General features: G+C 50.1%; 1 protein-coding gene across 1 annotated transcript; it reads right to left on the bottom strand.

Moving 5' to 3' along the window:
• Positions 1-18,817: 18,817 nt before the first annotated feature.
• LOC147090073 (uncharacterized) lies at positions 18,818-42,541 on the bottom strand. Its single transcript, XM_085977231.1, has 3 exons — positions 42,454-42,541; positions 40,597-40,780; positions 18,818-22,991 (listed from the first exon to the last, which is right to left on the bottom strand). Exon 3 carries the CDS (start codon positions 22,880-22,882, stop codon positions 21,581-21,583), a length of 1,302 nt encoding a protein of 433 aa, XP_085833357.1. The 5' UTR covers positions 22,883-22,991; positions 40,597-40,780; positions 42,454-42,541; the 3' UTR covers positions 18,818-21,580.
• Between the last annotated feature and the right edge of the window lie 29,548 nt (positions 42,542-72,089).

Raw genomic sequence — 72,089 nt, forward strand, 5'->3', positions numbered from 1 at the left:
GCGATCACTGGACGTGGCCCAGAAAAACTTTGACTCTTATTCTTCCGGCCATGCGGCCCTCATCGCCTCGTGTGCGCCGAGCGGGCCGCCATCTTGGAATCAGCCATCTTCCCCATCCAGGTCTCAGACCAGCTCTACACCGCCGGAGTCCCCACACAGAAGTTCACCCAGGAGTCCTACTACAGCGGCAATGTCTCGAGGCCCAAAATCCTACTTCTGCGGCCAGGCCAAGCACCCCAGACAACGATGCCCAGCGAATTCTGAGGGACAAAATTAGTCTCCACTTGGAGAGGCAAGGATTAATCGGGGATAGTCAGCATGGCTTTGTCAAGGGTAAATCATGTCTGACCAATCTGATTGAATTTTTCGAGGGTGTGACTAGGTGTGTGGATGAGGGAAATGCTGTGGATGTGGTTTACATGGACTTCAGTAAAGCCTTTGACAAAGTCCCGCATAGGAGACTGGTCAAGAAGGTAAGAGCCCATGGGATCCAGGGGGCCTTGGCGCGTTGGATCCTAAACTGGCTGAGTGGCAGGAGGCAGAGGGTGATGGTCGAAGGTTGCTTTTGTGACTGGAAGCCTGTGTCCAGTGGGGTACCTCAGGGATCGGTGCTGGATCCCTTGCTGTTTGTGATCTACATTAATGATTTGGATGAGAATGTAAAGGGTATGATCAGTAAGTTCGCGGATGACACGAAAATTGGTGGGGTGGTAAATTGTGAGGAGGAAAGCCTCAGGCTACAGGACGATATTAATGGGTTGGTCAGATGGGCGGAAAAGTGGCAAATGGAATTTAACCCGGAAAAGTGCGAGGTGATGCATTTTCGACGGACAAATAAGGCAAGGGAATACACAATGAGTAGTAGGACCCTAGGAAGTACAGAGGGTCAGAGGGACCTTGGTGTACATGTACATAGATCCCTGAAGGCAGCGGAACAGGTAGATAAGGTGGTTAAAAAGGCATATGGGATACTTGCCTTTATTAGCAGAGGCAGAGAATATAAGAGCAGGGAGGTTATGATGGAGCTGTACAAAACGCTGGTGAGGCCACAGCTGGAGTACTGTGTGCAGTTCTGGTCACCTCACTATAGGAAGGATGTGATTGCTTTGGAGAGGGTGCAGAGAAGATTCACCAGGATGTTACCTGGGATGGAGTGCCTCAGCTATGAAGAAAGACTAAACAGGCTGGGGTTGTTTTCCTTGGAGCAAAGGAGGCTGAGGGGGGACCTGATTGAGGTGTACAAAATGATGAGGGGCATAGATAGGGTAGATAAAGAGGAACTTTTCCCCTTAGTAGGGGGGTCAATAACAAGGGGGCATAGATTCAGGGTAAGGGGCAGGAGATTTAGAGGGGATTTGAGGAGGAACTTTTTCACCCAGAGGGTGGTTGGAAGCTGGAACTCACTGCCTGAAAGGGTGGTAGAGGCAGGAACCCTCACAACATTCAAGAAGCATTTGGATGGGCACTTGAAATGCCATTGCATACAAGGCTATGGACCAAATGCTGGAAAATGGGATTAGACTGGACAGGGATTGATGGGCGGCGCAGACACGATGGGCCGAAGGGCCTCTTTCTGCGCTGTAAAACTCTATGACTCTATGACATGCTTCAAATGTAAGAAAAAGGGGCATTTTAGCAAAGTCTGCGGGGGAATCCGATTTCCAACTCCATCACCACCTCGTGCGTGCTGTGCGGGCCGCCATCTTGGGATCCGCCATCTTTTCCCGACTCAACGGCCGCCCAGGGCCCAACAGTGGCTTCGATCACGGTGGATCAATCCAGGCCACACCCGTTGACAAAATCTATGATGGACATACAGGTAAATGGGAATTTAACAAAATGTTTAATTGACTGTGGGAGTACCGAGAGTTTTATCCACCCTAGCCTGGTACGGCGGCACTCATTAACGGTAACCCCTACACGGAGCAGAATTGCTATGGCTGCTAAGCCCCACACTTCAGACATTTTGGGCTACTGTGTGGTAACACTGACTGTAAAAGGCACGGACTACAAGGATTTTAAACTCCTCATGATGCCAGAACTCTGTGTTAATGTAATCTTGGGCCTGGACTTCCAGTGCCACCACAACAGTGTCACACTAGCATATGGCGGGTCCCAGCCGCCACTCACAGTCTGTGGCCTATCAACCTTAAAAATCAGCCCGCCCTCTTTATTCGCTAATCTCGCTCCAAACTGTAGGCCCATAGCGACCAAAAGTAGACGGTACAGTCTGGAAGACAGGCACTTTATCAAGGCGGAAGTGGACAGACTCCTGCGGGAAGGCATTATTGAATGCAGTACCAGTCCGTGGCGTGCCCAAGTAGTCATAGTTAAAAATAGCGAAAAGAAACGGATGGTAATTGACTACAGCCAGACTGTTAATATTTATACCCAGCTGGACGCCTACCCTTTACCCCGCATATCAGAAATGGTCAACCAGATTGCGCAATACCGAGTCTTCTCGACTATCAACCTCAAATCCGCGTATCACCAGCTCCCCATTAGAACGGAGGACCGCCCATACACCGCCTTTGAGGCGAACGGACACCTCTACCATTTTCTCAGAGTGCCCTTCGGGGTAACAAATGGGGTCTCAGTCTTCCAACGTGAGATGGACCGCATGGTTGATGAGAATAAACTACAAGCTACCTACCCCTATCTGGACAATGTCACTATCTGCGGGCACAACCAGCAAGACCACGATATAAATCTTGCGAGATTTTAAAAAACTGCCCTAAAGCTGAATCTAACCTACAACGAAGACAAATGTGTCTTCAACACAACCCGTCTCTGTATCATAGAAAACATAGAAACATAGAGATAGGAACAGGAGTAGGCCATTCGGCCCTTCGAGCCTGCTCCGCCATTCAATGAGATCATGGCTGATCTTCGTCTGAGATCTTAGCTGACCTTACCAGTTCAGTACCCCGTCCCCGCCTTTTCTCCGTAACCCTTAATCCCCTTAGCCTTCAGAAATATATCCAATTCTCTCTTGAAAATATTTATTGAATTAGCCTTCACAGCCCTCTGTGGCAGGGAATTCCACAGGCTCACCACTCTTTGAGTGAAGAAATTCTTCCTCATCTCTGTTTTAAATGATTTGCCCGCTATTTTTAGACTGTGGCCCCTGGTTCTGTGCTCCCCTGCCATTGGAAACATTCTCTCTGAATTCAGCCTGTCCAGGCCTGCCATAATTTTATATGTTTCGATGAGATCCCCTCTCAATCTTCTAAACTCCAGTGAGTACAAGCTCAAACTATTCAATCTCTCCTCGTAGGTCATTCCCGCCATTCCAGGTATCAGCCTGGTGAATCGCCGCTGCACTCTTTCCATGGCAAGAACATCCTTCCGCAGATGGGGCGACCAAAACTGTACACAATACTCCAGATGCGGTCTCACCAGCACCTTGTACAGCTGTAGTAAGGTATCCCTATTCCTATACTCGAACCCCCTTGATATGAAGGCCAACATACCATTTGCCTTCTTAATCGCCTGTTGCACCTGCATGCTCTCCTTCAGTGACTGGTGCACAAGAACACCCAGGTCCCTCTGCACTTCCCCATCTCCCAATCTATTGCCATTTAGATAATAATCCACCCTCCTGTTTTTACCCCCAAAGTGGATAACCTCGCATTTATCCACATTATAGTGCATCTGCCACGTATCCGCCCATTCCCCCAACCTGTCCAAATCGCACTGTAGCCTCCTGACATCCTCATCAGAGCCCACCCCTCCTCCTAGTTTAGTGTCGTCAGCGAATTTGGAAATATTGCATCCAATTCCCTGATCCAGATCATTTATATATATTGTGAACAGCTGGGGTCCCAGGACAGATCCTTGCGGCACCCCGCTGGTCACTGCCTGCCACTCCGAAAATGAGCCGTTTATTCCAACTCTCTGTTTTCTATCCGCCAGCCAGTTCTCTATCCACGTTAATACTTTGCCCCCAATCCCATGAGCCTTAATTTTGCATGATAATCTTTTGTGTGGAACCTTATCGAAGGCTTTCTGGAAGTCAAGGTACACCACATCCACTGGCTCTCCCCCATCTATTTTACCAGTTACTTCCTCAAAAAATTCCAGCAGATTAGTCAAACACGATTTACCCTTTGTAAATCCATGTTGACTCTGTCCGATCCTTTCCCCATTTGTCAAGTGCTCCGCTATTTTATCCTTAATAATGGACTCTAGCATTTTGCCCACAACCGATGTAAGGCTTACTGGTCTATAATTCCCTGCTTTCTCTCTAACCCCCTTTTTAAATATTGGGGTAACATTAGCTACCCTCCAATCCACGGGTACTGTTCCCGAGTCAATGGAGTTCCGGAAGATGATCCTTAGAGCATCTGCTATCTCCAGGGCCACCTCCTTAAGTACCCTAGGATGTAGTTTATCAGGCCCTGGGGATTTGTCGGCCTTCAGTCCCCTCAACTTACCCAACACCATATCCCTAGAGATACTAATTTCTGTCAGCTCCTCCCTCTCATTAGTCCCTATGTTTGCCGATATTCCTGGGAGGTTATTTGTGTCCTCCTTTGTGAATACAGAACCAAAGTATGAGTTTAATTGGTCTGCCATTTCCTTATTCTCCATTATATATTCTCCCGAATCGGACTGCAAGGGACCGACTTGGGATTTTACCAGTCTTTTCCTCCTGATATACCGATAAAAGCTTTTGCAGTCTGTCTTTATGTTTGCTGCAAGTTTACTTTCGTATTCTATTTTCCCCTTCCTGATTAATCCCTTTGTCCTCTTTTGCTGTATCCTGTACTGCCCCCAATCTTCCGGTCTGGTGCTTTTTTTTGCCAGTTGATATGCCCTTTTTTTTGATTTTATGCTGTCCCTAATTTCCCTCGTTATCCACGGTTGAGCCACCTTTTTAGGTTTATTTTTATGCCAAACCGGTATAAACATGTTCTGGAACTCTTCCATTCTATCTTTGAATGCTTGCCATTGTCTATCCACTGTCAATCCCCCCAGAAACACCACCCAATCAATCTTACCCAATTCCCGTCTCATACCCTCGTAATTCCCTTTATTTAAGTTCTGGACCTTAGTCTCTGATTCAATTTCCTCACTCTCCATCTCGACTGAGAGCTCGATCATATTATGATCGCTCTGACCCAAGGGGCCTCGTACAAGAAGATTGTTGATAAGTCCCTTCTCATTGCACAATACCCAGTCTAAAATGGCCTGATCTCGAGTCGGCTCCTCGACATATTGGTCCAGATAACCGTCCCGAAAACATTCCAGGAATTCCTCCTCCTCAGAATTTTTACTAATTTGGGTAGTCCAATCAATATGTAAATTAAAGTCACCCATGATGACAGCTGTGCTCTTATCGCACGCTTCTCTAATTTCCCTTTTTATGCCTTCCCTCACCTCCATATTACTATTTGGAGGCCTATATATCACACGTTTTCCTCCCCTTGCTATTTCTCATTTCTACCCATACAGATTCCGTTTCATCCGAGTTAATATCCTTCCTTTCCATTGCATTAATCCCCTCCTTTACCAGCAATGCTACCCCACCTCCCCTACCTTTTTGCCGATCCTTCCTAAATATTGTATATCCCTGGATGTTAAGTTCCCAGCCTTGCCCACCCTGCAGCCACGTTTCTGTAATCCCAATCAAATCATACTTGTTTACCTCTATTTCCACAACTAATTCATCCACCTTGTTCCTAATGCTTCTAGCATTAAGATACAAAGCCTTCAGGCTTGCTTTTTTCACACTCTCATTATGAATTAGTTTGGCCCTTTGTGTTTCTCTCCTTTGCTTATTGCTTCTCACCTTTCTACCATCTATTTCTGACTTCATATGACTTCCCTCTTTTCCACTATCTAGGTTCCCATCCCCCTGCCAAATTAGTTTAAATCCTCCCGAACCGCCCTAGAAAATATTACCCCGAGGACATCGGCTCCCTCACAGTTCAGGTGTAGACCGTCCCCTTGGTACAGGTCACTCCTCCCCAAGAACTGGTTCCAATGCCTCAAGAATTTAAATCCCTCTCCCTTGCACCACTGCTCAAGCCACGTATTTAGCTTATCTATCTTACTCTCTCTAAACTTATTAGCTCATGGCACTGGTAGCAATCCAGAGATTACTACCTTTGAGGTCCTACTTTTCAATTTAGCTCCTAACTCCCTAAATTCAGCTTGTAGGACCTCCTCCCTCTTTTTACCTACATCGTTGGTACCTACATGTACCACGACAACTGGCTGATCCCCCTCCCCCTTCAGAATGCTCTGCACCCGCTCCGAGACATCCTTGACCCTTGCACCAGGGAGGCAACATACCATCTTGGAGTCTCGGTCTCGGCCACAGAAACTCCTATCTATCCCCCTTACAATTGAATCCCCTATCACTATAGCCCTATCCCTCTTTTTCCCGCCCTTCTGTGCAGCAGAGCCAGTCATGGTGCCCTGAACCTGGCTGCTGGTGCCTTCCCCTGATAAGTCATCTCCCCCAACAGTACCCAAAACGGTAAACCTGTTTTGGAGGGAGATGACCGCAGGTGACTCCTGCACTACCTTCCTGCCTTTACCCTGCCTTTTGGTCACCCATTTACTGTCTGAGCTAGCCTTTACCTGCGGTGTGACCAACTCACTGAATGTGCTATCCACAACATCCTCAGCATCGCGTATGCTCCAGAGTGAGTCCATTCGCAGCTCCAGCGCCGCCATGCGGTCTGCTAGGAGCTGCAGCTGGACACACTTCCTGCACACATAGTTGTCAGGGACAGTGTCCCTGATTTCCCACATGGCACAGGAGAAGCATGACACGGGTCCAAGCTGCCCTTCCATGACTTAACCCTTACAATACCCTTTTATTTACTACGATTTAGCTTAATTATTGAATTCTACTTAGAATAAGTTTGTGAAAGTACTCACCAACCAGTCACCTACCTGTTTTCTGGTGTTGTATTTTCACTGCCGCCTCCTGTCCTGGAACCTTCTCCACCTAGGTTAGGCTCCTGAAATAAAATAAATTGAACCTACCTTTTCAACTTCCCCTAACCCCTAAAAGGTTAGAGGAGGTGGAAGGGTGGGAGACACTACACTGCAGTGTTTCGGGTTTAGCAACAGCTCCACCTATATAAGAGTTACTGGCCTCCTGCTCTCCCGACTGCACCAGCTGTGAAAGAAAAAGCCCGTGAAAGGTGAGCTTTTAAACTCACCAGTTACTGGCCTCCTGCTCTCCCGACTGCCCCAGCAGTTACTGGCCTCCTGCTCTCCCGACTGCCCCAGCAGTTACTGGCCTCCTGCTCTCCCGACTGCCCCAGCTGTGGTCTCGGGCCTCGCCTCTCTCCGGTTTTTATACCGGGCTCTGACTCACTGCTCCCGACTGGTCTCGGGCCTCGCTGGTCGCCGGGTTTTCTCCCGAGCTCCTCCTCGCTGCTCCCGCTGGTCCCGACTGGTCTCGGGCCTCGCCTCTCTCCGGTTTTTATACCGGGCTCTGAATCACTGCTCCCGACTGGTCTCGGGCCTCGCTGGTCGCCGGGTTTTCTCCTGAGCTCCTCCTCGCTGCTCCCGCTGGTCCCGACTGGTCTCGGGCCTCGCCTCTCTCCGGTTTTTATACCGGGCTCTGAATCACTGCTCCCGACTGGTCTCGGGCCTCGCTGGTCGCCAGGTTTTCTCCCGAGCTCCTCCTCGCTGCTCCCGCTGGTCCCGACTGGTCTCGGGCCTCGCCTCTCTCCGGTTTTTATACCGGGCTCTGACTCACTGCTCCCGACTGGTCTCGGGCCTCGCTGGTCGCCGGGTTTTCTCCCGAGCTCCTCCTCGCTGCTCCCGCTGGTCCCGACTGGTCTCGGGCCTCGCCTCTCTCCGGTTTTTATACCGGGCTCTGAATCACTGCTCCCGACTGGTCTCGGGCCTCGCTGGTCGCCGGGTTTTCTCCCGAGCTCCTCCTCGCTGCTCCCGTTGGTCCCGACTGGTCTCGGGCCTCGCCTCTCTCCGGTTTTTATACCGGGCTCTGACTCACTGCTCCCGACTGGTCTCGGGCCTCGCTGGTCGCCAGGTTTTCTCCCGAGCTCCTCCTCGCTGCTCCCGCTGGTCCCGACTGGTCTCGGGCCTCGCCTCTCTCCGGTTTTTATACCGGGCTCTGACTCACTGCTCCCGACTGGTCTCGGGCCTCGCTGGTCGCCGGGTTTTCTCCCGAGCTCCTCCTCGCTGCTCCCGCTGGTCCCGACTGGTCTCGGGCCTCGCCTCTCTCCGGTTTTTATACCGGGCTCTGAATCACTGCTCCCGACTGGTCTCGGGCCTCGCTGGTCGCCGGGTTTTCTCCCGAGCTCCTCCTCGCTGCTCCCGCTGGTCCCGACTGGTATCCTCGGCTGTGTGGTGGAAGATGGGGTAATTGGACCGGACCCTGACCGATTACGCCCCCTAAAGGAATTGCCCCTGCCACACAATCCCAAAGCTTTAAAAAGGTGCCTGGGATTTTTTTCGTATTATGACCAATGGGTGCCCAATTACTCTGATAAGGCCCGACCCCTCATTAAATCAACGTCCTTCCTACTATCAGCTGAAGCTCGGGAGGCTTTCACCAGTATCAAACAGGACATTGAAAGGGCTGCACTGTGTGCAGTGGACGAAAGCATTCCCTTTCAAGTTGAAAGCGATGCGTCAGACTTTGCCTTAGCTGCGACCCTCAATCAGGCTGGGAGACCTGTGGCCTTCTTCTCCCAAACCCTTCAGGGACCTGAAATCAGGCACTCTTCTGTCGAGAAGGAGGCACAGGCTATAGTGGAGGCAGTGCGGCACTGGAGACACTACCTAGCCGGCAAACGTTTCACCCTGCTCACCGACCAGCGGTCGGTGGCTTTCATGTTTAATAACAAAGGGGGAAAATCAAGAACGGCAAAATACTCAGGTGGAGGATCGAACTATCCACGTTCGACTATGATATTATGTACAGGCCGGGAGCCCTTAATGAACCCCCAGACGCCCTATCGCGGGGAATGTGTGCCAGCATTCATACGGACAAATTACAGGGTCTCCACAATGACCTCTGTCACCCAGGGGTCACCCGACTATACCATTTTACAAAGTCCCGCAATCTGCCCCACTCCATCGAGGAGGTCAGGGCAATGACCAGAGCCTGCCGCACCTGTGCGGAATGCAAGCCTCGTTTCTACAGGCCTGACCGTGCACACCTTATCAAAGCCACACGGCCATTCGAGCGCCTAAGTCTGGACTTCAAGGGACCCCTTCCCTCTGCCGACCATAACGTATACTTCCTCAATATCATCGATGAATATTCCCGCTTCCCCTTCGCCATTCCCTGCCCAGACATGACCAGTGCCACGGTCATCAAGTGTCTCGGTAATCTATTCTGCATGTTTGGCATGCCGAACTACATACACAGCGATAGGGGGATGTCATTTATGAGTGATGAACTGCACCAGTTCTTGCTCTCAAAGGGGATAGCCACTAGCAGAACCACTAGCTACAACCCCCGGGGTAATGGGCAAGTGGAAAGGGAGAATGCTACTGTTTGGAAGGCTGTCACGTTAGCCTTAAAGTCAAAAGGCCTTCCGACCTCCCGCTGGCAGGAAGTCCTCCCAGACGTGCTCCACTCCATAAGGTCTCTGTTATGTACAGCCACTAACGCTACCCCTCACGAAAAGATGTTCATTTTCCCCCGGAAATCCACCTCGGGCATATCTCTACCCGCGTGGCTGACGTCTCCTGGGACAGTACTATTGTGGAAGCACGTGAGAGGCCATAAAATGGACCCCCTTGTGGAAAAGGTACAGCTCCTCCATGCAAACCCTCAGTACGCCTATATCGAATACTCTGACGGGTGAGAGGACACTGTTTCCATAAAAGACCTCGCTCCCTCGGGGAGCGGAGAGAACGATGAGAGACTACCCGAGGAAGACCTACACCAAAAAGAGACAGGACGCCCAGAGGTATCAATACCCAACTTTAACCTGGAGGACACTGCAGATAACCTGGAAGACACTGTGGAGGCCCGGACAGCAGAGGAACCAGAACCCACTCCCCTAGAGGCACCCCAACCAGCTTTGCGCCGATCACTGAGAACCGCAAAACCTCCTGACAGACTCACTTATACCAACTTTTAAGAAACATCACCCCGATGGACTAAATCTAAAGAAGGGGTGAATGTAATGAAATCGGCTTGTCTTGCCTGTATTCGTTTGCACTCATGTATATTACCCTCCCCCACACGGTGTATAGTTTCACTTCCTCTTCCCTGACTTCTCTGACTCATTCCTGTGAGCCAGCCAGTGTGTTGAGATGTTAGCTCTGATCTTAGTGATTAAAAGCCAACTTGTTAAAGTCTATAACTTCTAGTTTTGTGGTTATTGAAGGCACATCATGCTGCCAACGCAAAATCAGATGCATCGACTTTCCACTTGAAAAGGGATCTTCTCATCCACGGCACATACCACTGCCTGCTCAATGTCCCGTTTGATATTAAAGAAAGCCTCCTGAGCTTCCACCGATAGCGGAAAAGATGTCAACTTAATAAGAGGTCGGACTTTATCTGAGTAGCTAGCCACTCACTGGGCATAGTACAAGAAGAATCCCAGACACCTTCTTAAAGCTTTTACAGTGTGAGGTAAAGGTAATTCCTTAAGTGGGCGTAATCTTTCAGGATCTGGCCCAATTACCCCATTCTCCACAACGCAACCAAGAATACACAAACGTGTAGTATTGAAGGTACACTTGTTTTCATTGTAGGTCAGGTTTAACCTCTTTGCAGTCTCTAGGAACTTCGCGAGATTTTGATCATGCTCCCGTTGGTCGCGCCCACAGATAGTAACATTGTCCAGGTACGGGAATGTTGCTTCCAATGCGTATTCATCCACCACACAATCCATCTCCCGTTGGAAGACGGATACCCCATTCGTCACTCCAAAGGGCACCCTAAGGAATTGGTACAGGCGCCCATTAGCTTCGAAGGCCGTATAAGGTCGGTCTTCTATTTTGATGGGGAGTTGATGGTAGGCAGACTTAAAATCAATGGTGGAGAACACGCGGTACTGAGCTATTTGGTTCACCATCTCAGAAATACGAGGCAAAGGGTAGGCATCTAATTGGGTATACAAGTTTATAGTCTGGCTATAATCGACCACAAGTCTTTTCTTTTCATTAGTTTTAACCACCACCACCTGGGCATGCCACGGGCTATTACTGTGTTCAATGGTTCCCTCCCGTTGAAGCCTTTCCACTTCCTCTTTTATAAATTTTTTATCTTCTGAACTATACCGTCGACTCTTAGTTGCTATAGGTCTACAATTACGAGCAAGGTTCACGAACAAAGAAGGCGGACTTATTTTTAAAGTAGAAAGGCCGCAGACTGTGAGTAGAGGCTGGGATCCACCATACTTAAGGGTGACGCTCTCATGCTGACACTGGAAGTCCAAGCCTAAAATTAAGTTCACACACAACTGAGGTAATATGAGGAGTTTAAAGTCCTTATACTCTGTATCCTTAACGGTCAATGTGACTTTACAATATCCAGTTACCTCCGAAGTAAGGGACTTGGACGCCATCACGATTTCACTTCGAGTAGGATACACCTTCAATGAACAGGAGTTAACAAGGTTGGGGTATATAAAACTTTCAGTACTGCCACAGTCTATCAAACACCCAGTAGGACGACCATTAATCACAGAAATCACAGAAACCCCACAGTGCAGATAGAGGCCATTTCGGCCCATCGAGCCTGCACCGACACATATCCCACCCGATCCCCTAACACTAAGGGTCAATTTATCATAGCCAATCATCCTAACCCACACATCTTTGGACTGTGGGAGGAAACCGGAGCACCCGGAGGAAACCCACGCAAACACGGGGAGAATGTGCAAACTCCACACAGGCATCTTGATGTCCATCATAGATTTCGACAAGGAACATGGTATGGTCTGGTCAACTGTTGCCGAGGCTAGAGTAAAACGATAGGCGGCAGCAGAGAAGACATCGGGTACAGGATTACCCTTACACATTTTACGAAAATGTCCCCGTTTCTTACATTTAAAACAGGTAGCCTCTCTGGCTGGGCATCTTTGCCTGGGGTGTTTAGATTGGCCACAAAAATAACACTTAGACCCATGGGGTACAGCCGCAACAATAGGATTAAGTGGAGGCTCCTTTGGTGTTATGGATGCCTCCATACTCGGAACGCACGAGGCTGAGACGCATGGGCTGATGCATACACTTCTAAATTCTTCTGGGCTACATCGAATGATCGAGCAGTAGCGACGACCGTTTTTAAAACTAATGAGTCATTCTCGAGGAGTCTCTGTCTAATATAGTTAGACCGGAGGCCAGATATGAAAGAATCGTGGATGGCTTCTTCCTGATACAATATGGCAGAGACAGCCTTATAGTTGCAATCCTTAGCCAAAGCCTTAAGACCCTGCAGGAAATCGTCCAGGGATTCCTCGGGTAATTGCCTGCGAGTAGACAAATGATACCTGGCGTATACTTCATTAACCGACTTAAGGTACTGGGCCTTAAGGGCTGCGAGGGCCTCTTCATATGTAGTAATATCTTCAATAATAAAGTAAGTTTGATGACTTACCAAGTTGGTTAGAAGACCCAACTTGTTAACCGTCGGATCGAATGATGCGATGAAGTGTTCAAAACATCGAAGCCAATGCGTAAATTTCTTCAACGCATCTGCCGAATGGGGATCGATATCCAGATGCTCTGGTTTCAAAAATCGATCCATCTTGCAAAAATTGTTACTTAATAAAATTGATGTGCCAAATAACTGCCTGAATCCAAGAGGTTAAAGCTTAAAACTAAAGGCTTTTATTAAGTAAGAACATGGCATCGAGTTAACACAGGGCAACCATCATTCATCACCGACCCAGCCCTTATGAGTAAGACTCACACCAATCCGGAAGGATCCAGAGGGGCGGGGCTAGGGAGGAGCATTAGTGGCTACACCTGGAGAACATTCCAGACATTAACAAGTACAACAACAACAGACAATACAAATGCCAGAACACAGAGTTATTTCATCACATTACCCTACTGTAAAGTGCCTTGAGATGTTTTAAAAGCTCTATATAAATGTAAATTGTTGTTGGTGTATAGAGAACTCTGTTGAAATTTAGTGAAATGATCAATAACGAAGGAAGATCATTTCTTTGTTTGGTTCTGTTAGTTTTCATAGAATCATGGAAACGTACAGCACGAAGGAGGCCATTCGGCCCATCGTGCCTATGCTGGCTCTTAGAAAGAGCACTCGTGCTTAGTCCCACATCCCTGCTTGTTGTCCGTAACCCTGTAAGATCCTCATCCTCAAGTACCCGCCCAACTCCCTTTTAAAATCATTGATGGAATCAGCTCATGACCTTTTCAGGTCGAGCGTTCCAGATCCCCACAACTCTCTGAGTTTTATTCAATTGTTACAACAGTTGCTTCTGTGGAGGTTTAATAATAAATGCATTTTGCTATGAAAGCAATTAAAACATTCCTAGTATATAGACAGATGCATCAAAATATTAAAATTGTGGGAGGGAGGGCAGTGCTCGCCCAGGGCCCAATAAACAATGTAATTCTTCTTTCCCAACCCAATGCTCAGAAGATGAAGTCCCAGAGCTGCCTCTGGCTCGGTTCCACCTGCCCTATTCTGACAAGCTGAGGTGTTGGTCAGTGCACTGTGATTGCCCTGTGGGCAGAAAATGGCAAATCTAGAAATATGACCAAAATAACACATTTTAACCCCAAAGCTGTAAATGCCGGTCCCACACACTCTCCCTCCTCCCTGTGCTGAAATCCAAACCCATCGCACCATCTCCAACATTTCTTTCCTCCACTCCCAGTTTTCCCCCTCCCTCTACTCTGGTTGGGTTCAGTTCTCCACCCGCTGTGTGCAGCGTGAGAATAAAATCAATGAGTCAATGATTGTCTCTCCTGGTCACTGGGACCCTGAAACCTTCAGTTCTCCACCCGCTGTGTGCAGAGTGAGAATAAAATCAATGAGTCAATGATTGTCTCTCCTGGTCACTGGGACCCTGAAGCCCCGCCCACTCTCTGTTCCTGTACCAAGATGGCCACACATGCGCCGTGCTACAGGTGGAACCGGTCTGTCTTTCCTCCACCAAGACGGCGGCGTCTAACCCGGGCCTGTCACCGAGAAAAAGCCTCACCACTGCCATCCGGTGGATCTCATTCGGGCCTGAGACCATTCTCCAACTTTATAAACTCTGCGGTGCGGCCTACCCACAGTTTATTCATCTCCCGGCCCCGCTCCCGCCGACCTGCATCTCCGCCCAGCGACCGCGCGGGGCTTTCTCTGTAAAGTCGGTGAGGGACACGTGACCCGAGCCCAGGGCCTGATTGATGGGAGCTTCCTACCAACAGGGAGCGAGTGGGGCGGGGCTGGAGGAGCGAGCCGGCGGCGGTTCCTCCAACCAATCGGGGAGCCCGAGGGGCAGGAATAGCGGCACCCAGTGGGCGGGGCTGGAGGAGCAAGCCGGCGGCGGGTCCTCCAACCAATCGGGGAGCCCAAGGCGTGGGACTAGCGGCACCCAGTAGGTGGGGCTGGAGGAGCGAGCCGGCGGCGGGTCCTCCAACCAATCCGGAAGCCCAAGGGGCAGGACTAGTGCCGGCTGATTGTCTGATCCGCAGGGCAGCGAGTTTCTCCAGTCCCTTATTCAGGGCCCGGGGCCAGGGGAGGCTGTGGGCCTTTATTCCCCGCATTGGACACAAGGCTCTTTGGCTAACAACACACTGGCTCAGGTTTTAATAGAGACTTTTTAAATTCATCAATAAAAGCAGATAAACCCCGTGCTTCTGTGGAAACCCGTCCCTATCTGACAAGGCGCCCGCGCTTCCCCACCATGACTCCTCAATAGCTAGGTTTCCCACAAGTGAAATTCGGTCAGGATAGTGCTGGGTTCAGCTCGGGCCATCTCTTCCATGTAGGATGAATAGGCAGGTTCCTCCAGACCCTGTCCGGTTTCTCCCGAAGGTCGCTGTGGGGTCTCCTCCTAGATTCATCCAGTGGCGAGGTGATCCCCAACATTCTGTATAACTATATCTTCATTCGATGCTCAGCTCGGGCTGGGTGAACAGGGCTGCTCCTTTGTCCACTCTCCTGCAAAAGAACTTAAAAGGGCATGCAGCCAGGTCTCTCACTGACCTGCTGTCATAGGTGGAGACATGGTCGGGTCCCTCGACCTCGGACCAAAATACAAGCATTTGGCACACTTATAAACTTAAACCTTGAACTTAAACTCAAAACTACTAGTTACATTCTAAACTTAAAATTTAAACACCTTAAAAGCAAGCTATTAACAGTGGTAACTTAACACAAAGCTATAATACAAATGCCGCCCATCTCCAGACGGCCAGGTTAATCTCTGGTGTCACTGTCGCAGATTACTGCTGCCTGCAGCAAAGCTGGACTGCCTCCTGCTTCGATTCCCTGGCAGCTTATGGCTGCTAGTTGGGGACCTCTGTGGTCTGTTTCCTCCCGGGCTCAGGAGATTGCTCTTTGTGGCGGGTACTCTGGTGACCATCTTATCTTGGGCTTGTGGACCCGCTGAGACCTTCTGAGGGGCGTCTCTGTGGGGGAAACTTTGGCTGACGGACCCTGAGCCTGGGTCACAGCCCTAGCTGGCTGGGAACCTTCTCCCCCTGATGCAAACAGCCCACACTGTTTAATATACCTGGCAACCTGCCAGTAATCTGGGTTTGTCTCCTTTTCCCTACCCACTCCTGTACTGGGGGCAGGTATCCCCTCACCACCCGCTGCTGGTGGCTGCAAATCTTCCTCTCCAGGTCCAAAACCTGGTACCAGCTGCTTCCATATGTCCCCTGCAAGAGGAATTGCTATCCCTTCCTCCCAGAGTCCCACACTATAGGGGGAACCACTCTAGAAGCAGGCTGGGAAGCTTGTTCCTTTAACCAGGCGACTGCGCCTGCGCGAGAAAACTGAAGAGGAGCCGCTGTGGTCACGGGCTGGGGAACTGCACCTGCGCGAACAGGCCGTTCAAAAGACTGGGGAATTCCTGTCTCCAGACCGGCGACTACGCATGAGCAGGCAGTCTCTTCAAAAGGCGGCTCCTCCCTGGAGCCCCCCAAGCGATTTTCTGTGAATGAACTCGCAGCAGCCTGCAGATTTCTACTCTCAGGCTGCGGTTTCTCTGTTTCTGAACTAAATAACTGGTTCAAATTTAAACTTTGGCCAAAACTTAGGTCCCACTGGGGCGTGGAAGTATCCCAATTGGTGGGCCGGACAACTTTTCCCTTGAAACAAGCCACAGCGCCTGTCTTTACAGCCTGTGAACTTGAACTTGTATGGTCAGATTTATACAATTTACATTGGTTGGCGTGGAACCACTTTGTGCACCGGGGTAGTTTTACTGTATAGACCATGGGGCTGGCCCTATCAATTATACTATAAGGTCCCATGTAGAGTGGTTCTAAACTTCCCACCTGGGCATAGTTTCTTACCATCACTAGGTCTCCTAGCTCCCACTGGAGGCTCTTGCTAGGCTCGAGCAGCAGCAGGTTATTCCGATGCTGCTTCCCTATGCTGTCTGCTGCCTGCCCATAAATTACCCCCGCCTGCTCCTGACCGGTGAATCCCGATAGTATGTATGGAACCCCGTTAGACAGAGGTGAGGTGGTGGGATTATCCGTATGGATCATGGTGCATGATGCCCCCGTATCCAATAGATAAGTCCCTGTAACTTTCTCTACCTCCATCCGTACGAGCGGTCTCTTCCATTCATCGTACCGGAGATTACACAGACGGACAGGCTGCGCGGGCTCCAGTTATTGTGGGGAGGCAGAGGTGGGTGAGGGGGCTGCAGCACCACTGATGGCTGCTACCTTTCCCTGATTGGCCCTGAGGAAAGATTTTACCGACTCCATGACGGACTCGACTGTATCGGGAGAAGTTTCTGTCTCTGCCTTCTGAGTTGGGCCTCGGGGGTCCAGGCTTTATCATCTCTCCCAGGCTTTTCACAATCCTTGCGCCAGTGGCCATCCTCCCCGCACCTGGAACAAGTGACCTTGTTCTGGGAGGGGCGGCTCCCCTCCTGGCGCCACTCTTTCTTGTTTTGAGCCCCAGGTGTAACCTCGTGGACCTTACCCTTTTGCTGGGGGGTCCCACTATTCCGACCGTTCCTATATGCTACTGAGAGCTGCCGGATTACAGTCTCTTCGGTTGCTAGGGGGTCTCGGTGGTCAAACCAAGTATCAGCCTTTGCTTTTATCTGGGGCAGGCAATTAGACACCAGGCAACGAAGCCATTGGGTCCGCTGCCGCTGGTCCAGGTGTGCCCTATCTTGTCCCCCTGTACATGCGCTGTTGTAGACTGGCCACAGCCTGTCTGCAAATGCCTGTGGGTTCTCCCCTTCCTTCTGCAGAGTTTTCCCTATGCGATCAAACGGACTGCCGTCATTCGCACCCATGGCTTCCAGTGTTTCCTCCTTTAGGTCCTCAAAACCCTTCTGCCCTCTCTTAGCCTCATCTGAAAGGATCTGATAGAGCTTACTATCTACAGAGAAAAGCAACATCTTGGCTTTCTCTTCGTCATCACAGCCATTAACACAGGCTGCCTGTTCTATCTCTTGGAAGTGCACTGAGGGTTTCCCTTTTCGGAGAGCAGGGGAATATGTTTCACCAGGCCTCTGAGCTGTTGGGTATCATAGGGTACCAGATAGGTATGCTGAACAGCCCCATGGTCATACGGGCGGACCATACCTCCGTTGTCGGAGGGGGTACACTGGTCCTGGTCCCCGCCTGCCTAGTGGGACTTGCTGGCGTTCTCCGACCACACCATTGTCCACTCCTTCTTTCTGCTAGAGCTCCTCAAAACTCGGAGCTGTGGGCTGCGGTCTTGGGATCTCTAATTCCCTAGCCAGCTCTGTTCTGGGTGCTGCCTGTGGGGCGGTTTGATTTGGGCTGCTGGTATTGTCCGACGGACTTCCCTTCGGACTTATGAGACATACCATCCCTTTAGTCCTTAATAACTCCATACCCAAACTCTCTATCTGTCTGTTACATGGGGTATGATCTGCTCCGCTCCACTAAATCTTTGGTCGCAGGCCAGCTTATAAGCTGCCTTTACCTCCCTAACCTTTTCCTCCTGCTCTGTTACTGGTGAGGCGGGCATTCTCTTCCAGCAGTCTCATCTCGTTACTCTTTGCTTCTGTAATTTGGCACTTTAGGAACTCTATCTTGTGCCTCATGTGGCTTTTGCCCTCGGTAGCTTCTTGGGTGAGATGTGCGTTTTCCTCCTGTAGCCTCATCTCACTGTCCCTAGCCTCTGTGACTTCCTGCACAAGGCGCTCTATCTCTGCCTGGCATTTTGTGACCTCTAGTGTGAGGCGTGCATTTCCTTCCCACACCCTCATCCCACTATCTCTGGCCTCATTCACCTCTCTTATGAGGCTTTCTACCTCCGCCTGGCATTTTTCAAACTCTGACTCCCGATTCTTGGCCTCTGTAACCTCCTCCCGCACCCTCATCTCACCCTTCTTAACCCAGCCACCTATAATAGGTCAGCTTACATGCTGCCGCTAACTTCTGCAGGGCTACCCACAGACGGAAAGCAAGAAAAGCAAGAGCTGATGCTTTCTCCAGATCCAGACCACTTATCCTATCAAAAACTTCCTCCAGTCCTGCCGCGGTCGCCAATTTGTAGGTGGGCATCCTTTACCTGGTTTATGGTAATTTACCTGGTCAGGCAGCCTTTGCCATTGCACTGTGACCAATTTCAATCAGCGGTTTCCAATTGCTAAAAAAAAACCTCCAGTTCTGACTGGAGGAACTTATAATTAATGATATATTAAAAACAGACAAATAGCCTGGATGCAAGAAAGTCAAATTTTATTAAAATTAAAGAAACTACACCACACGATCAAAGTAATCACAGTAAAATTGCTTAACCGGGGAAGGCAGACGGCAAAAATGAGGGATAAATGGCTGCAATGTTAACCGTACAATCTTAGCAACATTTCCCTTAAATTACCACCCCTTTACTTCTCCCTAGATTGTCTTGCTAGTGGGTCAGAAGTCTTGCTCACCTGCAGTCCAAAGAGTAAAAGAGACAAAAAAGGGGGCAGAGGACTTCCTGGGCTTAATCGTTATACCCTGGGAGTCCCTGCTGTTTTCGCGCCGAAAAGGTCCGTGCGCAATTTTGCGCCGAAAAGTCCGAATACTCAAGAGAAGGGCATTTAACTTCCTCCATTCATACATGGAGACATCACGTAGTAGTCAATTTCAGTGAATGGATGTGTGTTAGCAACCCATTGTGCTTGCCGTGCGATGATTAGCTGATTCAAATGGGCCACTCCCCAGTGTAAACAAGCAGCTTGTAGGCTACCAGACCCACCCAATACCACAGGGTGACTGACAGCTCGGGCTCCATTCAAACTTACTACAGGGCAGCGCTGAGCTTTTCATATGCTAACAGCCTGTCTGTCCTTTTCTGCTGCCTTTTAAAATTCTGTTTCCATGAGGTCTGTTCAGCCACTTTTATGCCCTGGGCAATTTAAACAGTCCAAAACTCAAGTATACATCTTTTAATAAAATGTACAATCTTAAAGTGTGCGATTTTCACAAAGTCCTTTGATTCCAGTGTCCAAGTGCTGCCTAGCTTACGAGCTTTTTAACGCAGCCTTTTGCGGTTCTGGGTATGTTTTAAAACATTGTCCAACCCAGAGACAATTTAAATCACACAAGTCTTCGTCCACGATGTGGATTAATATTTCCCCATCTTCGGGGGCTGAGGGGATTTTGCGACCCCTACAGTGGTGGGTTAACGACTAGAGACCATTGTCAAGGACAAAATTAATTCTCACTTGGAGAAGCGTGGATTAATAAGGGGCAGCCAGTATGGATTTGTTAAAGGTAAATCATATCTGATTAACCTGATTGAGTTCTCTGATGAAGTAACAGAGGGTTGATGAAGGTAGTGCAGCAGATGTTGTATATATGGACTTTCAAAAGGCATTTGATAAAATACCACGTAAGAGACTTACTCTGAAAATAGAAGCAGAGGGAATTAAAGGGCTGATGGTAATTTGGGTATATAATTGGCTAAGGGAGAGGAGGCAGTGAGCAGTGCTGAGGGATGTTTTTCTGACTGGAGGGAAGTATGCAGTGGGCTCCCCCAGGGGTCGGGATTAGGACCATTGCTTTTCTTGTTATATATAACTGACCTGGACTTGGGTATAGGTGAACAATTTCAAAGTTTATGGATGATACTATTTACTATGTTGCCAAGTTTTGAGAGTGTAGTAGTAGCAGACTTCAGAAGGACAGAGACAGACTGTGAAATGAGCAGACTCAAGGCAGATGACATTCAATGAGGATAAGTGTGAAGTGATGCACTTTGGGAGAAACAACAGGGAGAGGCCGTATAATGATGAGGCGGTTCAGAAAGCGTATGGGATACTTGGCTTTGTAAATAGGGCCATTGAATAGAAAAACAAGGAAGTTACACTAAACCTTTACAAATCACTAGTTAGGAACATAGGAGGAGGCCATTCAGCCCCTCGAGCCTGTTCCGCCATTCAACGAGATCATGGCTGATCTGCGACCTAACTCCATATACCCGCCTTTGGCCCATATCCCTGAATACCTTTGGTTAACAAAAACCTATCAATCTCAGATTGAAAATTAACAATTGATCGAGCATCAATTGCTGTTTGCGGAAGAGAGTTCCAAACCTCTACCACCCTTTGTGTGTAGAAGTGTTTCCTAATTTCACTCCTGAAAAGTCTGGCTCTAATTTTTAGACTCTGCCCCCAGTCCTAGAATCCCCAACCAGCGGAAATAGTTTCTCTCTATCTACCCTATCTGTTCCCCTTAATATCCTGAAAACTTCGATCAGATCACCCCTTAACTTTCTAAATTCCAGGGAATACAACCCTAATTTGTGTAATCCCTCCTCGTAACTTAACCCTTGAAGTCCGGGTATCATTCTGGTAAACCTACACTGCACTCCCTCCAAGGCCAATATATCCTTCCTAAGGTGTGATGCCCAGGACTGCTCAGTGCTCCAGGTGTGGTCTAACCAGGGTTTTGTACAGCTGCAGGGTTTTGGCCTCAGCTGGAGTCTTGTGTACAGTTCTGGGCACCACACTTTAGGAAGGATGTCAAGGCCTTGGAGAGGGTGCAGAGGAGGTTGACCAGGATGGTACCAGGGATGAGGGACTTCAGTTATGTGGAGAGACTGGAGAAGCTGGGATTGTTCCCCTTAGAGCAGAGAAGGTTAAGAGAAGACCTAATAGAGATGTTCAAAATGATGAGGGGATTTGATCGAGCAAGTAGGGAGAAACTGTTCACTTTGGCAAGTGGGTCGGTAACCAAAGGTCACAGATTTAAAATAGTTACTAAAAGAACTATAGGTGAAATGAGGAGAATTGTTTTCACAGAGGGTTGTTCAGATCTGGAACGCACCATCTGAAAGGATGCTGGAATCAGGTTCCACAGGAACTTTCAAACAGTAATTGGACGAGTGCTTGAAGAGGACTAGTTTGCAGAGTTCTTGGGATAAAGCTGGGGTGTGGGACTAAACTGGACAGCTCTTTCAAAGACACGATGGGCCGAATCACCCCCTTCTGTGCTGTTAGATTCTATGATCAGTGTGAAGTCGCTGGTGTCTCTTCAACTCCCCGGAGCTTTTAAAGCTCTTCCCACAGTCAGAACATTTAAAGGGCCTCTCGTCAGTGTGAACTCGCTGATGTGTCAGCAGGTTGGATGACTGAGTGAATCCCTTCCCACACACTGAGCATGTGAACGGTCTCTCCCCAGTGTGAACTCGCCGATGTGCCAGCAGGTTGGATGAATCAGCGAATCCCTTCCCACACACAGAGCAGGTGAACGGCCTCTCCCCAGTGTGTAGGTGTTGGTGTAGCTTGAGGTCCCCGGATCTTTTAAAACTCTTCCCACACTCAGAACATTGAAAGGGTCTCTCGTCAGTGTGAACGCGCTGGTTTCCCTTCAGCTCCCCAGAGCTTTTAAAGCTCTTCCCACAGTCAGAACATTGAAAGGGTCTCTCGTCAGTGTAAACTCGCTGGTGTTCCAGCAGGCTGGAGGGCTGAGCGAATCCCTTCCCACACACGGAGCAGGTGAACGGTCTCTCCCCAGTGTGAACTCGCTGATGTACCAGCAGGTGAGATGAATTAGCGAATCCCTTCCCACACACGGAGCAGGTGAACGGCCTCTCCCCAGTGTGTAGGAACCAGTGTCTATTCAGCTGCTGGGGGCTTTTAAAGCTCTTCCCACAGTCAGAACATTTAAAAGGTCTCTCGTCAGTGTGAATAAGTTGGTGTCGCTTTAGGTCCCCGGGGCTTTTAAAGCTCTTCCCACACTTAGGACACTGAAATGGTCTCTCATCAGTGTGAGCAAGCTGGTGTCCCTTCAGTTCCCTGGGGCTTTTAAAGCTCGTCCCACAGTCAGAACATTGAAATGGTCTCTCATCAGTGTGAACAAGCTGGTGTGCCTTCAGATACCGAGCGCTTTTAAAGCTCTTCCCACAGTCAGAACATTGAAATGGTCTCTCATCAGTGTGGACAAGTTGGTGTCCCTTCAGTTCCCCGGGGCTTTTAAAGCTCTTCCCACAGTCAGGACACTGAAATGGTCTCCCATCAGTGTGAACTCCCTGGTGTGTTTGCAGGTGGGATGAACAAACAAATCCCTTTCCACACACGGAGCAGGTGAACAGACTGTCCCTGGTGTGACTGCGCCGTTGAACTTTCAATGCAGACGGGGAACTGAAGCCCTTCCCGCCGTCCCCACCTTTACCCGGTTTCTCCCCGGTGTGACGGTGCACGTGTCTCACCAGGTCAGGCGATCGGCTGAATCCGCGTCCACACACTGAACACGTGTGCGGTTTGTCTGCATTGCGATCGCTGCTCTCTCCTTCCATGTGCAAAGGCCGATGATATTCAGGTCCTGATGAATCCAGCGACTCTGTCAGATCTTGACGTGATGTTTGGTCTGAGCTTCCCGCCTGTAACTGCTCCACTTCTATAACCCTGTAAATTGAGATCAGAAAAGGATCAGAGGCAAACTGTTGTTCAATTTTCCCCTTTCTGAACCTAGGGGCAGTGAAGCCGATTTTCAGGCCCCAGTTGGTTGGTTGGTTGAAAGGATCAGCAGTAATGGCGGCTGTAATACCCACAAGGCCCCGGCTCTGCAGAAAGTGCTCTGTTGACTCCGAGTCCCGCGCATGTGCTCATGGCCCCCGCGCGCTCCCTGCTGCTCTACAATCGCCCGTCCCGATCGGTCCGCAACACAAAACCCCGCGGTTGGAACATCGGGCGTGCATGCGGAGCCACAACATCTGGTACGCGTGAGCGGCTCAGGTGGGGGCGAGTCGGTGTTTCGCCTCAGCCGCCAGGGAGGTGCGCATGCGCAGGATGACCCAACATTCTTCCTGTCAGCAATCACTCCCTCGTTGCTTTAATAAAAACGGAAAATGCTGGAAATACTCAGCAGGTCAGGTAGCATCTGTGAATAGAGAAACAGAGTTAACGTTTCAGGTCGATGACCATTTGTCAGAACTGCTTGCTCTTTAGTGTCAGCCAGTGGCTCAGTGGGTAGCACTCGCGCCTCTGAGTCAGAAAGTTGTGGGTTCATTGTCCCACTCCAGAGACTTGAGCACAAAAATCCAGGCTGACACTCCAGTGCAGTGCTGAGGGAGTGCTGCACTGTCGGAGGTGCCGTCTTTCGGATGAGATGTTAAATTGAGGCCCTGTTTGCTCTCTCAGGTGGATGTAAAAGATCCCATGGCATTATTTCAGGAAAGAAAGACTTGCATTTATATAGTGCCACCAGATATCCTAAAGTGCTTTACAGCCAATGAAGTACTACAATGAAGTAGTCACTGTTGTAATGTGGGAAAGAGCAGGGGAATTATCCCCAGCGTCCGAGCCAATGTTTATCCCTCAATCAACATAAAAAAATGATAGATTATCTGGTCATTATCACATTGCTGTCTGTGGGAGCTTGCTGTGTGCTGACTGCCGCATTTCCTACATTACAACAGTGACTACACTTCAAAAGTACTTCATTGGCTGTACTTTGGGACGTCCGGTGGTGGTGAAAGGCGCTATATAAATGCAAGTCTTTCTTTCTTCACTGGTCTCACCAGCGACCTCGTCTGGCGGTTGGTTGATTGACAGACCAGAGCCCGCACATGCGCACTCGGAGCGGCGGTTTGGGCCGAGTCCGGCACAGTGACCCCTCCCGGTCACAAAGGGTAATGACCGCGCATGCCCAGAGGAGACCAATCCCCCTCCCCCACTCGGAGCTGCGCCTGTGCACTCGGATCCTGCCGGACAGAGTCGGCGCGGGGCCATTCCGGGGAAAGGCCTTGGTGTCGGTTCCAGAGTCGCAGTCGGTGACGCAAAGTGAGTTTTCTCCGCTCCGATTGGGTGGAGAATGGCGCGGGGTGGATCGGGAGAGAATCGAGAGAAATAGAAAAACCTCAAGAGTCCGTGAGGCCCCGGACCGAGCGGCGGCACTTGGACGGTGCACGTGATCTCCTCGGGGACACGTCACCCGGTCCCGCGGCCTGATTGATGGCAGCTTCCGACCAATAGGGAGCGAGCGGGGCGGGGCTGGAGGAGCGAGCCGGCGGCGGGTCCTCCAATCGGGGAGACTGAGGGGCGGGACTAGCGGCACCCAGTGGGCAGGGCTGGAGGAGCGAGCCGGCGGCGGGTCCTCCAACCAATCGGAGAGCCCGAGGGGCGGGACCAGCGCCGGCTGATTGTCTGATCCGTAGGGCAGCGAGTTTCTCCAGTCCCTTGTTCGGTGCCCGGGGCGGCTGTGGGCCTTTATTCCCCGCATTGGACACAAGGCTCTTTGTCTCAGGCATAGGGTGACGTCGCACTGAAACTTTCCGCTCTCCTTTACAAAGATGGCTGCCGTTAACCTGGGCCTGTAAGGGGAAGAAATCCCCACAACTGCAAACACGGGATCTTCAGCTTATTATTGGGGGCTTGCCTCCTGCACGAGTTGTTTATGAAGCCTCCCCACCCAACTACCGGTCCATTACTCCCCTCCGTCGCAATTTTTACCCGCTGCACCATCGCGCTCCCGGCTTCAGCTCCTCTCCATCTCCAGTAACGCGCTGCGCATGCTCAATATACCGGCCCCTCCCACGCGCTGGGCTCTTGTAGCCTGGGTGCGGCACGTGGTCCACCGCCGGGGAATGCTGGGTAAAAGACCAGATTAGTGAATGGAACATGATTTACTGTGATCAGATTGAGGACTGAACCATGTTCATTCTAGTAGTCATGGTTTGTTTCTGCTGATCTTAACTCCTGTATCTGCGCTGGAGATTAATATTCTGTTTAAATAGTGAATAAATAAAGCTCAAGGAACAGCACCTCATCTTTCGATTAGGCACTTTACAGCCTTCTGGACTCAACATTGAGTTCAACAATTTCAGACTTTAACCCTTACTCCCATTTTTCATGCTGTATGATTTTGCCATCCCCATTTGCAACATTTTCCAAGACTCGGTTTCACGGCCACATCTCTTTCCTCAGCAACTGTCTCCGGTTCCAACTTATTCCACGTGGATTCCAACTGAACTTCCACCCTTCGTGTTTCAGATCCACCCAGGATAACTTTCCTGCCTCTTACCTTAGTAATATCTGTTACATCTCCAGCTTTTTCCAGTTCTGATGAAGGGTCCCAGACCTGAAACGTTAACTCTGTTTCTCTCTCCACGGATGCTGCCTGGCCTGCTGAGTATTTCCAGCATTTTCTGTTGTTATTTCAGTGAATAAATAAGCTTTGTTTCAAACACAGTCAAATATTTGATTTCTCCATGATAAGAGAAGACGAATTGATGTTCTGTTCCAGACTGTTTAATTTTCGGGCCTTTGCTTACTCTAGATTATTTCCGTTCTCATCTCGTTCGCCTTCTACCACATCAAACCCCAAGCCTGCTCCGTTTACATAGAAACATAGAAGATAGGAGCAGGAGTAGGCCATTCGGCCCCTCGAGCCTGCTCCGCCATTCAATGAGATCATGGCTGATCATCCAAATTCAGTACCCGGTCCCTGCCTTCTCCCCATATCCCTCGATACCTTTAGCTCTAAGAAATATATCTAACTCCTTCTTGAATATATTTAAAGACTTGGCCTCAACCGCCTTCTGTGGTAGAGAATTCCACAGGTTCACCACTCTCTGGGTGAAGAAATTCTTCCTCATCTCTATCCTAAATGGCTTACCCCTTATCCTTAGACTATGACCCCTGGTTCTGGACTCTCCGACCATCAGGAACATTCTACCTGCATCTAATTTGTCCAGACCTGTCAGAATTTTATAAGTTTCGATGAGATCCCCGCTCATTCTTCTAAACTCCAGCCAGTATAAGCCCAATCGACCCAATCTCTCCTCATACGTCATTCCTGCCATCCCAGGGATCAGCCTTGTGAATCTTCGCTGAACTCCTTCCATGGCAAGAACATCCTTCCTCAGATAAGGCGACCAAAACTGCACACAGTACTCAAGGGGTGGTCTCACCAAGGCCCTGTACAACTGCAGCAGGACATCCTTGCTCCTGTACTCAAACCCTTTTGCTATGAAGGCCAACATACCATTTGCCTTCTTCACCGCCTGCTACACCTGCATGCTTACCTTCAGCGACTGGTGCACAAGGGCACCCAGGTCTCGTTGCACTTCCCCTTCTCCCAATCTATTGCCATTCAGATAACAGTCTGCCTTTCTGTTTTTGACACCAAAGTGGATAACCTCGCATTTATCCACGTTATATTGCATCTGCCACGCTTCTGCCCAATCACCCAACCTCTGGGATCTCAGACAACACCATGAATATACAACTGGTGGATTTGACTGCTGTTTTACAATCATAAGTCTCCATTTGTGTGTGTGCCCGTGCATTATAACTATCAATCAGCGGCCTTTCCTTTCCCCACTGTGGAAATGTAAAAGCAATTGTTAATTCAGTACCAGTTTGAGTCTTTGTAAAATTCAGTACTTTGCTGTTTCACTAATGCTGCCACTAGTGTAATAAACACACAAAAGCAACAGAGGGGCAAGGAGAATGTATGAGAAATGATTAGTGGTAACAGAATAGGGAACACTAATGCCTTTTATAAACATATAAAGCGTGAAAGAATAGTCCAAGGAAAGGTGGGGCCGATTAAGGACCAAAAAGGCAATCTTGTGGAAGCAGAGGACATGGCTGAGGTACGAAATTAACACTTTGGCTCCGTATTCACTAAAGGAGAGGATGCTGCCAATCGTACAGTAAAGGAGGAGGTGGTAGAGAAATTGGACAGGATATAAATCTATTAGGATGATGTACTAAATTGGTTGGCAGGGCTCAAAGTAGAAATGTCACCCGCTCTGCCACAATCTTCCAATCCTTGGATATGGGAAAGGTGCCAGAGGACGGGAGGGCTGCAAGCGTTACTTCACTGTTCAAAAAAAAGGAGTGATGAACCAAATAACTACAGGCGACTCAGCTTAACATCGGTGTTATTTCCAAAACACAATTAACCGTCACTTGGAAGAACATGGGTTTATTAGCGACAGACAAAATGGATTTTGTTTAAAGGCAAATCAAACCTGGCTGACTTGAATGAGCCAATGGATGAAATAGGAGGGTTGATGAAGGTAGTGCAGTTGATGTTCTGTATATGGACTTTCAGAAGGCCTTTGATAAAGAGGCACAGGAACATCGGAACAGGAGTAGGCCACTCATTCACTCCCAGCTTGTTCCTCCATTCAATTCGATCATGGCTGAGCTGTATCTTAACTCCATCTCCCCGCCTTGGTTCCATAACCCTAAATACCACTGCCTAACACAAATCTATCAATCACAGTTTTGTCATTTTCAATTGACCGAACCTCAACAGCTTCTTGAGGGCGAGTGTTCCAGATTTCCACTACACTGTCTGAAGAAATGCTTTCTAACATCACCCCTGAACGGCCTCGCTCTGCGGTTAAGGTTACGTGGACCCCTCGTTCTCTCTGCCCATCCACAGTTCCTAACATCACCCCTGAACGGCCGAGCTCTGCGGTTAAGGTGACGTGGACCCCTCGCTCTCTCTGCCCATCCACAGTTCCTAACTTCTAACATCACCCCTGAACGGCCGAGCTCTGCGGTTAAGGTTACGTGGACCCCTCGTTCTCTCTGCCCATCCACAGTTCCTAACTTCTAACCATTTAGAACATTCTCTGATCGATCCTTTTTAGGTCCAACGTGAATGAGCTCATTTCTTTCTGAAGTGAGGGGAGTGCGACAAACTCGCTCAATCCACTCCAGGAGGGTGGGTTCTCCGGCGTTCTGAATGTTATTTAATATTGGTGTCACGAGTCTAACGCCCTCGAACGTATATGTCAAGATGTAATGAGAGTGGGAGGAGGCTCCCGTGGAGTATAAACACAGCATAGACCACTAGAGCCGAATGGACTGTTTCTCTGCTGCAGTTTCGATGTAAATCTAATCTGCCCCGAACTGTCACAAACTCCAATCTCGGTGACTGTGACCATGGTGTGTAACCCTTCCTTGTCCATCATTCACCTTCCCACAGCATTCGGTATAGTCTCATCTGGCATCCTTTTCCATGTCATGGCCTCCACTGTCCATCCCATAAAACTGATCCTCATGTGCTTCCTGATCGCAGATCACAAATCTCCAGCAATGGGTTAACTTTTGTCTTTCTAGCCACACCTATATTGTTGGCCAATATTGAACCGATGATGCTGCTTCTGGTGCATAGTAACCGATTACTGTAGCGCCGGAGGCAGGTTGGATTGTTTCATAGAAACATAGAGATAGGAACAGGAGTAGGCCATTCGGCCCTTCGAGCCTGCTCCGCCATTCAATGAGATCATGGCTGATCTTCGTCTGAGATCATAGCTGATCTTACCAGTTCAGTACCCCGTCCCCGCCTTTTCTCCGTAACCCTTAATCCCCTTAGCCTTCAGAAATATATCCAATTCTCTCTTGAAAATATTTATTGAATTAGCCTTCACAGCCCTCTGTGGCAGGGAATTCCACAGGCTCACCACTCTTTGAGTGAAGAAATTCTTCCTCATCTCTGTTTTAAATGATTTGCCCGCTATTTTTAGACTGTGGCCCCTGGTTCTGTGCTCCCCGGCCATTGGAAACATTCTCTCTGAATTCAGCCTGTCCAGGCCTGCCATAATTTTATATGTTTCGATGAGATCCCCTCTCAATCTTCTAAACTCCAGTGAGTACAAGCCCAAACTATTTAATCTCTCTTCGTAGGTCATTCCCGCCATTCCAGGTATCAGCCTGGTGAATCGCCGTTGCACTCTTTCCATGGCAAGAACATCCTTCCGCAGATGGGGCGACCAAAACTGTACACAATACTCCAGATGCGGTCTCACCAGCACCTTGTACAGCTGTAGTAAGGTATCCCTATTCCTATACTCGAACCCCCTTGATATGAAGGCCAACATACCATTTGCCTTCTTAATCGCCTGTTGCACCTGCATGCTCTCCTTCAGTGACTGGTGCACAAGAACACCCAGGTCCCTCTGCACTTCCCCATCTCCCAATCTATTGCCATTTAGATAATAATCTACCCTCCTGTTTTTACCCCCAAAGTGGATAACCTCGCATTTATCCACATTATAGTGCATCTGCCACGTATCCGCCCATTCCCCCAACCTGTCCAAATCGCACTGTAGCCTCCTGACATCATCATCAGAGCCCACCCCTCCTCCTAGTTTAGTGTCGTCAGCGAATTTGGAAATATTGCATCCAATTCCCTGATCCAGATCATTTATATATATTGTGAACAGCTGGGGTCCCAGGACAGATCCTTGCGGCACCCCGCTGGTCACTGCCTGCCACTCCGAAAACGAGCCGTTTATTCCAACTCTCTGTTTTCTATCCGCCAGCCAGTTCTCTATCCACGTTAATACTTTGCCCCCAATCCCATGAGCCTTAATTTTGCATGATAATCTTGTGTGGAACCTTATCGAAGGCTTTCTGGAAGTCAAGGTACACCACATCCACTGGCTCTCCCCCATCTATTTTACCAGTTACTTCCTCAAAAAATTCCAGCAGATTAGTCAAACACGATTTACCCTTTGTAAATCCATGTTGACTCTGTCCGATCCTTTCCCCATTTGTCAAGTGCTCCGCTATTTTATCCTTAATAATGGACTCTAGCATTTTGCCCACAACCGATGTAAGGCTTACTGGTCTATAATTCCCTGCTTTCTCTCTACCCCCCTTTTTAAATATTGGGGTAACATTAGCTACCCTCCAATCCACGGGTACTGTTCCCGAGTCAATGGAGTTCCGGAAGATGATCCTTAGAGCATCTGCTATCTCCAGGGCCACCTCCTTAAGTACCCTAGGATGTAGTTTATCAGGCCCCGGGGATTTGTCGGCCTTCAGTCCCCTCAACTTACCCAACACCATATCCCTAGAGATACTAATTTCTGTCAGCTCCTCCCTCTCATTAGTCCCTATGTTTGTCGATATTCCTGGGAGGTTATTTGTGTCCTCCTTTGTGAATACAGAACCAAAGTATGAGTTTAATTGGTCTGCCATTTCCTTATTCTCCATTATATATTCTCCCGAATCGGACTGCAAGGGACCGACTTGGGATTTTACCAGTCTTTTCCTCCTGATATACCGATAAAAGCTTTTGCAGTCTGTCTTTATGTTTGCTGCAAGTTTACTTTCGTATTCTATTTTCCCCTTCCTGATTAATCCCTTTGTCCTCTTTTGCTGTATCCTGTACTGCCCCCAATCTTCCGGTCTGGTGCTTTTTTTTGCCAGTTGATATGCCCTTTTTTTTGATTTTATGCTGTCCCTAATTTCCCTCGTTATCCACGGTTGAGTCACCTTTTTAGGTTTATTTTTATGCCAAACCGGTATAAACATGTTCTGGAATTCTTCCATTCTATCTTTGAATGCTTGCCATTGTCTATCCACTGTCAATCCCCCCAGAAACACCACCCAATCAATCTTACCCAATTCCCGTCTCATACCCTCGTAATTCCCTTTATTTAAGTTCTGGACCTTAGTCTCTGATTCAATTTCCTCACTCTCCATCTCGACTGAGAGCTCGATCATATTATGATCGCTCTGACCCAAGGGGCCTCGTACAAGATGATTGCTGATAAGTCCCTTCTCATTGCACAATACCCAGTCTAAAATGGCCTGATCTCGAGTCGGCTCCTCGACATATTGGTCCAGATAACCGTCCCGAAAACATTCCAGGAATTCCTCCTCCTCAGAATTTTTACTAATTTCAATATCTGCTTCTTGGGATTTGCTGGTGGATTGAAATCTCGGTGCGGAGATCGCCTCATCAGGCACCTCCATTGACGAGGCAAGGCTGCATCATCGACCCATAATATGATACAGCACAGGAGGTCATTCAGCCCATCAGGCACCTCCATTGACTGGGCGAGGCTGCATCATAGACCCATAATATGATACAGCACAGGAGGTCTTTCAGCCCATCACACCGGTGCTGACTCTTTGGAAGAGCTATCCCATTATTACCACTGTCCCTCTCTTTCCCCATAGCCCTGTAAATGTTTTCCCTTCAAGTATTTATCCAATTCCCTTTTCAGTGTTACCACAGAATCTGCTTCCTCCACCCCCTCGGGCAATACATTCCAGATCTCACTAACTCGCTGTGTAACACAATGTTACCTCACCACCCTTTCGGACAATGCATTCCAGATCTCACTAACTCGCTGTGTAACACAATGTTACCTCACCACCCTTTCGGACAATGCATTCCAGATCACACTAATTCACTGTGTAACACAATGTTACCTCACCACCCTTTCGGACAATGCATTCCAGATCTCACTAACTCGCTGTGTAACACAATGTTACCTCACCTCGCCTGTGGCTCTTTTTCCACTCACTTTAAATCTGCGTCGTCTGGTTACTGACCCTTCTGCCAATGGAAACAGTTTCTCCTTATTTACTCATCAAAACCAATCATGAGTTTCAACAGCTCTATAAAATCTTCATTTAACCAACTCTGCTCTAAAGAGAACAAACCAGTCTCTCCCCAGAACTGAAGTCCCTGATCCTTAGTACAATTCTCTCAAATCTCTCCTGCACCGTCTCCAAGGCCTTGATATCCTCCCTAAAGTGTGGTGCCCAGAATTGAAAACCATACTCCAGCTGAGGCCTAACCAGTCTGTTCTAACAGTTAAACATCACTTCCTTGCTGTTATTCGCTATTCCTCTTGTAATAAAGCCGAGGACATCGCTCATGGTGTCAGCACTTGACTAATGAGCACTGTCGGAGGGGAGGACATTCACCACTGCTCCACTAATATTAACAGTGGGGTCACTTTAAGCAGATTGGTGACGCAATATCTTTAGGGTTCTTACAATATCTGGAAACCTCTTCAATACATAACTGGTTTGATCTGACTGCTGTTTTACAATTATAATTCTCCACGTGTGCACGTGTCCCGCTGTGTGTCTAACAAACTCTCAGTCAGCGTCCTTCCCTTTCCCCACTGGGGAAATGTGAAAGCGATTCAGTCCCGGATCAGTCATTTCTCCAAACTTAAGTTGATGTTATTCGCCGGCATTAAGTTATAACCCAATTTGAGACGGCGCTCAAAGTGGAAGTGTCATGGTCTGGATGGGATGCATCCTGGGTTACTGAGAGAAGTATGGCTCTGGCCACAATCTTTGAATCCTCCTTGGATAGGGGAGTGGTGCCACAGGACTGGGGATTTGCAAATGTTACCCCCTCGTTTAAAAATGGAGCGTGTGGTAAACCAATGAACTACAGGCGAATCAGTCTAGCGCCGGTGTTCAGGAACCTTCTGGAGATAAATCAATGAGAACCTGCTAAGATATCATCTCTCCTTACAGCAGTAATTGACTCCTTGATTAATATTGCGACACCCACTCCTCTTTTACCTCCCCCTCTGTCTTGCCTGAAGATTCTATACCATGGAATACTGAGCTGCCAGTCCTGCCCCTCCCTCAACCATGTCTCTGTGATAGCAACAATATCATACTCCCATGTGTTCATCAACACCTTGAATTCATCTGCTTTACTCGCAAGACTCCTTGCATTAAAATAAATGCCATCCAGCCTTGCCATACTCTTGTGCCGTTACATATTTGCTCTGCCTTCCAGGCTGACTTGTTTTTTCCTCTATATTTGGCTGTGCATCACACCCTACTATAGCTCCACTTTGTATCCCATCGCCCTGCCAAGTTAGTTTACACTCCCCCCAACAGTACTAACAAACCTCCCTGCAAGGATGTGGTCCCGTTCCGATTCATGTGCAACCCGTCCGACTTGTACAGGTCCCACCTTCCCCAGAAGCAGAGCCAGTGATCCAGGAAACTAAAGCCCTCCCTCCTGCACCAACTCTTCAGCCACACATTCATCTGCTCTATCCACCTATTCCTATAATAATCACTACCACGTGGCACCGGGAGCAATCCAGAGATTACAACCTTTGAGGTCCTGCTTTTTAATCTGCTACCTAGCTCCCTAAATTCTTGTTGCAGGACCTCATCCCGCTTTCTACCCATGACCTTGGTACCAATGTGAACCACGACCTCTGACTGTTCACCCTCCCCCTTCAGAATGCCCTACAGCCGTTCAATGACATCCTTGACCCTGGCACCAGGGAGGCAACATACCATCCTGGAGTCACGTCTGCGGCCACAGAAATGTCTATCTGTTCCCCTTACGATAGAATCCCCTATCACTATTGCTCTCCCACTCTTTTTGCTCCCCTCCTGTGCAGCTGAGCCACTCGTAGTGCCACGGACTGGGCTCTTGCTGCATTCCCCTCAGAAACCATCTCCCCAGCAGTATCCAAAACGGAAAATCTGTTGGAGAGAGAGATGGACCCAGGGGACTCCTGCACTGCCTTCCTAGTTCTTTTACTCTGTCTGGCGGTCACCCATTTCCTGTCTGCCTGTGCACTCTTTACCTGCGGTGTGACGACCTCGTTAGACAAGCTATCCATGAAGAACTCAGCTTCGCGGATGCTCCACAGTGACTCCAGCTGCAGCTCCAAAACGCAGATTGCGAGTAGCTGCAGCTGGAGACACTTCCTGCACACGTTCGCCCTGGACACCAAAAGTGTCCCTGACCTCCCACATAGCACAGGAGGAGCACTCCACACTGCTGAGCTGCTCTGCCAAGTCCTACCCTTAATTTACTCCTTTTAAATATTAAATACACTAGGGACCTTACTTCCCTTTAAACACTACTTACGCTAAACTAGAGACCTTACTTTTACTTTAACGACTGGACTGTAGAAATACTCACCAGGTCCTACTTACCAATCAGCTCCTTCCCTGGTTGTGATGTCACTTCAGCGGTTTTACAGTTGTAGTTTGACTGCTCCCGCTCTCGGATTCTTTCCTGCAGTCCTGTGACGTCACTCCTTGATTTTGCTGTTCTTTTGGAATTCGCTGGATATGTATCGGCCTCCTCACTGCTGCCGACTCCTCGCAGGTCTGCGCTGTCCTCGGCCTCCCGCTGTTCAGCGAACGAGGCCCGACCAGAGCGGACCTGCGAGCGAGCAGCTGAGGAGTTTCAAAAACCGGCGGCAGTTGGGGCGCGGCGGCTGATTCAGCGAACGAGGCCCGACCAATTCAACAGCAGGGGAGAGAGGTAAAAAGTAATCAAATTGTGACGTCACCAGGAAGCAGCTAAGTGATTGGTTGGTGAGTATTTCTCTCTTTAAACTTTAACTCTGGTTTATAGTTTCTAAGGTCTCGCTAGTGTAGCAGGGACTGTTGGTAAACCAGTTAACTGTAGTGTAATTAGTGGGATTGATTGATTGATTTAATTTAAATTCAATTAATTAAAAGGGTAAGTCATGGCAGGACAGCCGGGCCCCGTGATCTGCTCCTCCTGCGATATGTGGGAACTCAGGGACACTTCCTGTGTCCCTGACAACTACATGTGCAGGAAGTGCATCCAGCTGCAGCTACTGACAGACCGCATTGCGGCGCTGGAGCTGCGATTGGATACATACTGGAGCGTTCACGATGCTCAGGACATCGTGAATAGCACATTTACGGAGTTGGACACACCGCAGGTAGAGGTTGGACAGGAAGAAAGGGAATGGGTGACCAACAGGCAGAGTACTAGGCGCAGGCAGGTAGTGCAGGGGTCTCCTGTGGCCATCCCCCTCCAACAGATACACCACTTTGAGTGCTGTTGGGGGGGGGGGGGGGGGGGGGGGGGATGGCTTATCAGAGGAAGGCAGCAGCAGCCAACTTCCTGGCACCAGGGGTGGCTCTGCTGCACAGAATGGGAGGAAAAAGGGTAGAGCTATAGTAATAGGGGATTCAATTGTAAGGGGAATAGATAGGCGTTTCTGCAGCCGCAAACGAGACTCCAGGATGGTGTGTTGCCTCCCTGGTGCAAGGGTCAAGGATGTCTCTGAGCGGCTGCAGAACATCTTGGAAGGGGAGGGTGAACAGCCAGTTGTCATGGTGCATATAGGCACCAACGATGTAGGTAAAAAGCAGGATGAGGTCCTAAAAAGCGGAATATAGGGAGTTAGGAGATAAATTGAAACACAGGGCCTCAAAAGGTAGTAATCTCAGGATTGCTACCAGTGCCACGTGCTAGTCAGAGTAGAAATAGAAGGATACTTCAGATGAATACATGCTAGAGGAATGGTGCCAGGGGGAGGGATTCAAGTTCCTGGGACATTGGAACTGGTTCGAGGGGAGGTGGGACCAGTTCAAACCGGACGGTTTGCACCTGGGTAGGGCCGGAACCGATGTCCTAGGGGGTTTGTTTGCTAGTGCTGCGGGGGAGGGTTTAAACTAAAATGGCAGGGGGTTGGGAACCTGAGCAGGGAGACAGAGGAAAGGGAAACAAGGATAAAAGCAAAAGATAGGAAGGAGAAAAACAAAAGTGGCAGTCAGAGAAATCAACAGTTTAAATCAAACATGGCCACAGTAAATAATAATTCTAATAGGTCGAAGAGCATTAAAAAAACAAGCCTGAAGGCTTTGTGTCTTAATGCGAGGAGCATTTGTAATAAGGTGGATGAATTGGCTGCGCAAATACAGGTAGAAGTAAACAAATACGATTTGGTTGGGATTACGGAAACGTGGCTCAAGGAAGGCTAGGGCTGGGAACTCACCAGGGGTATTCGATATTCAGGAAAGATAGGCAAAAAGGAAAGGGAGGTGGGGTAGCATTACTGGTTAAAGAAGGGATTAACACAATTGTAATGAAGGATATTAGCTCTAATGAGGTGGAATCTGTATGGGTAGAATTGAGAAATACTAAGGGGGAAAAAAACGTTAGTGGGAGTGGTTTATAGACCTCCAAACAGTAAGGCGGAGGTTGGGGATGGCATTAAAAGGGAAATTAAAGAAGCGTGCAATAAGGGCACAGCAGTCGTCATGGGTGACTTTAATCTACATATAGATTGGGCCAACCAAATTAGTAACAATACTGTGGAGGAGGAATTCCTGGAGTGTTTACAGGATGGTTTCCTGGACCAATATGTCGAGCAACCAACCAGAGATCAGGCCATCTTAGACTGGGTATTATGTAACGAGAAAGATTAATTAGCAATCTTGTTGTACGAGGCCCCTTGGGTCGGAGCGATCATAATATGATCGAATTCTTCATTAAGATGGAGAATGAAGTAGTTGACTCAGAGACTAGGGTCCTCAATTTAAATAAAGGAAACTATGATGGTCTGAGGAGCGAGTGGGGTAGGATTGATTGGGGAATGGCTCTCAAAGGGTTGATGGTGGATCGGCAATGGCAAACATTCAAAGACCGAATGGATGAACTACAGAATTTGTTCATCCCAGTTTGGCATAAAAATAAAACAACAAAGGTGACCCAACCGTGGCTAACAAGGGAAATTAGGGATAGCATAAGGTCCAAGGAGAGGGCATATAAATTGGCCAGAAAAAGCAATAATCCTGAGGATTGGGAGCAGTTTAAGATTCAACAAAGGAGGACAAAGGGATTAGTTCAGAAAGGGAAAATAGAATATGAGTGTAAGCTTGCAGGGAACATAAAGACTGACTTCACATATCTATAAAAGCTTTTACAGAGAAAAAGATTGGTGAAGTCAAGCGTAGGTCCCTTGCAGTCAGAATCGGGGGAATTTATAAATGGGGAACAAAGAAATGGCAGACCAAATAAATACATATTTTGGTTCTGTCTTCAGAGGAGGACACAAATAACCTCCCAGAGATGCCGGGGAACATAGGGTCTGATGAAAGGGTGGAACTGAAAGAAATCAGTATTTGTAGGGAAATGGTGTTAGGAAAATTGATGGGACTGAAGGCCGATAAATCCCCAGGGCCTGATAATCTACATCCCAGGTTACTTAAGGAAGTGGCCCTAGAAATAGTAGATGCATTGCTGGTCATCTTCCAGAACTCGATAGACTCTGGAACGGTACCCATGGATTGGCGGGTAGCTAATGTTACCCCACTATTCAAAAAAGGTGGTAGAGAAAAGGCGGGGAATTATAGACCGGTAAGCTTGACATCGGTAGTGGGGAAAATGCTAGAGTCCATTATAAAAGATGTAATAGCAGAGCACTTGGAAAGCAGTGACTGGATCGGACAAAGTCAACATGGATTTACAAAAGGTAAATCGTGCTTGACTAATCTACTGGAATTTTTTGAGGATGTAACTGGTAAAATAGATAAGGGAGAATCAGTGGATGTGGTGTATTTGGACTTTCAGAAGGCTTTCGATAAGGTCCCGCATTAGAGATTAGCGTGCAAAATTAAGGCACATGGGATTGGGGGGCAAGGTATTGACTTGGATAGAGAACTGGTCGGCGGACAGAAAGCAAAGAGTTGGAATAAACGGGTCGTTTTCCGAGTGGCAGGCAGTGACTAGTGGGCTGTCGCAAGGATCGGTCCTAGGACCCCAGCTGTTCACAATATCTATTAATGATCTGGACGAGGGAATTGGATGTAATATCTCCAAATTTGCAGACGACACAAAGCTGGGTGGGAGGGTATGCTGTGAGGAGGATGTCGTGAAACTCCAGTACGATTTGGACAGGTTGGGTGATTGGGCAGAAACATGGCAAATGCACTATAATGTGGATAAATGTGAGGTTATCCACTTTGGTGGCAAAAACAGGAAGGCAGATTATTATTTGAATGGCAATAGATTGGGAGAAGGGGAAGTGCAAAGAGACCTGGGTGTTCTTGTGCACCAGTCGCTGAAGGTAAGCATGCAGGTGCAGCAGGCGGTTAAGAAGGCAAATGGTATGTTGGCCTTCGTAGCAAGAGGGTTCGAGTACAAGAACAAGGATGTCTTGCTGCAGTTGTACAGGGCCTTGGTGAGACCGCACCTTGAGTATTGTGTGCAGTTTTGGTCACCTTACCTGAGGAAGAACGTTCTTGCCATGGAAGGAGTGCAGCGAAGATTCACCAGGCTGATACCTGGGATGGCAGGAATGACGTATGAGGAGAGTGTGTCTCGATTGGGATTATACTCACTGGAGTTTAGAAGATGAAAGGGGATCTCATCGAAACCTATAAAATTCTGTCAGGCCTGGACAGACTAGATGCAGGAAGGATGTTTCTGATGGCTGGGGAGTCCAGAACCAGGGGTCATAGTCTAAGGATAAGGGGTAAGCCATTTAGGACTGAAATGAGGAGGAATTTCTTCACCCAAAGAGAGAGTGGTGAACCTGTGGAATTCTCTGCCACAGAGGGCGGTGGAGGCCAGTTCATTAAGTATATTCAAGAAAGAGTTGGATATATTTCTTAAGGCTAAAGGGATCAAGGGATATGGGGAGAAGGCAGGGACAGGGTACTGAATTTGGATGATCAGCCATGATCTCATTGAATGGCGGAGCAGGCTCGAGGGGCCGACTGGCCTACTCCTGCTCCTATCTTCTATGTTTCTAAAAGGCATTTGATAAAGGTGCCACATAAAAGGTTGCTATGCAAGATAAGGACTCATGGGGTGAGGGTAATATATTAGCTACAAGGACAGGTTGGAGAGTCTGGATTTGTTTTCATTAGAGCAAAGGAGGTTGAGGGGTGATTTGCTCGAGGTGTACAAGATTATGACGGGTTTGGATAGGCTAGACAGGGAAAGGCTGTTCCCACTAATGGATGGTACGAGGACTAGGGGACACAGATTTAAGGTTTTGGGCAAGAGGTACGGGGGCGAATGTGAGTAAAAACCTTTTTACGCAGCGAGTGGTGAGGACCTGGAACTCGCTGCCGATGGAAGTGGTGGAAGCGGAGACACTCGATGTTTTCAAGGGGAGACTGGATAGGCACTTGAGGGAAATAAACTTGCAGGGCTACGGGGAGAGCGGGGCAGTGGGACTGACTGGATTGCTCTACAGAGAGCCGGCACGGACTCGATGGGCCGAATGGCCGCCTTCTGTGCCGTTATGACTATTAGCATTGATAGAGGATTGGTTAACTGACAGAAAACAGAGAGTAGGGATAAACATGACATTTTCAGCTTGGCAGGCTAGTGGGGTGCCACAAGGATCAGCGCTGGGGCCTCTGCTATTTACAATCTATATTACTGACTTAGATGAAGGGACCGAGTGTAATGGATCCAAGTTTGCTGCGGATACAAAGCTAGGTGGGACAATAAGCTATGGGGACACAGAGCCTGCAAAGGGATATGGGCAGTCTAAGTGTGCGGGCAGTAAGGTGACAGATGGAATATAATGTGGGGAAATGTGTGCGTATTCACTTTAGTACGAAGAACAGAAAAACAGAACCTTTTTTAAAAATGGTGAAAAATGATTAAATGTTGGTGTGGAGAGATTTAGGTGTTCTCGTACAGGAGACAAAGTTAGCATGCAGGTACCGCGAGCAATTGGGCAGGTGAATGGCATGTTGGCCTTTATTACAGGGGGTTGGAATACAACAGTGAGGAAGTCTTGCTACAATTGGACAGAGCTTTGGTGAGACAACACCGGAGTACCAGGCACAGTTCTGGTCTCACATCGATAAAGGATGGGATAAAGACAGGAGGGAGAAATTATCTTAGCTCCAAATATAAAGTAAAAAAATCAGTTTGGGTGGAGCCAAGAAACAGCAAGGGGCAGAAAACATTGGTTGGAGGTGTTTATAGGCCCCCAAACTGTAGTTGTAATGTAGGGCGGTGTATAATTCAGGGAACTAGAGGTGCAAGTAGCAAGTGTAATATATTAATCATGGGGGATTTTAAGCTATGTATAGATTGGGAAAAACAAATCTGCAGTAATAGTGTGGGGACATCATCTGAGTCAATGGGACTCTCTCTGACCTTTCTCCCCAGTCCATCTACAGGACCAGTGTGTATCTGAGTCAATGGGACTCTCTCTGACCTTTCTCCCCAGTCCATCTCCAGGACCAGTGTGTATCTGAGTCAATGGGACTCTCTCTGACCTTTCTCCCCAGTCCATCCCCAGGACCAGTGTGTATCTGAGTCAATGGGACTCTCTCTGACCTTTCTCCTCAGTCCATCTCCAGGGCCAGTGTGTATCTGAGTCAATGGGACTCTGACCTTTTTCCCCAGTCCATCTCCAGGACCAGTGTGTATCTGAGTCAATGGGACTCTCTGACCTTTTTCCCCAGTCCATCTCCAGGACCAGTGTGTATCTGAGTCAATGGGACTCCCTCTTACCTTTTTTCCCCCGGTCGATCTCTGGAAGCTCTTCGAATCGGAAGGGTTCTCTCCGGTTGGTGCTCTCACAATCCTGTGTTGGTTCACTTGCTGTCGCTCCTCAGTCTACAATCCCTGTTTACTCTCAGCTGTGAACCTTTCTCAATCACTCAGTCTTTCACCGGGAGATCTAATTATGGCAGGACTGAAAATAACAACATGAATAGTGTGAACTAATGTAATGTAGACTTTTCTTCTGTTTAATAAAAATAAAAGTTTGGGTCCGAGTGCTTCTGTCTGATTTTTGTCCCTTTTCTCAGATCCCCGCCATGGCTTCCAGCAAATCACACTGTCTGATCTCACTGGGCCCATCCTCCCCAGGTTACACACTGTCTGATCTCACTGGGCCCATCCTCCCCGGGTTACACACTGGCTGATCTCACTGGGCCCATCCTGCCATGTTACACACTGTCTGATCTCACTGGTGTGGAGATGCCGGAGTTGGACTGGGGTGGACAAATATAAGAAGTCACACAACACCAGGTTATCGTCCAACAGCTTTATTTGAAATCACAAGCTTTCGGAGCGCTGCTCCTTCGTCAGGTGAAGGTGAACCTACCCCCCCACCCCCCGGCCCCTCCGACCCAAACGCCCGCCCCCTCCTCCGACCCAAACGCGCCCCCCCCTCCTCCGACCCAAACGCCCCCACCCCCCTCCTCCGACCCAAACGCCCCCACCCCCCTCCTCCGACCCAAACGCCCCCACCCCCCTCCTCCGACCCAAACGCCCCCACCCCCCTCCTCCGACCCAAACGCCCCCACCCCCCTCCTCCGACCCAAACGCCCCCACCCCCCTCCTCCGACCCAAACGCCCCCACCCCCCTCCTCCGACCCAAACGCCCCCACCCCCCTCCTCCGACCCAAACGCCCCCACCCCCCTCCTCCGACCCAAACGCCCCCACCCCCCTCCTCCGACCCAAACGCCCCCACCCCCCTCCTCCGACCCAAACGCCCCCACCCCCCTCCTCCGACCCAAACGCCCCCCCCTCCTCCGACCCAAACGTCCCCCCCCTCCTCCGACCCAAACGTCCCCCCCCCTCCTCCGACCCAAACGCCCCCCCCCTCCTCCGACCCAAACGCCCCCCCCCCTCCTCCGACCCAAACGCCCCCCCCCTCCTCCGACCCAAACGCCCCCCCCCGCCTCCTCCGAACCAAACGCCCCCCCCCTCCTCCTCCGACCCAAACGCCTCCCCCTCCTCCGACCCAAACGCCCCCCCCCCCCTCCTCCGACCCAAACGCCTCCCCCTCCTCCGACCCAAACGCCCCCCCCCTCCTCCGACCCAAACGCCCCCCCCTCCTCCGACCCAAACGCCCCCCCCCTCCTCCGACCCAAAGGCCCCCGCCCCTCCTCCGACCCAAACGCCCCCCCCCTCCTCCGACCCAAACGCCCCCCCCCCTCCTCCGACCCAAACGCCCCCCCCCCCTCCTCCGACCCAAACGCCCCCCCCCCCTCCTCCGACCCAAACGCCCCCCCCCCCTCCTCCGACCCAAACGCCCCCCCCCCCTCCTCCGACCCAAACGCCCCCCCCCCTCCTCCGACCCAAACGCCCCCCCCCTCCGACCCAAACGCCCCCCCCCCTCCTCCGACCCAAACGCCCCCCCCCTCCTCCGACCCAAACGCCCCCCCCCCTCCTCCGACCCAAACGCCCGCCCCTCCGACCCAAACACACACACACACCCCCGCCCCTCCAACCCAAACACACACACACGCCCCTCCGACCCAAACACACACACTCCTCCCCGCCCGGTTCCCAGGGACTGCCCGGGAGAGGCGGGCGCTGCTGTAAATGTCGGAGATTCTCTGATTCCCCGCACTCACCCACTCTCGCTCCGGCTTCATCCTCAGTCCCGCCGCCATTTTATCTCCTTCCTCAAACCGGAGCCTCATCCGGGGACTGGCAGCAGCAGCGAGCATGCGCACTGCGGCCGCACACGCTAATTAAAGTCCCTCACTGAGTCCGGCTCTTCTATTGGCTGCGGCTGATGAATTGACAGCCGCCTCCACCAGTCACTGCCCGGAACGCCTCGGGGTCCCGCCCACCGTGTGTGGAGGCCGCGGCCGGCTCCGGGGTCACGTGGCTCCCGACCTGACCCCGCCCCCCGAACCGCCGCGCACCCACCGCCGCGCGGTGACGTCATAGCCCCGCCCCCTGCGGCTGCTGAGGGGCGGGGCCACAGTGAACAATGGTGTTAAAGGGTCTAAAATCACCACAGACAATGCTGCGAAACTCAGCAGGCCAGGCAGGCCTCTCCATGGCCACAGTGAACAATGGTGTTAAAGGGTCTAAAATCACCACGGACAATGCTGGGAAACTCAGCAGGCCAGGCAGGCCTCTCCATGGCCACAGTGAACAATGGTGTTAAAGGGTCTAAAATCACCACAGACAATGCTGCAAAACTCAGCAGGCCAGGCAGGCCTCTCCATGGCCACAGTGAACAATGGTGTTAAAGGGTCTAAAATCACCACAGACAATGCTGGGAAACTCAGCAGGCCAGGCAGGCCTCTCCATGGCCACAGTGAACAATGATGTTAAAGGGTCTAAAATCACCACAGACAATGCTGCAAAACTCAGCAGGCCGGGCAACATCCGTGCAGGGAAATTAGAGTCATTGTTTCCGGTCTAACCCTTTATCAAGACTAAAGAGACACAGGGAATGAAATAGATTGAAAGACCAGCTGGGAGAGAACCAAAGAGAAGAGACATTAAGAAGTATTCAAAACCAGACGAGATGGTGATAGGAATTCCACCCCGCCTCCTGCAAGGACTCTATTCCATTCTCCCAGTTTCTCCGTCTCCGCCGTGTCTGCTCCAACGATGCCACCTTCCACACCAGTGCTTCTGACATGTCTTCCTTTTTCCTCAACCGAGGATTCCCCTCTGCCGTGGTTGACACGGCCCTCGACCGGGTCCGTTCGATCTCCCGCACTTCTGCCCTCACCCCTGCCGCTCCCTCCCGAAACCATGACAGGGTTCCCCTTATCCTCACCTTTCACCCCACCAGCCTCCACATTCAACGGACCATCCTCCGCCATTTCTGCCACCTCCAACCTGATCCCACCACCAAACACATCTTCCCCTCCCCTGCCCTTTCAGCATTCCGTAGGGACCGCTCCCTCCAAGACACCCTAGTCCACTCCTCTATCACCCCCAACAACCCTTCCCCTTCTCCTGGCACCTTCCTGTGCAAGCGCAGGAGGTGTGACACCTGCCCCTATACCTCCCCCCTTCCCACTGTCCAGGGCCCCAAACACCCCTTCCAGGTGAAACAGCGATTTACTTGTACTTCTTGCAATCTAGTATACTGTATTCGCTGCTCACGATGCGGTCTCCTCTACATTGGGGAGACCAAACGCAGATTGGGTGACCGCTTTGCGGAACACCTCCGTTCAGTCCGTAAGGGGGACCCCGAGCTTCCGGTCGCCTGTCATTTTAATTCACCGCCCCATTCCCACTCAGACCTCACTGTACTCGGGCTCTTGCATTGTTCCACGGAAGCTCAACGTAAACTCGAGCAACAGCACCTCATCTTCCGATTAGGCACTTTACAGCCTTCCGGACTCAATATCGAGTTCAACAATTTCTGATCATAACCTCGGCCCCTATTACATTTTTACTTATATATTTTATATTTTTTATCCACTCCTTTGTTTTGGCCTTTCCCCCCCCCCCTTTTCTTTTTTTTCTCTCTCCCACATGGCAGCTGTCTCCCATTCTGCCAGCGCATTTCACTCCTAATCTAGAGCTGTCTTTTGTCTCCACTAGTCCTATCGCCATCTGTTTGGTTTTGAATACCTCTTAATGTCTCTTCTCTTTTGTTCTCTCCCAGCCTGGCCTCTTAATCTATTTCATTCCCTGTGCCTCTTTAGTCTTGATAAAGGGTTTTGACCCGAAACGTCGACTCTAATTTCTCTCCACAGATGTTGCCTGGCCTGCTGAGTTTTCCCAGCATTTTCTGTTGTTATTTCGGATTTACAGCATCTGCAGTATTTTGCTATTGTACATCATGCTAAAAGGTCTAAGTGTGTTAAAAAAAACAAGCCTGAAGGCTTTGTGTCTTAATGCGAGGAGCATTCGTAATAAGGTGGATGAATTAGCTGCGCAAATAGAGGTAAACAAATATGATTTGATTGGGATTACGGAAACATGGCTCCAGGGTGGCCAAGGCAGGGAACTCAACATCCAGGGGTATTCAATATTCAGGAAAGACAGACAAAAAGGAAAGGGAGGTGGGGTAGCATTGCTGGCTAAAGAGGGGATTAACACAATGCTAAGGAAGGATATTAGCTCTGATGATGTGGAATCTGTATAGGTAGAACTGAGAAATACCAAGGGGCAGAAAACGTTAGTGGGAGTGGTATATAGACCTCCAAACAGTAATGCAGAGGTTGGAGATGGCATTAAAAGGGAAATTAGAGAAGCGTGCAATAAGGGTACAGCAGCTATCATGGGTGACTTTAATCTACATATAGATTGGGCTAACCAAATTAGTAACAATACTGTGGAGGAGGAATTCCTAGAGTGTTTACGGGATGGTTTGCTGGACCAATATATTGAGGAACCAACCAGAGATCAGGCCATCTTAGACTGGGTATTATATAATGAGAAAGGATGAATTAGCAATCCTGTTGTACGAGGCCCCTTGGGTTGGAGCGATCATAATATGATCGAATTCTTAATTAAGATGGAGAATGAAGTAGTTGACTCAGAGACTGGGGTCCTGAATTTAAATAAAGGAAACTACGATGGTCTGAGGCGCGAGTTGGGTAGAATTGATTGGGGAATGTCACTCAAAGGGTTGACGGTGGATAGGCAATGGCAAACATTCAAAGACCGCATGGATGAACTACAGAATTTGTTCATCCCAGTTTGGCATAAAAATAAAACAAAAAAGGTGACTCAACTGTGGCTAACAAGGGAAATTAGGGATAGCATAAGATCCAAGGAGAGGACATATAAATTTGCCAGAAAAAACAATAATCCTGAGGATTGGGAGCAGTTTAGGATTCAACAAAGGAGGACAAAGGGATTAATTAAGAAAGGGAAAATAGAATATGAGAGTAAGCTTTCAGGGAACATAAAAACTGACTGTAAAAGCTTTTGTAGATATGTGAAGAGAAAAGGATTGGTGAAGTCAAATGTAGGTCCCTTGCAGTCAGAATCAGGGGAATTTATAATGGGGAACAAAGAAATGGCAGACCAACTAAATACATATTTTGGTTCTGTCTTCACAAAGGACACAAATAACCTCCCAGAAATTCCGGGGAACATAGGGTCTGATGAAAATGAGGAACTGAAAGAAATCAGTATTTGTAGGGAAATGGTGTTAGGGAAATTGATGGGACTGAAGGCCAATAAATCCCCAGGGCCTGATAATCTACATCCTAGGGTACTTAAGGAAGTGGCCCTAGAAATAGTAGATGCATTGCTGATCATCTTCCAACATTCGATGGAATCTGGAACAGTACCCATGGATTGGAGGGTAGCTAATGTTACCCCACTATTCAAAAAAGGTGGTAGAGAGAAAACGGGGAATTACAGACCGGTAAGCCTGACATCGGTAGTGGGGAAAATGCTAGAGTCCATTATAAAAGATGTAATAGCAGAGCACTTGGTAAACTGTGACAGGATTGGACAAAGTCAACATGGATTCACAAAAGGTAAATCGTGCTTGACGAATCTACTGGAATATTTTGAGGATGTAACTGGTAAAATAGATAAGGGAGAACCAGTGGATGTGGTGTATCTGGACTTTCAGGGGGCCTTCGATAAGGTCCTGCATAAGAGATTGGCGTGTAAAGTTGGGGCACATGGGATCGGGGGCAAGGTATTGACTTGGATAGAGAACTGGTTGGCAGACAGAAAGCAAAGAGTTGGAATAAACGGGTCTTTTTCTGAATGGCAGCAGTGACTAGTGGGGTACCGCAGGGATCGGTCCTTGGACCCCAGCTATTCACAATATATATAAACTAGCTGGGGGAGCCCGGCTTTGCCAGGGCTGTTTTGGGCCGGGCGGTTTAAATCGAGTCCCAGGCTTTGGGGCCTCTCTGTGTCCCTCTGTGAATCTGGTGCCGGGCAACATTTTAAATGGAGTCCCAGGCTTTTGGGCCCTGTCTCTGTGTCCCTCTCTCAATCTGCTGCCAGGCAACATTTCTACCTTTTAATACCTTGAAAGATGAAAGTGAAAGTACTTATAAAACGTTTTTGGTAAATCTTATGTTATTTTTAAAAGAGATACTAACTTTTTCAAAGCTGGATGATCAAAGTAGTTTGAGCTGGAAGCTGAAGTAATGGCAGTGAAACAATGGCTGCCAGATCCCGGAGATGAAAACGGTTAGTCCCACACACACACACCGATTGGCCAACCATCAGGGGACCGTACTGTAGGATTGGTCAATCGTGACGGCACAGGATTGGTCGAACCTTGACATCAGTCAATCAATGCTAAGTAGCAGATAATAAGTTTAATTTTGAAGGTGTTTTGCATAAGGCATGAACAATTTTGGTCCGACCGAAAAGTAAATACGCTTACGACCGTCCCGGAACCGTAAGCTTTCTTCGGAGGTAACGCGCGCGTAGGTACGCTCTATAACTTTCGAGCGCATAGCCAGACAGACGCACACCCGAGGACAGAAGGACAGACAGATCGACTCGTTTATATATATAGATAGATAGAGATAGATGATCTGGACAAGGGAATTAGATGTAATATCTCCAAATTTGCAGATGAGACAAAGCTGGGTGGGTGTGTGTGCTGTGAGGAGGATGCCGAGAAACTCCAGGATGATTTGGACATGTTGGGTAATTGGGCAGAAACATGGCAGGTGCAATATAATGTGGATAAATGTGAGGTTATCCACTTCGGTGGCAAAAACAGGAAGGCAGATTATTATCTGAATGGCAATAGATTGGGAGAAGGGGAAGTGCAACGAAACCTGGGTGTCCTTGTGCACCAGTCGCTGAAGGTAAGCATGCAGGTGCAGCAGGCAGTTAAGAAGGCAAATGGTATGTTGGGCTTCGTAGCGAGAGGGTTTGAGTACAGGAACAAGGATGTCTTGCTGCAGTTGTACAGGGCCTTGGTGAGACCACATCTTGAGTATTGTGTGCAGTTTTGGTTGCCTTATCTGAGGAAGGACATTCTTGCTATGCAAGGAGTGCAGCGAAGTTTCACCAGGCTGATACCTGGGATGGCAGGAATGACGTACGAGGAGAGATTGTGTCGATTGGGCTTATACTCACTGGAGTTTAGAAGATTGAGAGGGGCTCTCATCGAAACCTATAAAATTCTGTCAGGCCTGTGTAGTGTATGTACCTTTAAGAGAGAACTACTTTTACAGCTCCTGTATACTGTAGTACCGGCAGTGACCACACCTGTATATAAGCTTTGAGCATGCCTCTGAACTGCAGTCTTGAGACTACCCTACTCCAGTAAACACCTGTTGATTGTTAAGTTACAGCCTCCGTGTAGTTATTGGGAAACAGCATACCCTAAGAATCACGGATCTAATTGCCTGGACAGACTAGATGCTGGAAGGATGTTCCCGATGGTCGGGGAGTCCAGAACCAGGGGTCATAGTCTAAGGATAAGGGGTAGGACATTTAGGACTGAAATGAGGAGGAATTTCTTCACCCAGAGAGTGGTGAACCTGTGGAATTCTCTGCCACAGAGGCCGGTGGAGGCCAGTTCATTAAATATATTCAAGAAAGATTTGGATATATTTCTTAAGGTTAAAGGGATCAAGGGATATGGGGAGAAGGCAGGGACAGGGTACTGAATTTCAATGATTAGCCATGATCTCATTGAATGGCGGAGCAGGCTCGAAGGGCCGAATGGCCTACGCCTGCTCCTATCTTCTATGTAACCCAAGGGGCCTCGTACAACAACATTGCTAATTAATCCTTTCTCGTTACACAATACCCAGTCTAAGATGGCCTGATCTCTGGTTGGTTCCTCGACATATTGGTCCAGGAAACCATCCCGTAAACACTCCAGGAATTCGTCCTCCACAGTAGAGGACATGAGAGGGGGGAGAGGGTGTCCCTTCAAATGTGGAGGGGGGTGGGTGTCCCTTTAAATGCGGAGGGGGGAGGGTGTCCCTTTAAATGCGGAGGGGGGAGTCCCTTTAAATGCGGAGGGGGGTGGGTGTCCCTTGAAATGCGGAGGGGGGAGGGTGTCCCTTGAAATGCGGAGGGGGGAGGGTGTCCCTTGAAATGCGGAGGGGGTGGGTGTCCCTTTAAATGCGGAGGGGGGTGGGTGACCCTTTAAATGCGGAGGGGGTGGGTGTCCCTTTAAATGCGGAGGGGGGTGGGTGTCCCTTGAAATGCGGAGGGGGGTGGGTGTCCCTTTAACTGCGGAGGGGGTGGGTGTCCCTTTAAATGCGGAGGGGGTGGGTGTCCCTTTAAATGTGGAGGGGGTGGGTGTCCCTTTAAATGTGGAGAGGCGGGGCCGCGCATGCTCATTCGGCCCCCTCACCACAACACCAGGCTGCTAGTGCGCCTGCGCGGGGCCTCCGGGGAGCAGACGGAAGACCGGGCCCGGGGAAGAGGCGGAATCAGCGGCCGGGGTAAAGTAAAGTGTTGGGGAATCGATTTAAATCGAGGTGAGGGGGGGAGCGGAGAGCGAGATTATAAAGTAAAAGACGAGAAAAGCCAAACCTGGGAGTCGGGCGGGCGGGACCTCCGCGGACACCGAACGGAGCGGATTGACCCGCGCGGGGGGGCGGAGTGAGCCGGAGCAATGTGATTCTGACTGACGGGAGCGCGGACCAATAGGAAGAGGGCTGAGCTGGGAGGACTGAGTTGGGAGCCTGGTGTTGTGGTGAGGGGGCCGAATGAGCATGCGTGGCCCCGCCTCTCCACATTTAAAGGGACGCCAACTCTCCGACACCTCCTCCTACCCCCACCTGGACCATGACCCCACTACCGAACATCAAACCACCGTTTCCAAGACTGTCACTGACCTCATCTCCTCTGGAGATCTTCCCCCTGCTGCCACCAACCTCATAGTTCCCCAACCCCGCACAGCCCGCTTCTACCTCCTTCCCAAGATCCACAAACAGGACTGCCCTGGTAGACCCATTGTTTCAGCCTGTTCTTGCCCTACAGAACTTATCTCTTCCTATCTTGACTCTATCTTTTCTCCCCTTGTCCAGTCTCTTCCCACCTACATCCGCGACTCTTCGGACGCTCTCCGCCACTTTAACAGTTTCCAGTTTCCTGGCCCCAACCGCTTCCTTTTCACCATGGACGTACAATCCCTCTACACCTCCATCCCCCACCCGGATGGCCTGAGGGCGCTCCGCTTCTTCCTTGAACAGAGGCCTGACCAGTCCCCATCCACCACGACCCTCCTCCGCCTGGCTGAACTTGTTCTCACATTGAACAACTTCTCCTTTAACTCCACTCATTTCCTCCAAATCAAAGGTGTTGCCATGGGTACCCGCATGGGTCCTAGCTATGCCTGCCTTTTCGTGGGCTATGTGGAACAATCTTTGTTCCAGTCCTACTCGGGTCCCCTCCCTCACCTCTTTTTCCGATACATTGATGACTGTATCGGTGCCGTTTCCTGCTCTCGCCCCGAACTTGACAATTTCATTCACTTTGCCTCCAATTTCCACCCTTCCCTCACCTTCACATGGTCCATCTCGGACTCTTCCCTTCCCTTCCTCGACTTCTCCGTCTCCATCTCTGGGGATAGGTTATCGACCAATATTTACTACAAGCCCACTGACTCCCACAGCTACCTGGACTACACTTCCTCCCACCCCGCTTCCTGTAAGGACTCTATTCCATTCTCCCAGTTTCTCCGCCTCCGCCGTATCTGCTCCGACGACGCCACCTTCCACACCAGTGCTTCAGACATGTCTTCCTTTTTCCGCAACCGAGGATTCCCCTCTACTGTGGTTGACACTGCCCTCGACCGTGTCAGTTCTATCTCCCGCACTTCTGCCCTCACCCCTGCCCCTCCCTCCCGGAACCACGATAGGGTTCCCCTTGTCCTCACCTTTCACCCCACCAGCCTCCACATTCAACGGATCATCCTCCGGCATTTCCGCTACCTCCAAAGTGATCCCACCACCAAACGTATCTTCCCCTCCCCTCCCCTTTCAGCATTCCGCAGGGACCGCTGCCTCCGAGACACCCTAGTCCACTCCTCTATCACCCCAAACAGCCCTTCCTCTTCGCCTGGCACCTTCCCGTGCAAGCGGAGGAGATGTAACACCTGCCCCTATACCTCCCCCCTTCCCACTGTCCAGGGCCCCAAACACCCCTTCCAGGTGAAACAGCGATTTACTTGTACTTCTCGCAATCTAGTATACTGTATTCGCTGCTCACGATGCGGTCTCCTCTACATTGGGGAGACCAAACGCAGATTGGGTGACCGCTTTGCGGAACACCTCCGTTCAGTCCGTAAGGGTGACCCCGAGCTTCCGGTCGCCTGTCATTTTAATTCACCGCTCCATTCCCACTCGGACCTCACCGTCCTTGGCCTCTTGTATTGTTCCACGGAAGCTCAACGTAAACTCGAGGAACAGCACCTCATCTTCCGATTAGGCAGTCTGCAGCCTTCCGGACTCAATATCGAGTTCAACAATTTCAGATCATAAGCTCGGCCCCCATTTCATTTTCTCTTGTATTTGTTCCACTCCTTTCCCCCCCCCCCCTCCTTTCCTTTTGTTTCTCTCTCACACCTGGCAGCTATCTTTTGCCCTGCCAGTACACTTTACACCTAATCCCAGCCTATTACCATCTCGTCTAGCTTCTAATCTCTTTTACTTCTTTTGTTTCTTTTATTCTTTTGTCCGATCGCAGCCCTGCCTCCGATCTAGTTTCTTTTCTTTCCAGTTTTGAAGGGTCCAACCCGAAACGTCAACTCAAATTTCTCTCCACGGATGTTGCCTGACCTGCTGAGTTTTTCCAGCTTTTTCTGTTGTTATCTGGGAGGACTGAACTGGACGGCCTGGTCCTCCAATCAATGGCGGCGCGGCTAGGGGGCGGGGCCTCCTCCCCGGCGCTGAGGCTGGGGCCGATTGTGACGTCATCAGAGGAAGAGGCCCAATCAGGTGGATGGAGGCCCGACCCGGCCTGTGACTGACGGGAGCTCTGACCAATAGGACGAGGTCTGAGGTGGGAGGACTGAACTGCGCGGCGATTGTGACGCGCTGTCCCCAGGTGAGAGCAGCTCAGGCAGCACCGAGCTGGGGCTGGAATCTGGGAGAGGGGCCGCAGGCAGCACAGAGCTGGGGCTGGAATCTGGGAGAGGGGCCGCAGGCAGCACAGAGCTGGGGCTGGAATCTGGGAGAGGGGCCGCAGTCAGCACAGAGCTGGGGCTGGAATCTGGGAGAGGGGCCGCAGGCAGCACAGAGCTGGGGCTGGAATCTGGGAGAGGGGCCGCAGGCAGCACAGAGCTGGGGCTGGAATCTGGGAGAGGGGCCGCAGGCAGCACAGAGCTGGGGCTGGAATCTGGGAGAGGGGCCGCAGTAAGCACAGAGCTGGGGCTGGAATCTGGGAGAGGGGCCGCAGTAAGCACAGAGCTGGCAAAGTGGCAGAAGCTTCACAATACAAGCTCCGCTCTAAAGTGCGATTATTATTATTTTTGTTTTTCCTCATTTGTGGGGGTGTTTCTCTTTGGCGCGCGCCGATCCAACCGACCTCTGGGAGTTGCGTGCTGGCGTCAGCGCGTAAGCGGAGGGGGGGTGATTGGCGGGCGCCTCGCGTCAATCAGGAGTGCGGAAAACGCTGGGAGGACCGGTCGGGCTGACGGTCCTCCAATCAATGGCGGCGCGGGAGGGAGGGGGCGGGACCTCGGTGGGCTGCGCGCGCCGCTTTCCTGCTTTCATTGTCTGCAGGAGCTGTTAAAGGGAAGGGGAGGAGGGGGTGGAAGAAACCCAGCTTGTGAGTGTTTATTCCTTTGCATTACCTTTATTGCAAGGCTGGTCATCAACTGCATTCATTTAAAAATAAGTGAACCTTTTCTCTTTTATCCAGAACAAAGAGCCCTGGTGCTGTGAACATTTTGATGGGCAGCCACTTTTAAAGGGACAAAGACCAGCATTCTTCCTCCACTCTCTCTCTGTTTCTTGTGAGTATTTGTGGTGGGTGAGGGGGGGAGGGTGAGTCAAAGGGGACTACGGCCCCTTTTCAACACAAAAGATTGCTTGGCCATTTAAAGGGGAATGGGTGCCCCCCCCCCCCCGGTGTTTAAAGGGGCAGTGCCTCTCTCTGTATCATGTAAGAGCAGGGAGGTTCCGCTTGAACTATACAAAAACACCAGTTAGGCCACCGCGTGCAGTTCTGCTCGCCCCATTGCAGGAAAGATGTGACTGTGCTCCAGACGGGAGATTTACGAGGATGTTGCCAGGACTGGAGAATTTCAGCTACAAGGAAAGATTGAATACATGGAAGATAGGAGCAGGAGTCGGCCATTCGGCCCCTCGAGCCTGTTCCACCATTCAATGCGATCATGGCTGATCATCCAAATTCAGTACCCTGTCCCTGCCTTCTCCCCATATCCCTTGATCCCTTTAGCCTTAAGAAATATATAAGTTCAGGAGTAAAGAAGTCTTATCCAATTATACAGGGCCTTGGTGAGACCACACCTGGAGTACTGTGTACAATTTTGGTCTCCTTACCTAAGGAAGGATATACTTGCCATAGAGGGAGTGCAACAAAGGTTCACGAGATTGATTCCTGGGATGGCGGGACTGTCGTATGAGAAGAGATTGAGTAAACTAGGCCAGTATTCTCTTGAATTCAGAAGAATGAGAGGGGATCTCATTGAAACTTATAAAATTCTGACAGGACTAGACAGACTAGATGCAGGAAGGATGTTCCCGATGGTCGGGGAGTCCAGAACCAGGGGTCACAGTCTAAGGATAAGGGGTAGGCCATTTAGGACAGAAATGAGGAGGAATTTCTTCACCCAGAGAGTGGTGAACCTGTGGAATTCTCTACCACAGAGGGCAGTTGAGGCCAATTCATTAAATATATTCAAGAAGGAGTCAGATATATTTCTTAAGGCTAAAGGGATCAAGGGATATGGGGAGAAGGCAGGGACAGGGTACTGAGTTTGGATGATCAGCCATGATCGCATTAAATGGCAGAGCAGGCTCGAGAGGCCGAATGGCCGACTCCTGCTCCTATCTTCTATGTTTCTATGTCTTAAAGGAGGATAGCGAGGCGGAGAGGTTCAGGGAGGGAATTCCAGAGCTTAGGGCCGAGGCAACAGAAGACACGGCCACTGATGGTTGAGCGATTATAATCAGGAATGCTCAAGAGGGCAGAATTGGAGGAACGCCGATGTCTCGGGCGGGGGGGGGGGGGTTGTTTTCTTTGGAACCGAGGAGGCTGAGGGGAGACTTGATTGAGGTGTATAAAATTCTGAGGGGCCGAGATAGGAAGGACCTATTTCCCTTGGCAGAGAGGTCCACAATCAGGGGGCATAGATTTAAAGTAATTGGTCGGAGCTTTAGAGGGGAGTTGAGGAGAAATGTTTTCACCCAGTGGGTGGTGGGGGTCTGGAACTCACTGCCTGACAGGGTGGTAGAGGCAGAAACTCTCATCACATTTTAAAAAGTACTTGCATATGCACTTGAAGTGCCGTAACTTACAAGGCTACGGACCAAGTGCTGGAAAGTGGGATTAGTGTGGATAGCACTTAATCGGCCGGCACGGACAAGATGGGCCGAATGGCCTCCTTCTGTGCCGTAATTTTTCTGTGATTCTATCGCGGGGGACGATGGTTGTGAGGCTGAAGGGAATAACTAAGATAGGGAGGGGCGAGGCCATGGAGGGATTTGAAAACAAGGATGAGAATTTTGAAATCGAGGCGCTGCTTAACCGGGAGCCAATGTAGGTCAACGAGCACAGGGGTGATGGGTGAACGGGACTTGGCGTTGAGTTACGACACGGGTAGTTTTGGATGACCTCAAGTTTACGTGGGGTGGAATGTGGGAGGCCAGCCAGGAGTGCGTTGGAATAGTTGAGTCTAGAGGTAACTAAGGCCCGGGTGAGGGTTTCAGCAGCGGATGAGCTGAGGCAAGGGCGGAGACGGGCGATGTTACCGAGGTGGAATTAGGCGGTCTTTGTTATGCTGCGGATATGCGGTGGGAAGCTCAGTTCAAGGTCAGATATGACACCGAGGTTGTTAACAGTGTGGTTCAGCCTCAGAGAGATGTTAGGGCGAGGGATTGAGTCAGTGGCTAGGGACCGAAAACAATTGCTTTAGTCTTCCCAATATTTAATTGGAGAAAATTTCTGCTCACCCAGAACCGGATTAGAGATCGTGGAGGGGTCGAGAGAAGTGGTGGTGAGGTAGAGCTGGGTGTCGTCAGCGTACATGTGGAAACTGACGCTGTGTTTTCAGATGATGTCACCAAGGGGCAGCATTTAGATGAGAAATAGGAGGGGCCCAAGGATAGATCCTTGGGGGACACCAGAAGTAATGATGCGGGAGTGGGAAGAGAAGCCGTTGCAGGTGATTCTCTGGCTACGATTAGATAGATAAGAATGGAACCAGGCGAGTGCAGTCCCACTCAGCTTGACGACGGTGGAGAGGCATTGGGAGAAGGATGGAGTGGTCAACCGTGTCAAAGGCTGCAGACAAGTCAAGAAGGACGAGGAGGGATAGTTTACTTTTGTCACAGTCACAAAGGATGTCATTTGATGAGACTTGATTTGACTTCAGGGCCAAGTCAGTGAGGTGGATTGGGCTGTTTCTGGCCCACTGGTTATTGTGGGCACGGCTGGACACCAGTGCCCTGTTTGTTCTTTGAGGCAAAATTAGCCAAAAAAAATTCCTGCTCCCCCCTTACCCTTTCTACACTCCTTTTACAGGGTTTTAGAAGTGGAGCATTTACAGACAGGAAGCTCAAACCAAACATCACCTCAAGATCTGAGGGTTACGTGATTCCTCAGGACCTGATTCAGTCGCTCATCCAATCTGCTGGCACACCAGTGAGTTCACACTGGGGAGAGAACTTTAAATGTTCTGAGTGTGGGAAAAGCTTCAAAATCTACAAGTACTTGAAGCGACACCAGTAGCTACACACTGGGGAGAAACCGTTCACCGGCCCCGTGTGTGGAAGGGATTCACTCAGTTATCCGCTCCAATGGCACACCAGCAAAATCACACTAGGGAGGGACCTTTAACCCGCTCCGTGTCTGGGCAGGGATTAATTGCACCCTCCGTGCTGCTGAGACACCAGCTTGTCCACACCGATGAGAGACCGCTGACCTGCTCCGTGTTTTTGAAGCGATTCTCTCATTCTGCCACCCTTCTGAGACACCAGTTTGTTCACAGTGATGAGAGACCGATTAAATGTTCTGACTGTGGGAAGAGATGTAAAAGGTCCCAGGGCCTGAAGAGACACCAGCTGGAGAGAGCAGGAGAGATTCTGTTCACCTGCTCCCTGTGTGGGAAGAGATTCACTCGGTCCTCGAATCTGCTGGCACACCAGCGAGTTCACACTGGGGAGAGGCCGGTGAAACATTCCGACTGTGGGAAAAGCTTTCAAATGTCCCAGGAGCTGAAGGGACACCAGCTGGAGAGAGCAGGAACGCGGCCTTCAACTGCTCTGTGTGTGGGAAGGGATTCATCCGGCCATCCCACCTACTGGCACACCAGCAAGTTCACACTGATGAGAGACCATTTAACTGTTCTGCCTGTGGGAAGAGCTTCAAAACCTCTGGGTATCTGAAGGGACACCAGCAAGTTCACTCCGATCAGAGACCATTTATATGTTTTGTCTGTGGGAAGAGCTTTAAATGCTCCAGCATTCTGTACAGACACCGGCGAGTTCACACCGGGGAGAGGCCATTCACCTGCTCCGTGTGTGGGAAGGGATTCGCTAAGTCATCCCACCTGTTGAGACACCAGCGAGTTCACACTGATGAGAGACCATTTAAATGTTCTGACTGTGGAAAGAGCTATAAAACCTCTGGGGATGTGAAGGAACACCAGCGAGTTCACTCCGATCAGAGACCGTTTGCATGTGTCTGTGGGAAGAGCTTTAAAAGCTCCGGGGAGCTGAAGGAACACCGGCGAGTTCACACCGGGGAGAGGCCATTCACCTGCTCCGTGTGTGGGAAGGGATTCACTCAGTCATCAAGCCTGGTGGCACACCAGCGACTTCACACTGGGGAGAGGCCATTCACCTGCTCTGTGTGTGGGAAGGGATTCACTCAGTCATCCCACCTGCTGACACACCAACAAGTTCACACTGATGAGAAACCATTCTGACTGGTAAGTGTGGTAAACCACTGTTTGTATTCCTGTTTGTCCTGTTTGTGTTCCACTGTGTACATGCCTGGACATGCCTCGGCTGACTCCTCCCACAGGTCCTAGTATAAAGGTGACTGCTCCCCAGCCCTTAGTATCATGGACCGGTCGACCACGCAAGGCAGACCTCCATTCTGTTGTTAATAAAAGCCTTTGGTTACTCTTCTAACTCTCAGTCTTTTATGAGTAATTGATAGCGCATCAATTTTATTAACAACATTTTTATAATGGAGAAGATCCTCACACCAGCATGCCTGGACTTAGATCATCGGGAGGCGGACTCATCCACCAAGTTTACTCACTGGCTTAAGTGTTTCGATAAATTCCTGACCGCCTCCGAAGCAATCAAATCGGACGAGGACAAACTGGATGTCCTGACCTCCAAAGTGAACCACCGAGTGTACTCGGTCATCCAAGACGCGACCTCGTACGCGGACGCTATCAAGCTCCTCAAGGACCAGTACACGCGCCCAGTGAACGAAGTGTACGCCAGGCACCTCCTGGGGAGTTGTAAACAACAACCTGGGGAATCGACCGTGGAATACCTTCAGGCACTGTCTGTGCTTGGCCGGGCCTGTGGTTGTAAGGATGTAAAGGCCGCCGTGTACACAGAGGAACTTATCCGGGACGCTTTTGTAGCGGGCCACAGATCCAATTACACCCGACAGCGACTGTTGGAGCAGAGTAACCTCGACCTCAACAAGGCCTCTGAACTCGCACTATCATTGGATGCAGCCTACCAGGGCATGGATGCCTACTCCTCTGCACCGTGGACGCCGCGGGGAATGACAGCCTGGGACACGGTAGGACCGCCTCATAGCGCCGTGCCACCCCAGCCACACCCCAACAACGGCCCAACTACCGCAGCAGTGTCCCAAGGCCAGACAGCAGTGCCCCAAGGCCAGAAATGCTACTTCTGTGGCCAGGCAAAACACCCCAGAGCGCGCTGCCCGGCGAAAAACGCGATCTGCTCGGGCTGCGGGAAGAAGGGACACTACGCTAGCGTCTGCAGGGCCAAAGCCACCCCGAACCCCAGCAGCGCCGCGTGTGGGCCATGCGGGCCGCCATCTTGGACCTCCCTGGCCATGTGCGAATCACCGGTACAGCAGCCATTTTGGACGCCTCCAGCCACATGGGAATCATGGACGCCGCCATCTTGGACGACAGCCGGGACGCAGCAGGCCCCCGACACCGCCTCATCTGATACCCGCAGCGACACACCGGCCCCTACGCTGGCATCCGTTACACTGGACCAAGCGAGACCGCACCAACTGGCCAGTTCCACAATGGACATTAAGGTAAATGGTCACGATACAATCTGCCTTTTTGACTCTGGGAGCACGGAGAGCTTCATCCACCCCGACACGGTGCGGCGTTGCTCTCTCCCAGTCCTGCCTGCGCAACAGCGGATTTCTATGTCCTCCGAGTCCCAGTCGGCGGCTACTGCGTGGTGACACTCGTAGTAGACGGGACCGTGTACGATCATTTTAAACTTCTGGTCCTGCCTGACCTCTGCGCTGCTGTCCTGCTGGGGTTAGATTTTCAGTGCCACCTTAAAAGTGTTACGATGGCGTACGGTGGTTACCCCCACTCACAGTCCGCAGCCAGCAGCTTCCAAACTGCCCGCCGCGCACCAGGTGCAACCTCTCCACACTCAGAGTCACCCCCCCCCAACTGTTTGCTAACCTCACCCCCGACTGCAAGCCCATCGCCACAAAGAGCAGGCGATACAGTGCCGGGGACAGGGTTTTCATTAAAACCGAAGTGGAGCGGCTCCTGAAAGAAGGGATTATTGAGGGCAGCACCAGCCCCTGGCGAGCCCAGGTTGTGGTCGTTAAGACCGGCGAGAAGCAGCGCCTGGTCATCGACTACAGCCAGACAATAAATCGCTACACCCTGCTGGACGCCTACCCACTCCCCCGTATAGCTGATATGGTCAACCAGATCGCGCAGTACCGCGTCTTCTCGACCATTGGCCTGAAATCAGCGTACCACCAGCTCCCCATCCGCCCTGAGGACCGCCAGTACACTGCCTTTGAGGCAAACGGCCGCCTCTATCACTTCCTTAGGGTTCCCTTTGGCGTCACCAACGGGGTCTCCGTCTTCCAAAGGGAGATGGACCGGATGGTAGATCAAAATGCGTTGCAGGCCACTTTCCCATATCTGGACAATGTGACCATCTGCGGCCGTGACTTGCAGGACCATGACGCAAACCTCGAAAAATTCCTCCGCACCGCCCAACTCCTAAACCTGACATATAACAAGGAGAAGTGCATATTCCGCACAAACCGCCTCGCCATCCTTGGCTGTGTTGTGGAACACGGAGTCATCGGCCCCGACCCCGACCGGATGCGTCCCCTTATGGAACTTCCACTGCCCCACTGCCTCAAGGCCCTGAAGAGGTGCCTAGGGTTTTTCTCCTATTACGCCCAGTGGGTCCCCTACTATGCGGACAAGGCCCGTCCGCTGATCAAGTCCACCTCTTTTCCCTTGACGGCAGAGGCCCGCTTAGCCTTCCACCGTATCAAGGAGGACATTGCCAAAGCCACCATGCACGCAGTGGACGAATCCATCCCCTTCCAGGTGGAAAGCGACGCGTCTGACTTTGCCCTGGCCGCTACCCTCAATCAGGCGGGGAGACCCGTGGCCTTCTTTTCACGAACCCTCCAAGGCCCGGAGACCAGACACTCCGCTGTTGAGAAGGAGGCCCAGGCGATTGTGGAGGCTGTGCGTCATTGGAGGCACTACCTGGCCGGAAAACGATTTACCCTGCTCACTGACCAGCGTTCAGTTGCTTTTATGTTTAACAACAAGCAGAGGGGCAAAATCAAAAATGACAAGATCTTGAGGTGGAGAATCGAACTTTCCACCTACAACTACGAGATCTTGTACCGGCCCGGGAAGCTAAATGAACCCCCGGATGCGCTATCGCGTGGCACCTGCGCCAGCGCGCAGATCGATAGACTGCGGGCCCTCCACAATGACCTCTGCCACCCGGGGGTCACCAGGTTCTTCCACTTCATCAAGGCCCGCAACCTGCCTTACTCTATTGAGGAGGTCAGGACCATGACCAGGAACTGTCAAGTCTGCGCTGAGTGCAAACCGCACTTTTATAGACCAGACAGAGCCCACCTGATAAAAGCCACTCGCCCCTTCGAGCGCCTGAGCGTCGATTTTAAAGGGCCTCTCCCCTCCTCCGACCGCAATGTGTACTTCCTCAATATTATTGATGAGTACTCCCGTTTCCCGTTCGCCTTCCCCTGCCCGGACATGACCAGTGCCACGGTCATTAAATGTCTGAACAACCTCTTCACCCTGTTCGGCTTCCCCAGCTATATCCATAGCGACCGGGGCTCATCGTTTATGAGCGACGAACTCCGTCAGTACCTGCTAACTAGGGGTATTGCCACAAGCAGGACCACCAGTTACAACCCCCGGGGGAACGGACAGGTGGAAAGAGAAAATGCGACAGTTTGGAAGGCCGTCCTGCTAGCCTTAAAGTCTAGGGGCCTTCCAACCTCCCGCTGGCAGGATGTGCTCCCCGATGCGCTCCACTCTATTCGGTCACTGCTCTGCACTGCCACTAACGCCACCCCTCATGAGAAAATGTTTGTCTTCCCAAGGAAGTCCACATCGGGTACATCGCTACCGCCATGGCTGACGTCCCCAGGGCCGGTCCTACTGAGAAGACACGTGAGGACCCATAAAACGGACCCCCTGGTCGAGAGGGTCGACCTCCTCCACGCCAACCCCCAGTATGCTTACATCGCATACCCGGACGGGCGGGAGGACACAGTCTCCATAAGAGACCTTGCACCCTCGGGGCCGCAGTAACCCACTACCCACTACCACCCCCCCCCACGATCCGATATCCAGCCCCAGCAGACGGCAGGCCTGGGCCCCGCGACCCGCTCGACATCTACGAGGACGACACGCCTGTGCCACAGCCTACGCTGGACTCGACGCCGGAAACTTCACTACCCCTGCCGTCGCCACGCAGATCACAGCGGCAGACAAGACCTCCGGAGAGACTCCAATACACTAACTTTTAATACACTTCACCCCGCCGGACTCAATTTTAAACAAGGGGTGAATGTGGTAAACCACTGTTTGTATTCCTGTTTGTCCTGTTTGTGTTCCACTGTGTCCATGCCTGGACATGCCTCGGCTGACTCCTCCCACAGGTCCTAGTATAAAGGTGACTGCTCCCCAGCCCTTAGTATCATGGACCGGTCGACCACGCGAGGCAGACCTCCATTCTGTTGTTAATAAAAGCCTTTGGTTACTCTTCTAACTCTCAGTCTTTTATGAGTAATTGATAGCGCATCAGTAAGACATTTATATGTTCAAAGGGCCTGAAGAGACACCAGCTGGAGACAGAAGGAAAAAAACTGTTCACCTGCTCTGTGTGTGGCAAAGGATTCACTCGATCATCCCACCTACTGAGACACCAGCGAATTCACACTGTTCCATAGCGCAGAGCCCTGCCGACAGCTGGTGTGACATGAACATGGAATGGATGAATGTTTTATAAATTCTTGTACTGCTGTTTAATCTTTAAGACTGTTGTGCTGATGATTCCCTTGATTTGACTGTTCATGGTGTTACATAGAATGTACAGCACAGAAACAGGCCATTCAGCCCAACTGGTCCATGCCAGTGTCTATGCTGCACACCCACCCTACTTCAATTAACCCGATCAACATCTCCTCCCATTCCTTTCTCCCTTTTGTGTGGCTTCCCCATAAATCCATCTGTGCTGTTCACCTCAACCGCTCCCTGTGGTAGCGAGTTCCCCATTCTCACCATTCTCTGGGTAAAAATGTTTCTCCTGAATTCCCTCCTGGATTTATTAGTGACTTTTATATTTATAGCCACATAAATATGATGAGATTCTGTTAAGCTGACCAGTATGTTGTTGTACTTTGTCTTTTTCTGATGAATGAAACATTACTGAGCCCCTGTACCCGTGTTATGGGATGAAGTGCCAGACAAGTAAAGGCACAACGTCTGGGTGTGAATCTAATAATAACCTCACGGACCGTATAGGTGTGATAACCAGACAGGCTTGTGGTTATAGTCTGGTCACAGATGGACTAATTTCCCTGAATTAGCAGGAGTTCAGGAGGCGGTCAACAGACGGGTCCAAACAATCCCATTTCCTGAGCGGTAACCAAGCTTGTGTATAAAAACAGGCCACTTAAGCCGTTGTCAGTTGGAACAGACTCGAGAAGATCGCGCGTGAATCCACTGTACTTCTATTCTCCAGATTGAGGGAATTATCACCCGATCTGTGTTATGCAGCATCTTAATAAAGTCTGGAGAGGCAATTTGTGTTGTGAGCTTGATTATCTGGTATCCGAAACCCTGGGACTCCCGATCATTAGAGTCAACCTCAGTGTGTGGAAAGGGATTCCCTGGTGTATCCCACCCACTGACACACCAGAGTGTCCACAGTGTGACTATGGTGGGTCGATTCCACTGTTTCTGATGCCTTTAATCACATCCAGGACTGAACCATGTTAATTCAGGCAACTGGGGCTTGTTAATGTTAAGAGCCCCCAATAACTGGGCTGGATTTAAAGATTATTCCCTGTTCTCTCAGTACTAGTGAGCAGAGAGAAGCTGATGTTCTAGAATCATAGAGCACAGTAGGATGTCTTTCTGCCCGTCGTGCTGGTGCCGGCTCTCTGAAAGAGCGATGCAATTGGTCCCACTGCCCTGCTCTTTCCCCACAGCCCAGCAAATTTCTGCCTTTAGTATATATCCAATTCCCTTTTGAAAGTTACTATTGAATCTGCTTCCACCTCCCATTCAGGCAGTGCATTCCAGATCATCACAATTCGCTGTGTAAAAAAAGTCTCCTCATTTCCTCTCTCGATTCTTTTGCCAATGATCTGAAATCTGTGTCCTCTCGTTACCGACCCTCCTGCCAGTGACAACAGCTTCTCCTTGTTTGCTCGATCAAAACCCCTCCTAATTTTGAGCATCTCGATCACAGCTCCACTTAACTGTCTCTGCTCCAAGTTATATTGCCATTGTTTTGTGAATTGTTGCTGTGATCGAGGTGCTGGATGTCCGTGCCTGGGGAATGGGACATTCTATCCTCGTGAGCACCGAGTGTCAGCATCCAGCAATCTCTGGTCAGGGACTGTCTTTTTAAACTGCCTCACCTCAGCTTTTTGACTCCCTGATTTCATTATTAAACATTTCAGCGTTTTTGCAGTGTGACCAAGGCTGAACAGATAAACGTGAGGTATTACATTTTGGTAGGAAGAATGGGGAGGTCACTTATCACTGGGAGGGTGCGAGTCTAGGTGGGGTAGAGGAACAAAGGGATCGTGGAGTACAAATACACAAATCACTAAAAGTTGCGACACAAGTTAGCAAAGCCATAAAAAAGCAAACCAAGCACTAGGGTTTATTTCTAGAGGGATAGAATTGAAAAGTAGTGAAGTTATGCTAAACCTGTATCGAACCTTGGTTAGACTACACTTAGAGTACTGCGTACAGTTCTGGTCGCCATATTATAAAAAGGATATAGAGGCACTGGAGAGGGTGCAGAGAAGATTTACAAGGATGATACCAGAAATGCGAGGGTATACATATCAGGAAAGGATGAACAGGCTGGGTCTCTTTTTCTCTTGAAAACAGGAGGCTGAGGGGTGACCTAATAGAGATCTTTAAAATTATGAAAGGTTTTGATAGAGTGGATACAGAGAGAATGTTTCCACTTGTGGGGAAGAGCATAACTAGAGGCCTCAATATAAGAGAGTCACCAAGAAATCCAATAGGGAATTCAGAAGAAACTTCTTTACCCAGAGAGTGGTGAGAATGTGGAACTCGCTGCCACAGGGAGTGGTTGAAGCAAATAGTATCGATGCATTTAAGGGGAGGCTAGACAAGCACATGAGGGAGAAGGGAATCGAGGGTTATGCTGATAGATTTAGATGAGGAAAGACGGGAGGAGGCTCGAGTGGAGCATAAACACCAGCATAGACTGGTTGGGCCGAATGGCCTGTTTCTGTGCCGTATATCCAATGTAATCCTATGTCAAGTATCCCAGCTGGCTTAGCTCCAGGCACTTTAGCTCAGTGGGCAGCACTCTCAACTCTGAGTCAGAAGGTCGTGGGTTCAAGTCCCAGTCCAGAGACTTGAGCATAAAAATCTAGGCCGACACTCCAGTACTGAGAGAGTGCTGCACTGTCAGAGGTGCCGTCTTTTGGATGAGATGTTAAACCGAGGCCCCGTCTGCTCTTTCAGGTGGATGTAAAAGATCCCATGGCACTACATTGAAGAAGAGCAGGGGAGTTCTCCCCGGTGTCCTGGGGCCAATATTTATCCCTCAATCAACATCACTGAAATAGATTATCTGGTCATTGTCGCATTGTATGTTTGTGGGAGCTTGCTGTGCACCAATTGGCTGTCGTGTTTCCTACATTACAACAGTGACTACACTTCAGAAGTTCTTCATTGGCTGTAAAGCGCTCTGAGACATCCTGAGGTTGTGAAAGGCGCTATATAAATGCAAGTCTTTCTCAGCAAGAGGGCAAGTGTCAATGGTTGGAGGGAGGAGTTCAGTGTTGTCACTGGGTGGACACAGACAGATTGAAGCTAAAAGACATAGGCCTAGAAATTCAGTAGGCTTTGCGCCCAGTTTTCGCCCAAAGAGGGCTTTTGCGCCACTTGCTGAGCTTTCGCCGATATTCAGCGCTGCGGTAATGGCGGCGTTAGCCAGTAGCGCTGCACCGCCACCGATGACATCATCGGTGTGCGCAGTGCCCCGCTACCGGCCCGACCACCATATTTAATTGCGGCCGCCTCTTCCGCAGCGGCCGCAAACAGCGATCAGAAAACGGGGCCGTACTGTAGCCTTAGTGGGGCGCTTTAAGGTGGAGGTGCGGCCGGCTGCTTTTTCGGCGGCCGCCTGCCCGCACCTCCTTCCCTGGCCTCCTCCACCCCCCCCCCCGCGGCATTGCCGGCTGCTTTCCGCGAACCCGGCACTTCTCCGTGGTGCCGGGCTCATTTGCCGGCACTATCCAGCGGCGATCTCCCCGTTGCAGGCACCTCCCCCTTAAGAGAAGGAGGAGGCCTGCAGTACAGCAGCCTGCCGCTCCGCAGCGGGTGGCGCAGCGGCACCTAGAGCGCTGAAATTCAGTTTCAGCGCCCCAAGCGGGGGCGGGCACACCCTGGAATAGCGCCCGGTTCCGACTTGGGGCGCGAAAACCGAATATCTGACGGGCGCAACTGGCTCCGCGCTCAGCGCTAACTTTTGGGCGCACGCCAGCTGGCGGGCCCAAAGTGAATTTCTAGGCCAAAGAATGCTGAAGTTTAGAATGATAACACCCAAAGTCAGGAGATGAGCCCTTTGCCTAGATAAGGGAGGTGGTTGCTAAGAGACCCACAGACCTAATGACACTGCAAACTGCTCAGGCAGCAGACTTGTTGCAACATGTGAGGTCACGAGTGAGTTCGTGGACAGACAACAGAGCCTTGGGCATTCCTGAGAGAGACAAACTGGTTCTGTAACCGGGAGAACAGGTTGAGGGAGTCACCCTACGTGGGACGGCTTGTCTGAGGTGTTAACACAGAGGCAGCTTGGGAATGGGATGATCAAAGAATCATAGAATAATAGAAATTTACAGCACAGAAGGAGGCCATTCGGCCCATCTTGTCTGTGCCGGCCGACAGAGCTATCCACCCTAATCCCACTTTCCAGCACTTGGTCCGTAGCCCTGTAGGTTACAGCACTTCAAGTGCATATCCAAGTACTTTTTAAATGTGATGAGGGTCTCTGCCTCCACCACCCTTTCAGACAGTGAGTTCCAGACCCTCACCACCCTCTGGGTGAAAACAGTTCTCCTCAAATCCTCTCTAAACTTCCGACCAATTACTTTAAATCTGTGCCCCCTGGTTATTGACCCTTCTGCTAAGGGAAATGGGTCCTTCCTATCCACTCTATCTAGGCCCCTCAATTTTATACACCTCAATTAAATCTCCCCTCAGCCTCCTCCGTTCCAAAGAAAACAACCCCAGCCTATCCAATCTTTCCTCATAGCTAAAATTCTCCAGCCTAGGCAACATCCTGGTAAATCTCCTCTGTACCCTCTCTAGTGCGATCACATCCTTCCTGTAATGTGGTGACCAGAACTGCACGCAGTACTCTAGCTGTGGCCTAACTAGTGTTTTATACAGTTCAAGCATAACCTCCCTGCTCTTGTATTCTATGCCTCGGCTAATAAAGGCAAGTATCTCGTATGTCTTCTTAACCACCTTATCTACCTGTCCTGCTACCTTCAGGGATCTGTGGACATGCACTCCAAGATCCCTCTGATCCTCTGCACTTCTCAGTGTCCTACCATTTATAGTGTATTCCCTTGCCTTGTTAGCCCTCCCCAGATGCAATACCCCACACTTCTCCAGATTGAATTCCATTTGCCACTGTTCTGCCCACCTGACCAGTCCATTGATATCTTCCTGCAGTCTGCAGCTTTCTTCTTCATTATCAACCACACGGCCAACTTTTGCATCATCTGCAAACTTCTTAATCATACTTCCTACATTCAAGTCCACAAATCATTGATATATACCACAAAAAGCAAAGGACCCAGTACTGAGCCCTGCGGAACCCCACTGGAAACAGCCTTCCAGTCACAAAAACCCCCTTCGACCATTACCCTCTGCTTCCTGCCTCTGAGCCAATTTTGGATCCAACTTGCCACTTTGCCTTGGATCCCATGGGCTTTTACTTTCGTGACCAGTCTGCCATGTGGGACCTTATCAAAAGCCTTGCTAAAATCCATATAGACTACATCAAACACACTGCCCTCATCGACCCTCCTTCTTACCTCCTCAAAAAATGCAATCAGATTAGTCAGACACGACCTTCCCTTAACAAATCCACGCTGACTGTCCCTGATTAATCCGTGTCTTTCTAAATGAAGATTTATCCTGGCCCTCAGAATTTCTCCCAATAATGTTCCCACCACCGAGGTTAGGCTGACTGGCCTGTAATTACTCGGTCTATCCCTTTCTCCCTTTTTAATCAATGGCACCACGTCAGCAGTCCTCCAGTCCTCCGGCACCACCCCTGTAGCCAGAGAGGATTGGAAAATGATGGTCAGAGCCTCTGCTATTTCCTCTCTTACTTCTCTTAACAGTCTGGGATACATTTCATCCGGGCCTGGGGATTTGTCCACTTTCAAAACTGCTAAACCCTTTAATACTTCCTCTCTCACTATGTTTATTTCATCTAAATTTCACACTCCTCCTCCCTGATCGCGATGTCTGCATCGTCCCTCTCTTTTGTGAAAACAGATGTAAAGTATTTATTAATATATATATGATGTGAGGTTAGTGTCCCCTTACCCCTGTTTATTATTCAATCAGTGATTGTCCCTTTGCCAGGCCCGCTGCCTGTGGCCCCTCTCCCAGATTCCAGCCCCAGCTCTGTGCTGCCTGAGCTGCTCTCACCTGGGGACAGCGCGTCACAATCGGGCCCCAGCGCACCTGAGCTGGAGAGGAGGCCCCGCCCCCTTGCCGCACCACCATTGGTCGGAGGACCCGCCCGCGCTCTTCCTATTGGTCAGAGCTCCCGTCAGTCACAGGCCCCGCGATCACATGCTGTGGTTCACTCCGCCCCCTCGCAAAACTCACTTTCCCTCACTGATTGCGGCTCTTCACCAACACCGACTTTACAAAGAAAGCCCCGCGCGGCAGCCTGGAGCTCAGGGGCCCAGCGTGCAGGCGCGGGGGAGGATGATTGACAGGGGACCAGGGCGTGTGCTGAGCATGCGCGGTGTGGGCCGGGTGCCTGTGGAGCAGCAAAGGGCGGGGCCATGGGGCGCATGCGCGGGGTCAGCCACAACTCAGCGCGGCGGCCGGAGCTGATGAGAGACACAAGAACATAAGACGTAGGAGCAGGAGTTGGTCATTTGGCCCCTCGAGCCTGCTCCGCCATTCAATAAACTCATGGCTGATCTGATCTTGGCCTCAACTCCACTTCCCTGCCCGCTCCCCATAACCCTTGACTCCCTTATCAGTCAAAAATCTGTCTATCTCCACCTTAAACACATCAATGACCCAGCCTCCACAGGGGAGGTTTGCTAGCACTGCTGGGGGCGTTTTAAACTAACTTGGCAGGGGGATGGGATACAGAGTGGAGCTATGGTAGGGGGTGATTTACAGCCAAATACGGAGGAAAAAACAAGTCAGCTGGGAAGGCAGAGCAAATATGTGAAGGCAAAAGGGAATATGGCAAGGCTGGAAGGCATTTATTTTAATGCAAGGAGTCTTGCAAATAAGGTGGATGAACTGAAGTTGTTGTTGAACACATGGGAGTACGATATTGTTGCTATCACGGAGACATGGTTGAGGGAGGGTCAGGACTGGCAGCTCAATATTCCGGGGTATAGAATCTTCAGGCGAGACAGAGGGGGGTGTAAAAGGGGAGGGGGTGTTGCAATATTAATTAAGGAATCAATTACTGCTGTAAGGAGGGATGATATATTAGCGGGTTCCTCTAATGAGGCCATATGGGTAGAACTTAAAAACAAAAAGGGGGCAAGCACTTTGCTGGGAGTGTACTGTAGGCCCCCAAACAGTCAGGGGGAGATAGAGGAACAGATATGTAGGCAAATCTCAGAGAAGTTTGAAAATAATCGGGTAATAATAGTGGGGGATTTCAACTTCCCCAATATTAATTGGGATAGTCAGAGTGTGAAAGGCTTAGAGGGTGCAGAATTCTAAAAGTGCATCCAGGAGAGCTTTTTGAGCCAACATGTAGAAAGTCCTACAAGAGAGGGGGCGGTACTGGACCTAATTCTAGGGAATGTAGCCGGGCAAGTGGTGGAAGTGTCAGTAGGAGAGCATTTTGGCGACAGTGACCATAATTCGGTGAGATTTAAGGTGGTCATGGAAAAAGACAAAGACGGCCCGGAAATAAGGGTTCTAAATTGGGGGAAGGCCGATTTTAATATGATAAGGCAGGATCTGGCCAAAGTGGACTGGGAGCAGCTACTTATTGGAAAATCCACATCAAAGCAGTGGGAGACTTTCAGAAGGGAAATAGAGAGAGTACAACGCCAACATGTTCCTGTAAAGGTCAAGGGTGGGACCAACAAGCAAAGGGAACCTTGGATGACAAGGGATATACAAAAATGCATTAGGAAAAAAAGGGGGGCTTTTGGCAGTTACAAAAGACTAAAGACGGAGGAAGCCCTAGAGGAGTATAAAAAGTGCAGGGGCATACTTAAAAAAGAAATTAGGAGGGCGAGGAGGGGCCATGAAATAACACTGGCGAGCAAAATAAAGGAAAATCCTAAGATGTTTTATAAGTATATTAAGGGCAAGAAGATAACCAGGGAAAGGGTAGGGCCCATTAGGGACCAAAGTGGCAATCTGTGTGTAGAGCCAGATGATGTAGGCGGGGTTTTAAATGAATTTTTTGCATCTGTGTTCACTATGGAGAAAGACGATGTAGACATAGAAATCGGGCAAGGGGACTGTGACGTACTTGAACATATTAGCATCGAGAGGGAGGAGGTACTAGCGGTTTTAGCAGGCCAAAAGGTGGATAAATCCCCAGGCCCGGACGATATGTATCCCAGGATGTTGTGGGAGGCAAAGGAGGAGATTGCAGGGGCTCTGACACAAATTTTCAGAACCTCTCTGGCCACAGGGGATGTACCAGAGGACTGGAGAACAGCTAACGTAGTACCATTATTCAAGAAGGGTAGCAGGGATAAACCAGGGAATTACAGGCCAGTGAGCCTAACATCTGTGGTAGGGAAATTATTGGAAAAAATTCTGAGGGACAAAATTAGTCTCCACTTGGAGAGGCAAGGATCAATTGGGGATAGTCAGCATGGCTTTGTCAAGGGTAAATCATGTCTGACCAATCTGATTGAATTTTTCGAGGGGGTGACTAGGTGTGTGGATGAGGGAAATGCTGTGGATGTGGTTTACATGGATCTCAGTAAAGCTTTTGACAAAGTCCCGCATAGGAGACTGGTCAAGAAGGTAAGAGCCCATGGGATCCAGGGTGCCTTGGCGCGTTGGATCCTAAACTGGCTGAGTGGCAGGAGGCAGAGGGTGATGGTCAAAGGTTGCTTTTGTGACTGGAAGCCTGTGTCCAGTGGGGTACCTCAGGGATCGGTGCTGGGTCCCTTGCTGTTTGTGATCTACATAAATGATTTGGATGAGAATGTAAAAGGTATGATCAGTAAGTTCGCAGATGACACGAAAATTGGTGGGGTGGTAAATTGCGAGGAGGAAAGCCTCAGGCTACAGGATGATATAAACGGGTTGGTCAGATGGGCGGAAAAGTGGCAAATGGAATTTAATCCTGAAAAGTGCGAGGTGATGCATTTTGGAAGGACAAATAAGGCAAGGGAATACACAATGAGTGGTAGGACCCTAGGAAGTACAGAGGGTCAGAGGGACCTTGGTGTACATGTACATAGATCCCTGAAGGCAGCGGAACAGGTAGATAAGGTGGTTAAAAAGGCATATGGGATACTTGCCTTCATTAGCCGAGGCATAGAATATAAGAGCAGGGAGGTTATGATGGAGCTGTACAAAACGCTGGTGAGGCCACAGCTGGAGTACTGTGTGCAGTTCTGGTCACCTCACTATAGGAAGGATGTGATTGCTTTGGAGAGGGTGCAGAGAAGATTCACCAGGATGTTACCTGGGATGGAGCGCCTCAGCTATGAAGAAAGACTAAACAGGCTGGGGTTGTTTTCCTTGGAGCAAAGAAGGCTGAGGGGGGACCTGATTGAGGTGTACAAAATGATGAGGGGCATAGATAGGGTAGATAAAGAGGAACTTTTCCCCTTAGTAGGGGGGTCAATAACAAGGGGGCATAGATTCAAGGTAAGGGGCAGGAGGTTTAGAGGGGATTTGAGGAGGAACTTTTTCACCCAGAGGGTGGTTGGAATCTGGAACTCACTGCCTGAAAGGGTGGTAGAGGCAGGAACCCTCACAACATTCAAGAAGCATTTGGATGAGCACTTGAAATGCCATTGCATACAAGGCTATGGACCAAATGCTGGAAAATGGGATTAGACTGGACAGGGATTGATGGTCGGCGCAGACACGATGGGCCGAAGGGCCTCTTTCTGTGCTGTAAAACTCTATGACTCTATGACTCTCTGGGGAAGAGAATTCCAAAGGTCAGAGGCTGGGTATCCTCTGGCAAGTGTCTCACCTCCTGACTCCCCAAAGCCTTTCCACCATTTACAAGGCACAAGTCAGGAGTGTGACAGAATACTCTCCACTTGCCTGGATGAGTGCAGCTCCAATAACACTCAAGAAGCTCGACACCATCCAGGACAAAGCAGCTCGCTGGATTAGCACCCCATCCACCACCTTAAACATTCAGTCACTGCACCACCGGCGTACCGTGGCTGCAGTGTGCACCATCTACAAGATGCACTGCAGCAACTCACCAGTACTTCTTCGGCAGCACCTCCCAAACCCGCGGCCTCTACCACCTAGAAGGACAAGGGCAGCAGGTGCATGGGAACACCACCACCTGTAAGCTCCCCTCCAAGTCTCACAGCATCCTGACTTGGAAATATATCGCCATTCCTTCATCGTCACTGGATCAAAATCCTGGAACTTCCTCCCTAACAGCACTGTGGGAGTACCTTCACCACACGGACTGCAGCGGTTCAAGAAGGCAGCTCACCACCGCCTGCTCAGGGGCAATTAGGGATGGGCAATAAATGCTGGCCTTGCTGTACCTGTCCTGGGAGTGTTTAATGGGACAGTGCGGAGGGAGTCTTAATCTGTATCTAACCCATGCTAATCATCCACTTATTTTCTTAATTAGAATAATAAACTATAACAATTAATCTCATCTTCTCACCCTTTCTAAAATGGTGCTAGTTGCCCATTCGCTGAGTGTATCCAAGCATTGCTCCAATGGATGCCGCACAGCTCACCCTCATCTGAAATCACAGGAATCACAGGAATCAACTTTCATTGATTTTCTCCTCCTCCTCCTATTGCTTTCTATAAATGTATCTCTCCGCTCCTCGGCCACCCGAGACAATGGCGATGGCTGTTACCCAGAATGCTCCGCGCGGTAGAATAGGCCCTATCAATGCTGCAGGGGCCTGGTGTGCAGGCGCGGCGAGGGGGCGGGGCAGGTTCCGTGCGTGCGCAGTCAGC

The sequence above is a fragment of the Somniosus microcephalus genome, unplaced genomic scaffold, assembly GCF_052327205.1.
Source record: "Somniosus microcephalus isolate GS21.2 unplaced genomic scaffold, FLI_Smic_1.0 unresolved_chr4, whole genome shotgun sequence".
In the NCBI taxonomy this organism is placed as follows: domain Eukaryota; kingdom Metazoa; phylum Chordata; class Chondrichthyes; order Squaliformes; family Somniosidae; genus Somniosus; species Somniosus microcephalus.

Excerpts from the sequence above, each read along its gene's own strand:
- LOC147090073 (XM_085977231.1), bottom strand. The coding sequence starts at position 22,882 with ATGGAAGGAGAGAGCAGCGATCGCAATGCAGACAAACCGCACACGTGT.